Consider the following 72089-nt stretch of genomic DNA (forward strand, 5'->3'; position numbering starts at 1 on the left):
GACTGGCGAGATTGTGTCGTGCATCCTTAGGAGAAGGACTGCAAAGCGATATAGTTTCCTTATCTATAAACGGAAAATATAAAGTAAGAGTAAATAGAATAATCAAACGTTAAAATGACCATTTAAAAAGACTAAATGAGAAGAAAATGTATTTGAAACCTAGAAAAGAAATAAGAGAAACAGCAAATGTACATCTTATCAGCCCTGAGCCAGAAAAGCCCTTTTCATATTCAAATGTTTTGACATGAGAACAAGTAGAGATTTGACCATGCGTTAAGTGGTTCCAGAGACTCTTCAGAGACTGAAAACAATATAATTTGACTTGTATTGTTAAAGAATATAATTATATTATAACTTGAATTATAATAAACATTATATTACACTCACAGAGTAGGATAATAATTGGAGAAGTGTGACTTTCGTCATTAAAACTGAATTTCTGAAACAGAATTTCATTTGTGTGCTACCCAGTGCCAAAAGGGGCGGAGTATGCCTTTATTTTTCACCGTTAGAAAACACGGCTAGAAGTGTGGCACAGGTAATAGCAAACCAAAATTGTGCAACAACTAAAATCTAATTAATCAGAGAAGTAAATTTACAAGGAGGGTGTGAAATGCTAAAAAGTACCACAGTTTTTTGCAGGTCAAAAAATATCTGCACTAACTAAAATGTGTGAACGACACCATAAACCGCAAATGCTAACCAGACAACTCAGAGATCTGGCTGTAATGAGAGAAAGCAATGAGCATTGCACATGCAGCAGACTGAAGGCTGAACTGGAAAAGCAGCTTCAGGTGTACACACTGAGACAACAGCAACAATTCAGACTTGGTCAATGAAACTCGGTTTCATGTGACATCTGGAATTAAAATTGCAATTGACATGATAATGGAACAAGTAAAAGAATTCCACACGTCTGAATTTAATGCTTTTGAAATATTGGAATTATCTGTCTGTGGTTCGCTCTCCTCTGTTTTATGTCTCAGGTTTACTTCTGCAAATTCCTCGAAGGACGTTAGCCAGGATGGGCCAGACCCCACCTGGATCAAGGCCAGGACAGCGGAATTGTTAGAACATAACCTCGGGAGATGGGTGAAAAGACACTTCAAGAGGCCATTCACACTCACAATAGTACAACACTACGTAAATATGGCCTCCCAGTTTAGAACTGGAACTAAATTTGCAACACAATTGTTATAGATTATTTTCCACCCATCTCCTAGACATGAACACTGAACACACACCTCCCACATTACACATCATAAGAAGATAAAGATGACATAGAGTCCAAAAGTGTCACTTCACTAAAAATCTATTGTCCATCTTCACACTAACAGATCCAGATAGCTTCACACACAGAGGATGGTAAAGCTGATCCCATGATCATGGTCTAACAGAGACACAGAGAATAGCATACGCTATTCACAACAAACTGCCAACTAATGCAACACACATGGACAACTGAATGGCTACAGTCACAAATCAAGACAAATTCTAAGGCAGACCTGCCATTAAATTTCAAACTCTATGATTGTTGGTGGGAGCTGGAAAATCAGAGGGCCCCTGATTTCTCAACATACCTACTAATAACAGAAACATAATTAAAATGGATCATTACAAAATTCACAATTCAACTCATCGACTGTGACTTAGCCAGATCAACACACACTCTCAAACACACTCTCTGTCACAGACACACACACACACACACAGACAAAAACACACTCTGACATTCTAAAAAATACTCTCACACAAACACACAAAACCATTGATTGGTTTACACCGACCTCTTTCTGCATTTCTGAAACCTATTTTGATTTCTGCATTTTTTTTCCTTTGAGTAATTCAGAAAAACATTTCTGAAACTTATTTTGATTTTAATTTCTGAAACTTATGTTTATTTTAATTTCTGAAACTTATTTTGATTTCCTTTGAGTAGTTCAGAAAAACATTTCTGAAACTTATTTTGATTTCTGCATTTCCATTGACTAATTCAATGAATGAATAATCTCCATTCTTATATGCTTAAACATGTTCCAAGTCACTTCTTAGATCTGCATAGGTGGCTTGCATTGGAGGATTCATGAACAAAGTGATTATTATATTGAATATTATTATTGCTGTTATTTATTTAGGTTACACCGACCTCTTGCTGCATTTCCTTTGAATAATTCAGATCAAGAATAATTCAAATCCACTACCATTTAACATCACAGTGGTAGTGAAGAATTGGATATTTAAAAATGAGACCCTTCTAGATGACCCTGAGAAACATTTGAGACCAGATGTACCATTCGCACTTGCTGACATGAACATGATATTTTATATTAGACATGACATGATTTTGTTTTGTTGCATTATGTGTTCCCATGCATTTCCATATGACTTCAAGTTCATAAGTGCTCAATCGTGAAGTGGACATTTAAGATGCTTTTCAGGTGTCTCAAGCTTTTCACACAAAGCAGTGTGAACCAAGGAGAAGCCCTTCATCCACTGAGGTCTGCCCAGACAACCGCACCGCTGGAGGTGACAGGATTGGTCAAGAAGGGTCAGATCATCATCGTGGAGAAGGTGCCAGAGAAGCAGAAGTTTCTCCATGGAGGAATGACACATCAACTGAACAAGTCACAAAGGTCCAGATTGACTCTACGAACTTTGCTCGCATCACAGGAAGAGAACCTGAATGCATTCATCCACCTGCTGGACTCAAGCAACATACATCTGGTGAGACCAGGTGTTCTGCTGGTGAACACAGCCCTCTGCAAGCTTCTACAGATGCTAACATTGAAAAGACAATTTTTGGGTGACATCTCAAGAATGACAACAGACGTTTATCAGTGACTCCATAGGAGCTCATTTGAATTTGACCCACGGAGTCAAGGAGGGAAAACTGTAAGAATTGATAAATTAGGAAATTCCAAACAGTCTGTTTTGGGGGTGACCAGGCCCTGAGAGGACAAAAGGACCTCTCTGGAGATTAGCATTTGAACTGGCTCTCATGCACCATCGAGAAGAAAGTCTCACCTCCGAGTCATCTAATCTACATCTCTTTCCCTCTCCCCTCACCCCTCTCTCTTATGCTCAGATGATCACCTGAAATCACCCATGAAAATGTATAGTTTAATGTGTATGATTATCACAGAGTATTTTCAAATTTGGTATCATTTAAAATGTCACAGTGCGACTGGTACAGATATCTCATATCCAGATAGATAAAACAAAAGGTAATAAGGTTTTTAAGAGCTTATGGATAACTGATTTACAAAGGAAGGTGGTCTCTAAGCAAATGGTCCCACACCCCCATGAAGATGTGACCACTGCATGCAAATTTCTATTGTTACGTGTTTCCAGGTAAAAGGTTTGTCTATTTAAGGAATTGCAGCAGGGAGATCGGGGCCTTTTTCTGTACTTCAGATGGCCCGTGAGGCTGAGAGACCGAGATCTCTCAGCCTCATGTATTTCTTAAAGTTGGGTTTGCATCTTTTCTTTATTCCGGAGAATTTGATGTTTTGTATCAATTATCTTTGAATTGATTATGAAATTGGCATGATACATTTACCTGACATAATAAATTGTTACGTGATTATTCCAACTGATTTTGACATTGTTCATTTAATGGTTAAAAGGAATAGTCATTCACTCATGATTAATGATCCACAGATATCATTAAAACCTTTTCATTTATGGAGTCAGATGAAATAAACGAGTAAATATGTGATTAATATATATTGCATTTAACCAACCAATACTTCGCATGAGTGAGGACAGAGCACGTGAGACCTTCCCTGTGTTATTGGAAAACCTCCATTGGACCAATTTCACGGGCCTTACAAAGTGTAATACGCGTGTGCATGCTGTCAACGTTTTCACAGATTCACATTTTTAAGTTTACTGTCGTGGAGATGATAACGTTATCGTTTTCAAAAATTTGCTCTTTGAAACCTGTTTTTAAAAGTTTGTTTTCAGTCCCCCAAAATGCATACAATTTTGAAATCAGTTTTTTGTTTAAAACAGTGTTGTGTAAACGGTCACAATTAGACCAATAGTGATTTATTTGTGAATGGCTAGTTCTGACAGAAAACACATATTACATGATAGTTGAAATATCAGTGAATGATGAGCAGGACGGTATAATTTAATCTCCACCATCAACCAAGGATTTATATCAGTAATATTTTACTGTATTTCACTGGAACTCGTTCCCCGTAAAAAGAGTCTAGCGACGGCCCTGCAATAAACACACACACAAACCTTCATTCTCTTTTCACAAACAAAAGTAAGATAGAGTAGCTTAATGGGGCCATCGTGTGTCTCTAAATCATTACAGACTCTCCTCATTTATGACTGTTGCAACATGCACTGTAAACTCACAAATACAGTGGGATTTCCATGTGTGTTTGACTAAAATCTCGCAAAGTCATGCAACAAACTAAAGTCATGCATGAATATCTCGGGAATTTTTTTTTTCTCTCTCTCTCTAAACTGTAAAGGAAACTCATCATCTGAACTGTTTTTATATAAAGAGAAATACACCGGTGTGACCAAACTGAAAATGGCTTCCTCTCTTCATAAAGGTGAGTATATTATAAAAGTGTGTTTCACTGCTGCAAAAACATTTATGACAGATGATGAATGTCCTTTTCTCAAACGCAAAATTGCAATTCAATCATATACATTTTCATTAGTTTTTATTGATTTTTTTTCTTCGTATTTCATACGACAGGTTTTATAAGAGCACAGACTATCATCTCCGTTATGCTGTGTAAGTCAATAAGCAGTGTTTTTTGCTCATTTATTTATTTTTGTGATAATAACACATGTAGGTCCACGTGTTTGTTTAAGAAGTATTTGGGCTAATTTTATTATGAGTTTCCAATCTGATTAAAACATTTCATCATGTTTAAATCCTCCCCAAGCTCAACACAGAAGATACTAAATAAGACTTTATAAGATTGGGCCTTCATTGATCTAATGATGTGTGTTTGATGATCTTCGGAGAGCAGACACTCAAAATGAATCCCTCTTAAAATGTGACACACACTTCTTTCATTGAGATGACTGAGCTGTGACATTATTAATGTGCTGGACAGCCAAGAGTTTAATAGAGTTCACCTAGAATGTTCTGGTTAAAATATTGCATCTTTTGTAACTTGTTGATTAATTTGTGTAGAAATTAATTTGGACCGGTATTACCATATAAATCTCGGGAAATCAATGTGTTTCTGGTGATTAGTCATTTTTTTTTCTACATTTTTGAAGGATACTGTGTGTGATCGGCTGCTATAATGTTCACTTGTGCTGTGTAACTTGAGCAGTTCTGCTTCCCCTTTATGAGGTAATATTGTGTTAATTGGAAATTAAAATAGATAGTTATGACTAAAGCTACACTTCTGAATAGATTTTATAACAATGACATTTTATTAACAATAACGTAATGATTTCTTAATATATTTTCATAACAGATAATCTATCAGACCCCTGCTACAACTACACTGTGCTGAACGATACATGGAGATCCATCAATAATACACATTATTATGTCTATGAGCTGGTTAGAACAACTGTGCGCTATTCAGCATACTGTGCAGATAATTATGTGTTCATGAGCTCTTGGTATTATTTGTGTTTGTTGATTCATTGGTATTAACCATTAGTCATTATTTTTCAGCTGTTACTAACATCATCAGCTCCGATACAACAGTCACACCAGAGATGACCTCAGCTGGTAATGTACTCTGATGTTTCCTCTGTTGGATTGTGTTTTGTCTGAATGTTTGTGGATCTGTAGAATTGAACAGATGTATGTGTGTGTTTGTGTTTCAAGGTATAAAATAGGGGGACAATTATGTTGTCACGTCGACGTTATGTCAAATGTGAGCAACTGAAAGGGAACCTGAATTCTGTAAAATCTTATTGAATCCTGGTAAAAAATTGGTCACAGACAGATCCAGTCTTGCCTTAAAAATCAAGGGTTCATTCAGCAACCAAAAAAATGGAATGAAAATTTTCAGTCCTTTGAATTTGAAAAAAAAAACAAATCTTTCCAAATCTTGAATAGATGCTGATATAAAGACGACAATGTTAAAATATCCAAGCACTTAGGGTCCATTAAAGGACAATTCCGGTATTTAACACCTTGAGTCTATTTTGTAGTTTGTTTTGGATGAACAAGAGTGGTGGACAAAGAAATTTTGACAATGGTTCCTGTCGCGACTTTTTGACTATTTTAGAATTGCCCATGGCCACTTTAGAATGGGAGTCAATGGCCATGCACAAACATGCCTTTAAAACAACCCTTAACGTTCGTTTTCAAAACTGTGCTACTCACCGAGTGGTTAGTGGTGTTCGTTGATGATTAAAAACAAATATATCGGCGCAATGTATGATTTCGATCCGTTTATTTTTCTATAGCGGAACTATTTTTTCAGATACCTCACAACCGCGTATAAACTTCTGCTCGATATTTTGAGTCTGAAGCGTTGGCACACTCCCGACCACTTGATGGCGATAACGTGTCTAGCGCATAGAGTAAAAAAAGGTTTCGCGGAAAAGTCACTCACAGTCGAGTTCAACTTCATACCGAGCCATCCAATATGGTAAAACTTTGTGCGGTCAGAAACTGCGGTAAAATCCCTAAAAATAGGAGTTGTCATCGGATTCCTTTCTACAACCCTGAACGAGTAAAGTTTTGGCTTTTATTCCTCGGGTTTGACATAAACACCCCTTTAGATGTTCTTCGAAAAGCTGGCCATCGTGTTTGTGCATTTCACTTTCGGGACGAGGACTATGTTAAATCTACAGGTTCTCGAAAAAAGTCTCAGAAGAAACTCTATCTGAAAAGGACAGCTGTACCGACGCTCAGTGGACCAACGCTAGACGAAGAAGACCTTGGGGTAAGCTAAACAACATAAAATGATATGTTATTTGTATGACTAGTTTAGCTTGAACATCTGATAGGGTTCCCTTGGGGTTTTAAAAAGTCTAAAATTCCCGAACTTTAAATGTTATGTCTTAAAACTTCTTAAAAACGGGTCTTCTGCGCGCTCTAAGCGCTCTCGCGCCGGATTCACACTGCACGTGATTAGCCAGTGCATATGGTGAGCGGGAGCAGGACACGAGCGTTTTGCTTTCACACTAGCAGCGTTTGTCACGCGCGGCTGAACTGCTTTATTTCGTTTTCAAATACATTTAAGAGAAAATAATTGTCAATAAGCTTATTTTATTAATCATTTCATTTATAGAACTTTTGGTTCGTCTTTGTTTTTATTGTTCGGGCAACAATGCGCTTTTTGGGTAAAACTGCGGTGTATTTTGGCCATGATCAATGCATTGTCACTTTAATTCAGCGTAAGCGGCGCAGCAAAAATAGACCAGGCGCCGAAACGAATCGACGCGCTCGTTTTTTACCAGGCGCAGCGAGATGAAAAAAGTCTGTGCACCCAAACACTACGGGTGTTTTACTCTTCTCCGTAAGTAAATATTGGAGCAGAGTCACATCAATCGTTTTTCGGTTGTTTTAATCCAGCTACTACTTTGTCATTGTGGAGAGCGCAATGCATAGCAACGACAGACGCCACGGCAAATTTAGATGTAGCAAATTAATAAACAATATTTCTCAAGAAAACAATCAAACCACCGTTAAAATGGCACAGTCTGAGCCATCATTACAACAGTGCTTGTGTCAGTAATATTTATGAGATGTTGTGTTCTGCAACTTGTTACAGGCTGTTGGTGGTATAGAACCCCTTGTTTTCAAATATCCCCTTTCTTCAACTCCTGCGAAGGACCGGCCTTCTACCTCTGGCATGTCCTTTGTTCTCACCAGCCCACCGCAACGGCCTCAACAATCCACGAAATCCCCAAGGAAGTCCTTATCTGGCAGTTACCTTGCTTTCCCTGTGATCAGGGATAGCCTGTCACTATCTGTAAGTTTGTATATTGTATTTGTTTTACTTTTTGTGATGCAATGTTTATTATCACTAGAATATTAATTATATTCCTTTGTTTCACTTTTCGACAGCCAGATGATTGTGAAACTGAGATGCTTCAGATGGACACCAGCATGTCATCAGTCATTGAGGATGCCCCAATAGACATGAGCTTCAGCCTCAGTCAGCAGTCAAGTTCAAGCGCAACCTCCAGTTCAAGTTCCTCAGAAACGCAAGAGGAGTGGGATGAAAGAAAATGGATTGTGAACGAGTCTAGCCTCATGACACTGTTTAGAACGTGCCATACATGTGGTGTACCCATCACTGATAAAAAAATTACAACTGCAGGCAGCCATATAAAAATTGAATGGACATGTTTGAAAAATCACCATGGCAGGTGGGCATCATGTCCTGATGCAAGAGGAATGGCGCAGAATAACCTGCTTGTTTCTGCTGCTACGCTTTTCTCTGGAACAACTTTCACTGAAGTACACGAGTGGGCCAGAATACTAAACTTGCAACTCCTGCAGAAATCTCAGTACTACTCCATCCAATCACAATACCTTATTCCAGTAGTACACTTTGCATACAAGACTCATCATGAGAATATTATCAAGCACCTTTTGAGACAAAAGGCTGAAGGCGCGTCCATAGAGCTGTGTGGAGATGCCAGGTCTGACTCACCAGGTGAGTGTTTTTTTTTTATTATTATTATTTTTTTATTATTATTAATACATGGAAGTATGGATTGTAAGACTGTGTTAGAAGTGTTCTTCTCTGGATACTAAGGAGGACTCACAGGTTGTCACACTATTACATTATACAGGGTACAGCTGCAAGTATTCCACCTATTCGTTTCAGCTTCTATCCAGTAATGAGATCATCCACTTTGAACTACTACAGGTAAAACCAAAATTATTCTTCTCTGATTTGTAAAACTATACTCTGGGTGACAGAAAGTTTAGATAAAGCATAATTCAGTGAGTATTGTATTTGTTTTCCCTTATCGTTTTAGGATCAAAGAGGAATGGGTGGTATATGAGCTCTAAATTAAAATCTATTGCTCATTCATTAATTTGTATTCTATTTCTTCAGGTAACGGAAGCTAGCAGTTCAGTTGCCATGGAGTCCCAAGGCTGTAGGAGAGGCCTCAACCATTTAATTTTTAACGAAGGACTAGACATAGATCTCATCACTACAGACCGGGCCCCATCAGTTCGGAAAATTATGAGGGAGGAATTCCAGATGATTCACCACGAGTTTGATCCTTGGCATGTAGCAAAAGGTAAATAGTTGTATCAAAACAGTTTAAATTGCGAGTGACTCAATTACCATCATCAAATTATAACCTGATATCAAGACCCCACATGTTGTACTGTGAAGGAGAACCTTCACAATTGGCACACCCACATTTGCATTTGTTAATTTTCTGTGTTTCATTACTATTATACACAGGCATAAAGAAAAAACTAGTAGCACTCGCCAACAAAAAGGAAAATCGGGACCTGCAGGGCTGGCTTCGGTCGATCCTCAATCACTTTTGGTTCTCATGCTCATCTTGGGGCCAGAGTGCTGAGGTAATAACCTGGGCGTATAAAGATAACCAAGTGGCAATGAAATCCAGTCAGCAGATGACCAAATAGTCTTGTTACAATTAGTTTTGAAATGTAATTTATTCTGTAGGAACTGAAGCGACGGTGGACCTCAGTCCTTCACCACATCTGTGGGGAGCACACATGGGAACAAGATGGTAGAAAGTGGGCATGTCCTCACCCTGCTTTACACCCAGATGAGCAAAGGACGAAGCGATGGCTACACCCAGAGTCTCAAGTGTTCAAGGCTTTACGGACTATTGTAGAAGATAAAAGACTTCTGAACGACCTAGAGCAGTTGACTCACTTCAAACATACAGGTATGTAGCTTTATGTAGGGATTTACGCTTTACTACATAGTTAATTCTTAACCACATGCATCCAATATGAGATAAATCAGATATAGATAGGCATACACAAAATAATCACAGTATTGCAACTTACATTTGCACAAAACAAAAGGCTGCGAAAGCACACGCAAACTTATAGTCATGATGAAGGTGTAAAATGGTCCCAAAAATAACTCCGGCACACTGGCTTTACATGTTTCGTGGTTGAGCAGCACGCACACGCATGAACCTGCTTAATCGATGATCGATAAGTTGTATCAATTAAGTTGTAGCAATTAATTGTATTATAGAAAATTAATCAATCGTCGACATCCCTAGAAAGAAGTATGCACCTTTTCAATCTATGTAGTCACTCTCAATGTCTAATGAAACACTTTAATTTCCAGGTGCTTTGGAGGTTTACCACAACGTTATGCTAAAGTATCTGCCTAAACGACTGCATTTTGGATACGACACCATGGTAGCTCGAACACAGCTGGCCATCATGGACAACAATTACAATGTTGGCCGAGAGCAGGCAGAAACTTCTGAAGGTATTGAGATTTCATAAGTAATTCCCTAATTGTGTTTGTGTAACAACTTGACTAAGTAATGTTCTCTGTCTAGGACTTACAAGATACAGTATGAAGTTCCCTAAACAAAGCAAGGAATGGTTAGTCAAGAAGATCTATGAGCCTACAAGTCAGAACTTTATGCAACACCTTGTGGAACGCGTGTTGGAGAGAAGGGAGGAAAGCGCACCTGAAAATATGCCACATGTCCCGTGTCCTCCAAACATTGCCACTAAGGAGAGACCCCCCAAAGAAGATCTCATCAAGAAACACAAATCCAGATTCACTCGCCACACGGATGCTTGAGAAACTAAGCGCCTCCTTACATTATAGGACTTTTGCAGTTTGACTAATTTACATAATGTTACTGAAATATTGGGAGACTTACTAGAGTCTGTACGTTCCAGTTTTTTTTTTCAGTCCTTACATGTAAGGTAGCAGTCCATGCAATCTTTCCTGTAGGTAAATCTGTAGGTAAGGAGGCCATTAGAATCCATATTGTACATTTGGTTGTTGTAAATATGTTTGCAAATATAGAAGGCCTATGTCTACTTTTACACATTCTATACACAATCTATGTGAAAATGTTTATGCGTAACAGACTGTGGTATGTTGTATTTTATAAATAAATGAGAAAAGAAGTTTGAAAAATAGATTTTTATTTAAACATTTTTAACAGAAATTGAATGCAAATGTAAGTGGGAATAAGTCAAAATAAGTCCTCTATCTCGCTTGGTTTTAACCCCGCATACTGTCCAGTGGGGGATGGGAATGCATCCCTAACAGCCCACACCACGCAACTGGGCAATGCAATTCTATTTCCTCGTCCAAGTGTTTGGCCTTTGAGGGCCCACTCCAGAATTACACGATAAGCCACAAGTCGGTATTGCCTGAGGATTACATAACAGAGCATAGACTGCGTCAGCGGTAAAAAACTATGGTGGCATAGTTTTCGAAAAAATTATAGTCAAGGTATATGCGAATTATACAAATTGGCTATGACTAGGAAATGCAATACATAAATGTAGCTTACCTTTCTGACAATTTTCCATTCGGTCCTTCGGGTGTGGGGCGTTTCTTCCAGTTTATCTTTGGTACCCAGAAGAAAGTTTCCAGCACGGGTTTATACATTAGCTGGCGCACTTCGTTGTCTGTGATGCAGACCGATGACACATCATCCTTGTCGACCGAGACATTCAGGCTGGCAATACCATCTGTGAGGAGAAGGTCCCACTCCGTGCAGCACCGACTTTCTACCTCCGTCGGCATCTGCCTGCATTTGTCACAGGCACACCACCAAGTTCCCGTGATCCTCGGGACATCTTCTGCCGGAGCTTCAGGCGCCTCCATAGCCCTAGCCTGAGCCTTCATCTCCCTTACACGTAGCTCCTCTTCTGTATATTCAGGTTCGAAACGGTATCCTCGACCGTCAAATTCAAAATCGAGCGGGTCCAGAATCCACCTTTCATAATCCATTGTAGATGTAAGGATTTTTTTGTTTGTTTATTTCGCTAACTTACTCCGAGCGAACCGAGCGAAAAGACCATAAAAGACTACAACCACATGTAAACAGCCCCCTTTCCGTTTCCGGTAGCGCAGTAATATCAACGAGCAATGAGTCCTCCAACGGAAATTAACGGAATTTTACAAAATGCCAAATAAAACACGACAGAAAATGTATTTCGCTACGCTACTTGTTTTTAATCATCAACGAACACCACTAACCACTCGGTGAGTTGCACAGTTTTGAAAACGAACGTTAAGGGTTGTTTTAAAGGCATGTTTGTGCATGGCCATTGACTCCCATTCTAAAGCGGCCATGGGCAATTCTAAAATAGTCAAAAAGTCGCGACAGGAACCATTGTCAAAATTTCTTTGTCCACCACTCTTGTTCATCCAAAACAAACTACAAAATAGACTCAAGGTGTTAAATACCGGAATTGTCCTTTAAAAAAAGAGATTTATCTATTCCAAAGTTTCCAACAGTCCTGAGTAAAAACACAACTGGAAAGCTGCACTCCTTCTCTGGAGATGAACCACTCCTTGGCCCCCTTCTTCTTTGGGCAAAAATAAAACACTCCCAAAAAAAGTCAACAAAATCCGCTTGAATCTCGGCCATCAATTTCACTGGAGGATCAATACAAACCAGTTTGCGCCATAAGACAGGTTGGGTAGAATCCACTTCCAATTGTCTAGACGACCTTTCACTATTTGTAATAAATCATCCCAATTTTTTTTGTAAGATATTATCATCTCCTAAAAAAATCTTTGCAACCCTACCTATTTCAACACAGACCTTCAGGAAGAATTGGTTTCCCTTCATTCCAATCCCCTAATAAAAATGACCCACTTTTTTTACAATTTACTTTAGCTGAAGACCATTTTCCAAAGTCTTCTATCAATTTAGATAAAACATATATGTCACTTTGTTTATTAAAGGAGTCATAACCTAGTATTACCTTGGATACCTACTGCTGTATTATAGTCTTTCAGGCCCTTCTAAAAAAGAAAAGTGGAAAAAAAAATAAACACAAAATAAAATATTTTGGCTGTCGTGGACGGTCATTTTAATAATGCAAATGAGGGGCGCGTTGATTGGTGGCAGGAAGGAGGGGGGATGACACCGCAGGTAACGCTTTAGCATATCATTCCCAAATGACATCATGGCGCAAGTTATGAATGAACCCGACCTGGCCGCGACCGGCTTCCCGGCCAGTGTATAAGTATGAGGCGCCGTTTAGGGCTTAAATCAAACTTCATTCACGCACACATATATGAAACACGCTTGCATACATACTAAGTAGTCACACATACATGTATATGAACTCTCCACGCACATACTCATATGAGACGCGAGCACACACACACAAACTCGCGCACATACTCATATAAGACGCGAGCACACACACACACAAACTAGACGGCGCCTAAGCGTTAGGCAATCAATATACAATAGCCGAATTCATGATGATCTCAGTCATTTGTTGTTTGCAAAGTAACGTTAGCAGCCATTCCCCATGTTTACCTCGAAGCTAATACTCCCACTAGCATACAATAGCCGCATTAGCAGTTAGCTGCTGTTTGTTACACACAGTAGAGCAATAAAAACTCAGTCTTACCGTTTCAATTTCAGGCAAGTCTCTGATGGTTGGAATTGCACCTTTTTCCAAACAGAGCTTCGAGGCCAACTTCGCCTGATATTGCCCCAAATTTGTGTATGATTCCTGTGTGAACTGTTTAGCGCAGACTCCTAACGATAAGCCAGTTGAAAGGGTTGCTGGGACAGCGTCATTAAAAATGAATTTCATCCACTGGTCCCTGATAGTTTGGTTCCGTTTTTGGTAGAGAAAACACATTTACATGTTGTTTGTGGCAGTCAACCACAGAGCAACTCAGGTGTGTACTCGTTTCTCCATCTTTCTCGACTGAACTGAATATGAGGGGGAGAGGGGCGGGCTTCCCGCGGCATAGGTTTGCGGTGTCCATATATGGTATATCCTGCCCCGTCATGACGTCAAGACGGGGCTGAAATCAAAATCTCGTATCTGAGTGCGCGTGCACGCGCGCTGGTTTATTTACCCTGAGGTAAACAAACGCTTCACTTTTAAATATCGGCTTCCCGGCCAGTGTATAATCGTTAGGCAATCATAACATACATTGATTCTCGTGGAAAAGTGAAAATTGCAGGTTATGACTCCTTTAATTATTATAAGGTTGTCGGCATAAGCTGATATACAAAACTTAACATCACAAAGTGGTATCCTAAAACCATCTAAATTCTTCCTAATTGTTTGTAGAAGTGGTTGAATAACAAGAGAATATAACATTCCTGATAATGAACAACCTTGTCTAATAACTCTACTGACCTCGAATGGAGCACATAACAGCACTATTAAACTTAATAACACTCTCAATCTCACATGTTTGAAAACTTCTCATTAAAACCAAAAGCTTCTAAAACATTCCATAGATAAGCATGCTCAACCTGATCAAACGCTTTCTCTTGGTCTAAAGACAACACACCACAACTGATATTAAATAATTTGGAAGCCTGTATAATATCTCTAATTAAGGATATATTGTCAAAGTTTGACCTGTCTGGTACACAATAAGATTGATCTAGATGGATCACCTGTCCTATTACTTTAGTCAATCTATTAGCTAAAGTTTAAAGAGCATCTTGCAGTTAAAAAAAAATCTAAATGAATATATAACCGTGAATGAAAATACCATATGAAAAGATAATGCAGGATTTAAAATGTTTTAAAATGACATAAGGACACAAATTTAGTAGATAAAGTGATCGTTTCTTTGACTGCTTGTACAAACTGCTTTTTTTCAACATCGAGTCATTTTACGTCACAAGAGGGAGATGTGTGCTGTGCTCTGCCTCAGCTCAGTGCAGAGTAGGTTGGTATTCAGTAGGCTAAGAGCGGTCGTGAGTCAGTGTGTTTTCAGTAGTTTTTGTATTTCAATTTATTATTGTCATGGTAAATTTTTGTGTTTGTGGAGCTTGCAAAAACTCCAGCCTGTCAGGACATCGAGTCCACCGGTTTCCTAACAAGAAAAAGGACGGTGCTATCTTTCGTGCCTGGGTGCGGGTTGTGCAGGTGAAGAGACGGGATTTCTCTTCCGTGTCGGCTTCGGAAAACGCGGTCATGTGTAGCGTTCACTTCAGATCGGAGGATTATCGTCCCGGCGATATGATGGAGTTCAACATGGGATACCGAAGTAAGAACCGGGTGAGACTCAGAGCTGGTGCGGTTCCTTCAGTGCACACATCTTCGGGTTCTCCCGCCGGATGTAGGCGCGAGCACAACATCAACTGGCAAACGCAATGTAAGCGGAACGAAACTGAGCTACTCATTATTGTGTTTGTGTGGACCGTTTATCAGTTTGGACCAGTGCAGCGCGAGCCTGATCAAGCAACACTGTAACTGCGAGATCCAGTAAAGTAGTAGTTATTACCACTGAAGTAATAACATCGCCGCAAGATCTAGTGAGAAATATTCACATTTCTCTGTTATTAACGGATCAAACAGCGCTGACGTGGAAACCAGGAATAAACATTGTGCAATGAATGAACGAACTATCCAGTGTCCACAGATCAGCAACATTCACCATGGCTTTACTGTAGTAACACTAACTGCAACCATGGAAGTTTGGCATTTTCCACTAAGGCCCAGTAACGTTATGCATCCACCTTCCTGCAACACTGACTTTCCTCAGCTGTAAACATTGCCTCGCATTTCCCACACAAGCACCTATGGAACAAAAAAATGTATCAGGAATAAATATCTCTCTGTCTCTCGATGAGAAACCGCTAAGTTATATCACGTAACGTTAGTCTGGGCGGATATTAATGAGCATGACAAACGCCTGATCAAAGCTTAGTTTCTGTTATTGTAAGTTCCAATATGTTCTGTCTAACATTAATCCTGGCCTGTCCCTGCTCTCTGGGCAGCCTAGCAGGCTCATAATTGTATGGCTGTGGTCCGTCAACAATTTCCTCAGCGTCCGAAATGTCATTGCGATCCATTTTTCCCTGTTGTTTGAATCGACCGCTCTCCCTCGTGCTACGTCACGCCCGTCACGCCCATTTTCAGATGCGGAAGTAAAATTTTCTCACAAAAACGACTCCAGAAGCCACTGTAGCGTATTTATAAGTTTTTTTTTTAAAGAAAATCTAGTTCCTACATTATTTTTCTATACATTGACTTGTTGGGTCTTCTAACCTGCAAGATGCTCTTTAAGAAAGTTATTTATAATCACTGCACAGAAGTGATGCTGGCCTCCAGTTCTTTATCTCATGAGTGTAACTAACTCTAAGGAAAGAGTAAATAAGTAATAATCACTTCTGAACTTTATTTTATTAGTTTCCTCTGTTAATATTATGAGTCCTTTATTTCCGCCTCCATAGTGGAACGTTAATTTCACATCAAAAAGTGGTGGGACTAGTTAGTGAGACGCACCCACTGAAGTAAGGGGAAAATCTCATGTCACTCTGAAATCGTACAAAGTTTTAAAGAAAAGGATGAAATATTTAAGCACCTAGCTGGAACGGGAACAAGGTATTGTGTTTAATTTGTTTAATGTTTATGTGCAGTAATATGTAGGTTCATTTATTCAACTTGAAGAAGTGTTTAAATGTGTTATCACCTTTGTCATGTGAAGTTATGTTAACATAAGCTTTTTAGCATTGTTAACAGGATCGATTGATGTATAACACAAGTATGTAAGATCAAAATTAACAGAGTATTTTGAGTCTCTTTTGCACTGATAAGGAAAAAAAGCAAGCAGATCACGCCGGCGTGATTGCCGACCTCAGGGGGTTAATATCACCCTAACTGTATGTCCCTGCTCCGTCAACAATTTCCTCAGCGTCCGACATTTTAGAAATCCCGACCAGCTGATGTTTTACGGCCATACATAGGCCTACTACTTTTTATTCTGGACATGGCCGTAAAACATCAGCTGGTCGGGATTTCTAAAATGTCTTGACACACATGAACAGAAGCCGCTGATAATAGACACTTTGACACGGAAGCACGTGAAATGAATCACTTTTAATCACATTTCATGTAAATGTGCTGGATGAGGCTGATAAGAGCTTGTGTTTATTGTCGATGAGACTCACACACCAGCTCAGAATGAGGAGAGAAACCAGCGAACATTTTTACTGAAGTCTATGCAAGCATATTGATCAATGCATTAGAAACGCGACTGCAAATTACTCAATGACAAAGTTCATGACTGGTAAATAGTCTGTAGGTGCATTTTGAAATGTTTTAACTAGTAATCTTCTAATGAATGTCATTTCAGTTCTACTTTGAGTATGAATTATCAAATGCATTGAAAGACAACAATATACAAGCACTGTATGAGGTTTTGCCACGAACTCAACTGACTAGCTTTTCTCCTGTATGATTTCACATGAGTCTCTTCAGACCTTACTGTACATGAATTATGAGCTTCCAGAACTTCTAGTTGAGGCTGTGTGTGACGACCTGATTGACCTCCTTTCCACTAATTGAACATAGAAATAAAAACAGTATAAATAATACAAATAAATAAAAGTTTTCTCTTAGTCTTATTAAGTGCAAACAATAAGTGCAAGTGCAACCATAATCAAAGTACTGTAGCGCACAGACTCTTAATAATTGTTGTGAAATTGCTGTTTGAAGGCGGTGAGTTCGGAAAAGGCCGGGTAGAGAGAAACGAGCGAGTGAGTTAAGCTGGTGTGATTGTGTACAGTTGTTGTGTTCCAGTTAAAAGTTCAGAAACGGAGCCTCCCTTGTCTTACGTTCTTCAGACGTTACAGTACTCTCTCAATATTCAAAGTGAAAACAGAGGCCAGAGCCACAACTACACAGTCCAGAGACAGGTTTGATATTTTGAGACAGGCTGATGTATGTATGCAGCCTAATTTGCGCACATCAGGGAGCTTGTGTTTTACTTTCACTGTGGGATTGGCGATCGCACGTACTCCGTAGCGGCAGTGCTGAGTGCGCATTCTACAAGATAAGACATTTATCAGACATTTTAGGCTCTGTTGTGCAACAAATCCTCCGCCATCATCCCGCGATCAGTGAACTGTGGTTCGTGCTGCACTGTGTGCGACTGCAACTCGTGCTGGATGAGCAGAGCAGACGTTTACAATGGTTTTTATTTAGATAAAAAACAGTGGAGGCACGTATCTATGTGTGAATGTACTATTCTGTGCTCATTTCACCCTCACGCTCCGTCATGGCGAGACCACGAGACAGCTTTTCACTCGACGAGAAATCTCGTCACATTTTAGTCTCGCGAGTTCTCGTAGCACGAGATGCAGAGGAGCCATGGATGCATTTACACTGCAATTACAATTGAATAAATAATGTTATGAGATTAATGTTTTAAAGCAACACTAAGTAGGATTTTTTACCTTTAAATAATGTTTCCAAAATCGTTTCAGTGGTTCATCAAGTCGTAACAGGGTGAAAGGCACTTATGCCACCGTTTTGCGGTCCTTTATCTGGTATATCCACGCTATGTAAGATTGCCAGATCGGGTCGCGTTTCTGTAGTTCTAATGAGCCATAAGAAAACTACAAATTTGACTTGCTTTACGGCAAGCGTTACAATTGTTGATTCCAAAGCCGGTGCTGGATAAACAGCGAAAGTGCATTTCGAACGTGCGACAGTAGGATGTGGTAGGCTAAATTATTTACGACAGCGGTAATGGACAATTCCGCTTCCAACCTGCAGGGCGACCGCAAAGGAAAAGTTCCTTGGTGTTGCTTTAAATGTAACATTTTTAATATTGAAATATGTAAAAAACAATTAACATGTACTGCGTTAGATTAAACTGAGAAGGGTCACAGCACTTGCATATTGTTGTCCTACTGTTAGTTTCACTGCTTCTATTCTCATTTGTAAGTCGTTTTGGATAAAAGCATCTGCTAAATGAATAGATGTAAATGAAATGATGGAAACAATGAAATGATGCGTTTAAATATTAAACTGAAACAGCAATTCACTGTTTTAAGAAAATGTGGAATTAAGAAATGATTATATTAACATAATGCTATTCTTCATTTAGAAATGATAAATTGATCATTAATAAAATATGAAAGTACAATTATTAAACACATTATAGATATGCTTATAAATCAAGAATAAATCATTTATAGCTGTATTTATAAAATGCTTATTAATGTCTATTAATGCTTTATAAATGATGAATTAACTGTTTAGTAATGCTTAACTAATGATTAATAGCATGCAGTTATTATAAAGTGTTACCTGTAATTTTAAAGCCCGGTACAGTAAAATCGGTTTAGAATAATTAATATTGTTAAACCACTACCTCTAGTACGAAGCCCAAATTTGAGCTTTAAAGCATCATTTACGTGGCCACGAGAAAGAGTGTTGTGAAATGAATTCAACAGTAATAATGTGTGCATGTTCTAATAATAAAATAAAAAAGCCTTGTCAAGTTCAAGGGTCCAAAAAAACATTGGTATGGTAAAAACTATTAAAAATATGGATTTCGTTAGTCCATTGCCACTAATATAAGGGTTCTGAATCCAAAAGTTGTATTTCATTAGACCATCATTACCTCTGGTATAAATTCCTTAACTTTAACGCACCCTCTATAGTGGCCGAGAAAAGGAGCATTTCCATTGTGTTGTTTACATTTTAGTTGTGTCGTGCACTACTGGGTCACCATAGTTTATACTAGGGCTGCAGCAAATAATTATTTTGATAACCAATTATTATATACAAATTTATTAAGTTGTCTTGCCAATCAATCCATTAGCATCTGCTCTGGTGAGTCTTGTTTTGTGTGAAACATGACGGGGATTAGGGATGAATGTAAACATTCCACACAAATTAAATTTTTTTCATAATTGATGTAATCGATTACGTCGACACATCATTCTTCTGAGCAGGTCTATGCAACTTAATTTACTAATTTGATTCCTCTTTGTAGGGAGGTGGTAAAACTTTTGTGGTAAAACTTGCGTACTGTTGTAAAATGGATATTACAATTAATGTGCTATGGCAAGTTCATAGGAGGAGCTAAAATATATCTACATTACTATATATCTACTATATTAATAAATACTGATTTTTCTGTAAAGCATAGCAGATTTACACAACTCCAGTGACTATATCTGTCTTTGCATTAATATACTCACACAATAATTTTACTTCATTATCTAGCTCAAATAATTAATTTAGATCATGTAAATGTGTTATTTATCTGTTGCCTTGGCTTTTGGCTTGCTTAGTTGGGGACATTTAATATTCAACAATATTATTGATCTGCCTTACTTAAGTTGGATGATGACGCAATTTTCTTCTAGAAAAAAACTTTGTTGTATTATTTTCATGTTATCACTGTGAAGCTGCTTTGATACAATCTGTATTGTAAAAAGCGCTATATAAATAAAGTTGACTTGACTAATTCAGTCCTTCCATGGCAACATATGTTTTTGCACCTCTGACTACTAATTGTACTACTTTTAAAATCCTTTTTAATTAAATCTTGTTTCCTGCTTTGTGTGTGACTCGCTGAAAAACCACTGACTGTTCAACAAGAGTTTGGATGAGATTCCTCTAAGAGACGAGACCTGATCTAACCCTAACATTTGAATACTTCGAATCATGTGTTTAGAGTGAAAAATACTGAAGATCTTTTTCTTTTTGTCCTGCAGAAGTGAATCAGCGAAGGAATATGGCGTCTGTTAAAGAGCTGCTCGTGAAGTCACTGAGGGATCTAGGAAAAGATGACCTGAAGTGCTTTCAGTGGTACTTGAAGAATCATGAGTGTATTTCAAAGTTTGAAATGCAGAACGCAGATGTCTTCAGTGGACACGATGGTGGCACGTTTAGGACCAGAAGAAGCTGTGAAGATCACAGTGAAGATCCTGAGGAAGATGAACCAGAATAATCTGGCTAAAGAGTTGGAGAACAAACACAAGGAAGGTAATGTTTAAACTTTACATTTAACTGTTTTCTTTCATTGTAAGGAGTGATTGTTTAGTACTGTGATGGATTCAGAGTGTAAAAGGAAGTCATTGTTAAACTCAAATGTTTCTCTTTGCTCAGCTGATGTGTTTGTGTAATCTGATGTTTCATCTTTCTCTCACAGCTCGGACTGAGGGCAACATGAAGGCTTCTTCCACTTGCTGATTCAAAACAGATCATATTTTGAACTCAAATTCCCCAGTGTCAACATACTATACCCCTAATGGTGGGTAAGTTGAGCCACTTCTGTGTCACTAGCTCTATTTCTGTGTCCTTATGAACATTTCCTTTATTTGTCCTGATAGAAGACAGCTGAAATATGATGTGTTGTATAATAATGCTGAAGCACAGATATTTGGCAGTGAAGAATATGTTCTCTGAGCTTCATGTCCTCTACAACAGTCTCAGCCTTCCTCCAACATCAGGACACCTGAACGAAGCTCCACAAAATCTGTCCGATTAAACATTATTCAGCTGGAGTGTCTAAATCACTTCAACAAAGAGCAGAAAAGAAGTGTCCAGTGATGCTCTTCCCATGAAAGCAGCTGAGCGTTCTGATGCTGTAGAAGCCGAATGTGAGATTCGTCACGTAGAGCTGGAATATTTCTTCTCATGTTGCTCCATCAAGTCATGGTTTAGTCTGTAGTTGCAGCACAGTTTGTGTCTCCAGGAGCTTTTGTTCTGCTTTTGTACACGTTTCTCCTCCAGCGGCTCCTGGAAAACATCCACAGCACTGCAAGTGTTTGTCAGCGCAGGTTTTTATCTATTTATTAAAATGATCATCTGTAAAGATGCCTAACTTTAAAGTCTGGACTACAGCAAAGCTTGTGCTCTTATTGCTTTGGAGAAAAGATGCTGTTCATTTCACACATTTGACCGCTGTGTTGTGATGAACACAATGATCTGTCATGAACTTCAGCATCAACTCTAGAGAAATGTGTCCAGTAGAGGAACATCTGTGACTGTTGTAGTTGAGAGAGTGTTTGGCATCATTGAGCTGATAGGAAAGAAACACACAGGACACATGAACTCTAGAGAGAGCGTAAGTCAGACGGGCCGCAGATGAAAGATCGATCAGACCGTTGAATCTCCAGACGGGCTCTTTTAAAATCAGTATTTGACATTGACAGCACATTCACAACGCCACACTGAGAGCTCAAGCCCGTCGCAGTGAGAATAGTGTGTGTGTTTATTCTGATCATTACACTGATCTGAAGACAGAGCAGAAAGACGGCTTTCTGAATGTTAATAAATGCATTGATCTCCTTCATTTGTGTAACTATGGCGACTGACAGTCTCGTTTATATAATTACACACTGTGTAGAGCTCTTATTATAGCATTGATCTTCACATTAGTTTCTGTTTTTACATTATTTTCAGCTGAATTTCAGTGTTTGGAGATTAACTCTAGACAACTAGAGTTACTGAGGAAATGTTTAGCACTTTATAGCAGGTTTTGAATGATTGATGTGAACTGATGACAGTATGAATGATCATGAATGTGACGAGAGATCAGCAGAATGAAACACACAGACGATCTCCTGATAGTGTGCTTTATTTCTCCACACACTGTCTGACACTAAATGAATTGTGCAGATCAGCGACGGTACACACACTCACAGTATCGCTGTTAAACACAGATGATCACGGTGTAATTCCAGTCTTTCAGGAGCTTCAGAGCTCAATCTGCTGCCTTCATCACCACAACATCTTCTTCTGAAATGATGGTGTTTTATCCTTTATTAGATCTCCACGAGCACAACAGCTTTATATGACACACACACACACACACACACACACCAGCCTCTGTGCCTCAGCTCACACTGAAATATCTCTATCATGAACATGACAAAGATCATATTTGTGTGTGTTTATAATCAAAGACACACAGAAGGTGTTCAGGGTCAATATGACAGACTGAAATGTGTGAAATATTTCTGATGGTAACGAATCCTCCTCAGATTAGACAGAATCATCTGGAAGGAAGACATCAGATATCAGCGAGTGTTTGTTTCAATCTCAACAAGCTTTGATTCTCAGTAGAGACTGTAGTTTCAGACTCGGCCTTATTTAGTCTTTCTTGGATTATGAGGCATTAGTGTTTTTCATTCTCTCAGTTATTAATGGTGTCTGTGCTGCTCTTTATTTCAGTGAATGGAGACAAAACCGTTAAACGTCGATCACTCAGCGCTCGCAAAGAGAGTCTGACAGGAGCTTTTCTGAGGGAAACTTTATCACTAACTCTGTGCTTTTACTTCACGACAACTGACTTTCATGACATTATAAACATATGTGAGAGTAATGCCATCATTTTTAGGTGTACGTGGATAAAAATAAGAGTAAAGCTCTGGTAATGTGTCGATTACTGAGATTTATATATTCTATATGAGCGCACACTGGACTGTCCTGTTTAACACACGAGGTCCGTATAATTGACTATGAACAAAACGATTTAATGTAAAACACTTTTCAAAAGATAATTTTTTTCCCATTCCTGGAGAGACTTGATGTGACTGATGTCTGGAGGACCAGATTCACTGATACTAAAGCTTTTACCTGGAGAAACAAGACCGCTTCTCATTCCTCTCATATAGACTTTTAGCTGATCTCTGAATCTACTGATATTCACTATATTTTAGTGGATATTCTTCACTTCTCCTGACTGACTGTAAGGCTATCTATATAAAGACTAAGCTCTATGTAAGCACTTATTAAACCATCATATTGGAAGTTAAATATCTGTCTTATATCTCATAATACCATTAAGATTAAAATTAAATATTTTCTTAACCATTATTGTAAAAAAGCTGTAATGAACACTGTTTTATTAATAATTGGGAGTTAGTTAAATGTGATATTGGTAAATTAATGAGAAACTAAGTGAGTAAAACTGAGGAAAAGGCAGTAATTAATGAAACTTAATGAAACTTCTGCTCTTATAATCACAGACCCCTGGAAATCTCTCAGATGATCAAACTGTTTGCTTCATAAATGACAAAACCAGCTTGATGATATTTACAGATGTAAAGCTGAAGACGCTTCTGTGCGATCAGATCAAGATGAACAAAACTCTGCATGATTCTTCAGGTTAGAGAAGTCTAACGCCCGTTATTATAGCATTTCTGAACTCAATGCTGATGTTTCATCACGGACGACCCCAAGACAACTAATAATTATTGCTATAATTTCTGTAAGTTGTTATATACCTCTGGGCTCCTCGTTTTGAGTCTGGATAGTGTAAATGGTTGTTTCCACGAATCATCTTAAATCAGCGAGTCTCCAGGTAATGCTGGTATTACAGCAGAGTTTTATAAGGCGTTCTCTGAACCCTTCAGTTTATTATTGTGAGAACATCTCTTCTCCTAGATTAACACAGGCGGGATTACTCTGATCATAAAACACAACAAGGATCCGCTTCTTATTGAAAACTGGTGTCCAATCTGTTACTGAACACTGATGACCAGATTCTAGCGAGTTTTGCCCAGAGATTACAGAGAGTTATGAGCTATAACCTTCCAACCTTTCAAAGATGCACCTTATTCAGTTGGAGCGTCTACTTGGTCGTTGTGAATCTACCTCGTGAAGAGCGTTTTAAGGAAGAAAATATGATTCTCGTTGGACTAATGCCTGGACCAAAAGAGCCATCACTAAACATGAATGCTTTCTTAGAGCCCTTGGTTGATGAGCTTCAGGAACTTTGGCATGGCCTGATTCTGGAAGACAGCTCTTTCTTAGACCCCCTGGTTGATGAGCTTCAGGAACTTTGGCATGGCCTGATTCTGGAAGACAGCTCTTTCTTAGGACATCAGGTTTACAGAGCAGCTCTGCTTTGTCTTTCATCAGATATCCCTGCAACTCCTAAATGTGGAGGCTTTGTTGGACATGGCATACAGAGGTAATTTAAATATTCAGACATTCTTTGCTATAATTAATACACATTGATATTGATCATTGAATCAGTAAAATCAATATGTAAATGTTTACATTGTTTATTTTTTAATGGATAGCAGTTGGTCTGTTTCATTGAATGCTCAGATATAAATATGTGTGTGTAACATATTGCATTTAACTTACATTTGCAGGATAGCACAAGTGTTTTAAGACGTTCAGCAAGAAAGAATTTGTTGAACAAATGGACTACTCAGGATTTGAGCGGTCTTCGTGGGAGCCCCGCACGTCAAAGGATCACACACACTATGCTGGATTATCCAAACGGGCAAGGACGAAGGCAGAACAGAAATGAATTGAACGCAAGTATGGAGCTAGATGGTCAGAACTTTTCCGCTTGAGTTACTATGATGCCATCAGATTTGTCTTCATAGATCCAATGCACAACCTTCTCCTTGGTACGGCAAGACATGTATTCAGATTGTGGACAGATCTAGGAATTTTAACAACAAAAAGCCTTGATGAACTTAAGCTAGAGTGGAAAACATCAAAGTACCTCACAAGGTTGGAAGAATTCCCTTACGGATTTCATCTGGCTTTACAGGATTTACAGCAGATCAGTGGAAAAACTGGACAAGCATTTACTCACTGTTTTGTCTGAAGGGGCTTATCAACAACAGACACTATGACATGTGGATTGACTTTTTTTGTGTATCTTTTTTAAACAACATTGGCCATTGCTAATGACAATTAATCTAGCATACTTTCATTAAATATATCAATTCAAACTAAAATTTAAGAGTCTATAATTAGGCTAAACTGAGCCTGATCTATTTATACCAGAGATTTTCTCAGAATGAAGTTAAAGGTTGTATCAGTGATTTCAGGCCCCAATTTTTTTTTTATCACATTCATCTAATCTTTCCTAGCGATCCACTAGCTACCCGCCCCATAAGCATACCGTCAAAAAAACGCGTCTCTGTAGGCAGCCTAGGCTCTGAGGTCTGCACACAAAAACAATTGGTTTCACCAACCACTCAAAACCAAAACAAATAGTGTTCCAACCAATCACCGACAGGGGGAGGGTGTTGTGAGGTTTTAGGCCAGCTTCTTCTTCAGCTCCGACTTCGCGTGCAGCCGTGCACGAGCACAAAACCTCACAACGCCCTCCCCCTGTCGGTGATTGGTTGGAACACTATTTGTTTTGGTTTTGAGTGGTTGGTGAAACCAACTGTTTTTGTGTGCAGATCTCAGAGCCTAGGCTGCCTACAGAGACGCGTTGTTACCTATTGAACACAGTCGCGTCCAAATGATCTGAGGGCGTGGGCGGGTATAGATATATACACTAGACGTCGCCTTGGCTACTGCAGTTCATTGGAACGAAACCGTAGCCAAGGCGACATCTAGTGTATATATCTATACCCGCCCACGCCCTCAGATCATTTGGACGCGGCTGTGTTCAATAGGTAACAACGCGTCTCTGTAGGCAGCCTAGGCTCTGATCTCACAGCAACACTTGTTGCATTACTGAATGATTCAGCATTTTGAACGAACCGGTTGAGTCAAAGATTCAATTACCCATTCATAAACTGCCTCATTCTGAATAAATCAGCCGTTTGAATGAATCGTTTGAATGAATGACTCAATGACTCGCTCATTAAGACGGTCGCCTGCCGCCTCCTACTGGCGGTTTAGTTTCATAAAGTATCATTCTTTTCAACATTCCTTATTTGTATATTCAAAAATATTTAAAATAATCCAAATTAATACAGTTATAATTTTTCAATGTTAATTATTTAATTTGATTGGTAACAGCCTAGTGTCTTATTATTTTAATTGAATATATTGATCAAATTTGAGAATTTGAAATGAAAGATGGAGCATACATTTAATAAAATTAGTGGAAAAATGCCCTTTTTAAAAGGTACAAAAAATTAGTGTTTTCAAAGTGATGTAATGAAACATTGACAATTTAAGTTTGAAGGGAGAAAAGCCTCTGTTTAGGCTATTAAGGAAATGTAATTTTGCCAAAAGAAGAACTTTTATTTTAAATAAATGTTCGTTTTAAATCAGTCTACTTCAGTGTGATATGTTACCATATTATCATGCTTAACACTGAGAATTTGAATAATTGTAATGTGATGATCAGATGCAGATATCTAAATCAAAGAATATGGGCGGTTTTGCGGGTGGATTATTTATTTTTAACAGTGGATTCGGGAGACTCAAAGTGCACCAGATTAATGAATTTATCTTTAAAATGTACAAAATTTTCTTCCGGGGTGGCATACCCCCGGACCCCCCTAGAGATACCAAGCTCCACCAACAAAAATAATGTGGGAAACACATTAGGCTATATGATGATCTACAAAAAAATACAAATTTCATTATCTTATTATTAAAATACATTATTAGGATTTTTACCACCTCCGCCTCATTTTGAGGCTGTAAAAACCCTGTTACTGTATTTTGATCACAGCCCTATTTAAAGCCTTGTTCCATGTGCCCCCTTTTATACTTTGAGCACCTGCCCCTCCAGAGGTCTCTGCACTGCCCTGGTTGCCAGGGTAACTGAGTTTGAACTATTTTAAGTTTGCTTTATGAAACCGAATCTACCAAAAAATAAGCCTGACTAACCGAAATAAGCCTGGCTTATACTCTAATCTTGGTTTATGAAACAGCCCCCAGGACACTTTATGCGAACAGGAACTGCTCACTAAAGTTTAGTTTTGGTTTGTTGTCCAGATTGTCAATATTTTGAGCTTGAAAGGAATTCTCATTGGAGAAAAGGAAATAAAGATCAGCCAATCAGCAGACGCCACTGCTCTTTTTTAAATATTCAGAATAGAATATTAGAGCAGTTTCCTTTCAGATTATACATCATGTTTATCCTGTTAATACATTCTTATAGAAATTCAATAAAGATATTAATACAAATGGTTCTTTTTTGTAAACAGCACCCAGAGACTACATTTATTTAGGCTTTGCCATCATATGGTTATTATCGAAAGATTTCTCCCAATACATTTAATCAGATTTTTGTGTGCAGTTTATAACCAAGAATATTACAATATTCATAAATCAATAAAACTGAAACCCTTCAGAAACAGAAGACATCACATTTACTAGATTATAATAATCTATTTCTCATGAATAAAACAAACACAGATAAATGTGATGTATATTGAAAAAGATGTGGAGTGTAAATTAATTACAAAAAAATAGTTCAGAAAAAAATCTATTGAAAAAAATCATAACTCAAAATTTAAGTAAGTGGAAATGGAATGAATAGAAATAAAGAATAACAGATGAAAGCAAGGCTAAGAGATTGAGGAAGTCATGATGTCACACACTCTAGTATACAGTAGGAGGCGCTAAGTTCCTTCACGACAGAACTAAACCCGCCAGAACACTAAATGAAGAAGGAGAGAGATGGGCGGAGTTTATTTGTTGTTGACCTGAGGCCTCTGCGCATGCGCAATCTGAGGAAACACCTTTGAGCAGAAACCGAAAGCAAAGAAGATCCTGAGGAAATGTAAAATTACCTTCAGAAGTTTTAAAACACACATAAATATGCCATTACGGTAAGTTCATTATTCTCTATGTGTCTGTCTGTCCGTTTGCATTTTGATTATTTCGAGAACCGTTCATCCAATCGACTTCACAAGGGAGTGCAGTGTCGCATTTGGTGCAATATAGATGGACACGCGAGACGCGACACGTTCAGAATTAATAAACTTTTAATAAACTACAGAACAGCGCGAGCGGGAAGCGGCGCACCTCACGCGGGCAGGGCTTATATGCTCCGAGAACGGACACTGCACTAGTGATATTAAGCGCATCTTCCCCATGAACAACACAAAGCAAATACACTCGCACGTAACACACACACATACAGGTCTGTTAACTTAAGCAATACTTTTAATAAGGTAGTCTGACTACTGACTAATTTTCTGATTAACAAATTACTGACACAGTTAAGGGTAGATTTAAATAAAGAAAAACGAAATATAAATAAAGAAAAACGAAATTTAAATAAAAACGAAATTAAGTTAAATTAAAAACAAGATTAATTTAGATTGTATAATAACGGGTAAAAAGTTTAATACATTTTGTTTCTATTATTCTATTTTCCACAATGTCAAAGCAGCTTAACCCAAAACACAAGCTCAGGCTCTTCTGTCCACACACACTTCTGTCCACACACACTCTGCTGTTCTGCGCTGTAGCCAGAGAATACTCCCATTGCAGGAACACTTTAGTAGGCCAAGAAGAAGCAAATATATTTATTAAGTATAACGAGGTTGGGTTCCTTCAACTGTCCATCCTATTAAAAATGGCTAGGCTATATAAGATAATTGTAAAAAAAAGAGTATTGTATTTCGTCAGATTTTATAGTGTTGAACATATTCAAGCGCGAATGAGAACCATTTCGAGAGGGATGCCAGGTGTGCAAAAAAAACAAATTTGTCAAATTTTCAAATCGAATACCAACCCACTGAACGTATATTCGTAATATTCAGGTCCAGCATATCTGATAATGTTCGACCTTTAATGTGATGCAAAATAAAACAATTGTAATAAATTTCATTGGACCCTAATAGCCCTTTTTGAGTCATATCACAAGTTGTGAGTGTTGGAAAAATGACTGTTGGTATACCTCATCCTCATTATTCAAAGACATTCACCATTATCGTCACCTACTGGTACTCACCACTACTTGTTTCAATAAACCAGTTTCTCACTCCCCAGTTAGCAATTTTGCATTTAAAAGACGTCCAATAGCCGTCCAAACACAGCCCTGACATCTAGGCTAAAACAAGGCTAATTTTGGGCTGTCAGTGAAAATTTAATAGATGTCTAAACGTAGCCCAAGAATAGACTAGACATCAATTAGACAGCAAATGAATTACTACATATAATAGACAACAAAATACAACTTAATGATTCTGTTTACTCAAATATAACACACATACATGACAATCCATCCAAAAAAAAAAAAAACTCTTTTATTAAGAACAATATAAAAATTAACAACTTAAGATAATAACAAATGAAAAAATATACAATTATGACACTTATTAATTATACAATTATGAAAATAAAATATTATAAATACAATAAAAATATATAAAGATTATAATAAAAAATATTGGAAATTAACTTAAGAAAATGAAAATATAAAGAATGACAAAATATTTTCAACAACAAGTATAGCTAGGTATAAGTTACGTAACTGTAAAGTTTGGGTTATTTATTCTATTAACTCTCAACAGTGAATAAATTATTATTGGTTTTATTCTATATAGAATACCTCAATACCTTTTATTAATTGGAAAAATGATTAATTTCTTACACTGCACTGTAACATTTACTATTTAGTTTTATTTGTTTTTGTTTAAGTATTTTAAAGTGTTTTTAATTGTTTTCTTATATTGTATTTTTATATTGCCTTGCTGTTGAAATGTGCTATACAAATAAACTTGCCAAGTTAAAAAGACCTATTTTCATATCATAATGATCTAAAGAAAAGAGTAAAAGATATTTGTGGCTTTCATAACACATTATAATAGGTTGCACATGTTTCATGTTTACCCCTTTGAATTCAGATAATTCGAGTTTAAGGGCACATGGAAATGGGTTACAGTTCACTTTACACTGTTACCCACTAAAATGTCACGATTCCAACAACAACAAATAATTTAGATTAAAAAAAAAATGAGCACTTCAAAACGAAAACACAGATACTTACAAGACAAAAGTAGGAATGTCTTTTACCTGTTCTCTTCGGCTGATAGATAAGTGAATGCAATGCTCCGTCTCGTTTATGTTTCAAAATGGTGGAAATATTTATCGCGCGATCGCGAGAACAGTGATCTCTAACCAAGTCTCACGTTGCCAGTAGTCATGTCTCAGTAGGGCGGTTGCCATCTTGCGGTTGAGAAATGTAATTGCATTTTTATTTTATTTAAAATGAAAGACATTCAAATAATATCGTAGATTGTGTATGAATGTTATGTGTGACAGCAAACATGAAGCTGTGTGGGCGAAAAACATGTAAACAATTTAAACTATTTTGGCTATACTAATCGCTGGTCTAAATCAGGGCTATTGCCAAGCCGTTAAACGTTGACCATAGCCAGCCGGTCTGACTACGAGCTAAATCGTGGCTACTAGGGGTGTAACGATATTCAAACCGAACCGAAAAAACACTATACACCCCCCACTATACGTTAGGGCTGGGCGATATGCCGGCCAAGCCCCGGCTCAATGGACCTCATGCCTTATGTGTACACAACGAATACAACGTTATAGCCTAACCACCATTAACACCCTATAATAGCAAGCTCCGTATTTTGTTACTTTCGATAATAAGCAAGGTGTAATCTTTCAAATTCTGTCTATTTGATCACGAAATTCAAACAATAAATGCCGTTTTGGCGCTCTTTGATGTGGCGTGACAGATCACTGTACTAGCTCCTCATTTAAAGCGGCAGAGTGGAGCGCGAGTAAACGCGATTCTCTTCCTCAGTTACAGAATAAACATGAATGGACACCTGAAGGTATGTTAAAAGATACATTATACTTACTGAAAGGCATCATAACTTGTGTAATCAATCGATCAGTGTTTCAGCAGCGGAAAGACGCCAATATAATGTCTTAGTTTGTCACATAGCCTTATATTTACCTCAGGCAAGTCATTCAGTGCCCACAGATTGTTGGTTCCTAAATGAACTCTTGCACTAAATAAATGCACTATATTAGCCTATATAATATATTTTACTTAACATGTTAATGATTGATATCTTGATTATTTAATGTAGCCTATGTTTTAAATATCTGTCATGAAAATGACAGCAACTGTGTAAATATTTATATTTCAATAACAAATTAGAGTGGAAAACATAAGTTAATGAGAAAACTGCCTTATCCCTCTGGGGTCTAAGCTGTTTTTGGGGTCCTTGAGATGTTCTGACATGCCCTGACATTTGTGCTTTTTTCAGTTATTTATAAACATGATAATGGCAAAGGTGTAAATTCACTCTATATAGCACAAACAGGGCTACCATAATATGCGAGCAACATGTATGTAGATGTTTGTATTTTTAAGAGAATAATGTTTATGCGTGGTTATTGAAAAAAATAAAAATGAAAGTTGCTGAAATAAGACCACAAAACTCATACTAAATATGTGTCCACAAGACTTTTGACTAATGGATGTTGTCGCTTCGAGTTCTGGCTTCAAAATTATGTGAAAATAGTCTTGCTTTATCGTTCACATAAAACAATACATTGATTTAAATTGTGTAAGACAGGTTTTGCTTGGAAAGCCAATATACGAGGGGGGCATGAACGAGGAGTGGTTTACACCTGAGAATACAATGTCCCACCCACTCTGCATAATGAGCCATTCATTCAGGTGTGACACTGACTGAGCCAAGAATGAATGCAAGGACAAAATATATATTTAGAAGAAGACTTATATTGACCATTTAAGATTTTGCTTACATCTATCTTGTAAATATGTTTTGCTATTTTATTAAAAAAGGTTACAATTACAACAATAATTACAATTTCAGCAATATTTCAAGTGTACTCCTACTTTGTAAAAAAATGATTATAGGCTTATTATCATATGTATTCATTAGTTTGAATATAGCCAACATTGGAACAGCTAACATCTTAGTTGATGACTTTATTTTTGACAAAAATAGTATTTTACATATATATATATATATATATATATATATATATATATATATAACATATGAGCAGAAATTGCTAAACAAAAGCTTATTTGATGTGGCAGTATATTCTACAGTAAAAACTGTACCCAAATCTAGTCAACAAAATGTTGTCTTTCATATTTCGCCTGACTGTAACGTTGTTTTTATGAAATATTAGGGCATATAAATGTTAATTTGCAGTTTAATACGTTGCTTAAACAAATAGCCTACATTTTATTTCAACATATTTCAGTCGATTTTTACTCATCTAAGTATAGCAATATAGTTTGCTAAAACATCATCATTCATTCACACACAGAAACGCGATTTAAATTTAAACTGTCTTTTTGCGAGCGCGCATCTCTGCCGTTCATTCATTCACACACAGAAACGCGATTCACTTGAGAAGGAAAAAAAACTTACTACAGTATTCCTCAGCTCAGTCGGATCCTTGCTCCTCGAAATACCCGCACTTCTGAGGTACATTTTCCATTATTATTATTCCTCACAGCGCTGCGAGACGGTGTAAACAAGTAGGCTACAATGGTCTGATTAAACTTGTGTTTTCTCGAGCTGATATGGGGGGCGTTCACAGGTTTGCAGGATTGCCTCAGAGTCATTTGCGTTTGAATAGCGTGCGCTCTCCATGGGCGGAGTCACATTAAAAATAATTCGATGAGATGAGAACGACTGACATCTCGCTCTATTCTTACAGATTACATGAACTGAGAATATTTGTTTTTTATATAAATTACTTAATTTAAAAGAAGAGAATTCAAGCTTCATGCCTGTGTGTCTGTGTGACTGTTTGACTGAGTATTCGCTGAGTTATTGTTCATTTTCGGACGCGTTTCAGAATGGACTACACTGACAGAGAGAAGGCAGAACTCGCTTCGTGTTTATTTGTCTTTATTTGGCAAAAAGCACAACACTTTGTTTTTATTGTGAGTATACACAAAAACAATACACATTTAACAGAATCGATTGATGTATGAAACTTGTTTGTAATATCAAAGTCAACAGAGCAAAATGAATCTCTTTTGAACTGATAAAAAAAAAAGTGAGCCTATCGCGCCGGCGCGATTGTCGACCTCTGGGGGTTAAGTGCAGTTTACATGTTTTCATACAATGTGTTGAGTGTTGATTATTATATCTAAAAATAGGGCTGCACGATTCTTGCTAAAATGTGAATCACGATTTTTCTCCATGGGAATTGAGATCACAATTCTCTTGCACGATTCTCTTTTTTTCAACCAAAATGTATTGCACTTAAGTACAAAAAAACAACAACAACAACAAAAAAAACAGGACATTCAGTATAATAAAGTGCAGGAGTAACAAAAAATTGTCTCTTTTCTTTATTTTAGACCCCTTAAAGTGAATAATTTTAAAGCTTTATGTTGTTGAACATAAGAGAACATTAACATATACAATAATAAATAAAAATAACTAAATAGAACCTGTGATTTTTGCTCCATTTGGCACAGAATGTACATAGTACTTACATCTACTGTGTTTACGGGAATACTCGACTTGGCATTTTGAAATATTTCTGTGTTTATTTGGCCGTTTAGGCGCGCAACCGGAGACAAAGGCTACTATGCTTGTCCGTGTTGCGCTCGGAGCGCGCGCACAGCATCCTGTCAGTATAATTCAGTTCTCTTTCGCGACTTATCGCGCTTTTAATATTTCATTTCAATATAATGCATATCCTGCTCTTTTCTTTCTCATTCATTCACGTTTTGTTTTTAATAACTTTAAACAGAATCATCAACTGAAATCTGCGCGGATTATCAAAAATACGACACATTTATAGGACATAAAAGAGTCTCTGCGGCAAAAGTGAAAGTAAAAGCACAGCAAAGCACCCGTTTCAATAAGGATATATTAAAGTTTATATAACCTACTTTTACATTTTCGCTGCTGTTCTAAAATGGTTTTCGCCATTACCTTAAACAAGCTGCAGCTGCTTGAATCCAGTGCAGGAGCTGTAGGTTACAATTGAATTTACCACAGAAACGTAAGCGGTTAGTTGATTTCTGTGGTGACTCGTGACACTCGCGAACAGCACTGAACACGCACTTTTGCCGGTAGGCCTACAACTTGAATATTATTATTATTATCATACACTTTTCATTAACTTCGGTAGGCTGTACAACAAGGGAATTGTAATTGGCTGCTTTTTCTGCAGAGAGCCGATCTTTGTTGATGTGTCTTAATTTATTTTTTAGTTTGTTGGTAAAGGGTGAGAGAGCTTGCGAGCCACATGATTTTTGTCAAAGAGCCAGGTATGGCTCGCGAGCCATAGGTTCCGTTCCCAACCACTAGTGTACACGAATCAATAGATTAGTGCTGCACGATTAATCATATCGCAATCGCAATCGCGATGTCAAGCCTATGCGATTATATGACGCAAAATGCTGCAATTTTATATTAAATAAACAAAGTAGCGCTGTTAACGGAATTAACGCAGCGTCTGTTAATTTTTGGCATCCTTTGGCTAGTGTTACATGATCCCGCTCTTATTCATGCAAATGCTTTTAAACCATTCATGCACGATAAGACAAAAAAGAACGCACTGCCTGTGAATGTCCTGACAGTGACACACAGAAAGACTCGCGCTAATATTGTGAGTGCGCACAAAACAGCATGCCAGAATACAGAATACTCTCTTTCGAGCTTGAATGAACAATAACACGCACAATTATGCCAAAATGTCTTTTTGTCGAGTATCTTCATAAGAGTAGTCTTATGATGAACGTGAAGAGTTGTGACTCGTGAGAGAATGAGGCGCGAGTGAGATCCGCGTCTCTGACAGCAGCGGCTGATCTTAAAGGGACAGTACACAGTAGCCACTAATTATATCTGTCGCTAAAGTTAATCAAAGAACAAAGGGAACAGAGAAAAACACTCACTGCTCTTGACTAAAGAACTTTTTTTTAGGCAGATTATCACTAATCTGTGTGTGCATTTATTTTCCTTGAGAACCAAGTAAGTTGACTCATGAAACCATTTGTTTATTATATCGCATATTGCATTCGCAATATTGACCTCAATTATCGCAATATGACATTTTCCCCAAATCGTGCAGCCCTACAATAGATTAAATTACGTGACCTTAACTGCCGTGTCATGATGTCGGTCAGCCATCACAACCCTATTTTGTTATTGTGTGAGTGTGACCAATAACGCATGAATGCAGTGTGATCTGAATGCAGGGAAATACCCGGAAGTGAATCGCCATTATTAAGAAATGAGATCGCATTTATGTCTGAATCGAGATCGTGATTTTTTTTCGATTAATCGTGCAGCCCTATCTAAAAATAAATAGTATCTGAAATTAGGCTAAAAGTCTAGGCTCTGTTGTTAACCTTTAAGGTTATAGTAATGTGTGGGCTCACTATATAGTTTACAGCATTAGCAGATCTTTTTTTTTTTTTTTTTATCCTTGCGAAAAGTTTAATTGTAATTGAATTAATTTAAAGACAAAAACAGAATTTGTTCATTAAACCACTGTAAAAAAACAAAGAAGCTGCAATTTTAGCTTTCTAAACCCCCCACCCCACCGAGCCGAACCGAACCGAGATTTCAAAACCATGGGGCATACCGAACCGTCAGTTTTGTGTATCGTTACACCCCTAGTGGCTACGCACAGCCTACACAAAGAACATGTCAAAGAAATTAAACCAAACACTTTGTAATCACAGTTGACTTTGCTTGCTGGGTCATATCCTTTTGTCTTGAGTCTCTGTTCCATAATGTTGAAGCGTTCAGAGAGTTCTTCATCTATGTGAAGATCAGTTAGTGTGATATAAACTGCTGTCAGTGATGTCACTCACTTTACAAGGATGCTCCACAATCTGCTGCAGCTACTGATTTCTGAACGCACAGAAATCTCTAGAATGTCAATGTGTGTGTAGTATTGAGATTTGATTTTACTGTACTGCAATAATCTAAATGTTCTGTATGATTTGTTCTATTTTTTCATGCACAGTTTCTGAAGTCAGTTTCTCATTATGGAGAAAATAGTGAAGAGGAAGAGATCTTCATCTCCAGATCCCAGCTGTGTGTCTGTGAAGAGAGGCAGATCCATGACTCCTCCTCCTGACCCCAGTGATGAACCAGTGACCTCTGACCCCAGTGATAAAGCAGTGACCTCTGACCCCAGTGATGACAGTGATGAAGCAGTGACCTCTGACCTCAGTGATAAAGCAGTGACCTCTGACCTCAGTGATAAAGCAGTGACCTCTGACCTCAGTGATGAAGCAGTGACCTCTGACCCCAGGTGAGTGTAAACCTGTAGTGGTGAATTAACTGTTTTATAGGAGTCACAAACACACTGAATTCACACAGAGAGATGAGATTTGCAATAGGGCTGCAACTAACAATTATTTTGATAATGGAATAATTTGTCTTTTTTTATGATTTAGATGAATAGTCAAAAATATAGAATGAATATGAATTCTTAAAGATGTATTTTTTTTGTAAAATTTAATTTAAATTCATAATTTAAAAAAATGTTGTTCCACATCCTGCCCAATGTTGTCTTCAAAATAATGCGTAATTTAAAGGATATGAAATAAGTGAATGAATCTCTGTAGGCTGTGCTGTACATTATATGTGCAAAAAAGGTTAAAATATAAACATTACATTCCCAAACAAAAAACAACTGATTGCTTACCACTAAAAGCAGAAGTTGAAATGTCTAAATTAAAAATGATAATAAACAAAAACAAAAGCATGAGGTGGGCTATGAGAAACACACATTCACTCTGAACACAGTAATTATATTGCATTAATAGGCTATTCCAACAGTATCCCTGCTTTCATAAAAATATGATTACTTGTGTTACATGTAGAACTTTAAAACTACACCTAATTTATAATATGAAATATTTTAGCAAAATGTATATTTTATTCAGACTATAGTTTATTCCAAATGCATGTTTATTTACATCTGCACTTGTTCATGTTGTCGGTTTATGCCAAATGGAAATACGCTAATGTTGGAAATCCTTTCTAACATTTAAAAATAAAGATGTAGCTGTAAAATGTAAGTTATGCGCTGAGAAAAACACGTCTCTAAGGTAATAAACAGCACACACATCTGTCAGAGCACAACAGTGCTAGCCGCGCGGTAAATGCTTATGTTTTTGTTTGAAGAGCTTAAAAACATAAAGCATTCTCATGTTTCAGACAACTTGAGTCCTGCACCTGTTCCTGCAGAAGATCTCTGTGTCCGCTAATTTACATATGCGTTTTATCCATAGCTATTCACTACTATAAAACGACGAGACTGGCTAATGGTTTCTGTGCACAGTGTGCAGATGCGACTAATCCATAATCAAATTCATCATCAATTATTTTCATTATCTATTATTATTCATTGTATCAATTAGTTATTGCAGCCCTAATTAAAATAAATGAAACTGCAGACAGGAAGAATTATTTCTTTGTGCTTTCTCAGGATCTGTCAGAGAGCTATGCAATGCAAAAAGTGTTGACCTGAAATGAAACACATTAATTGTACAGAAAATACAAGATTGTGTAGATTTAGATTTTAATTTTCTTGATCTTAAATCTGTGCACTTTTGTTTTTCTCAGCAGAGTTTATAGAGATGATCAGACTGGAGACCAGGATTCTCCTCAACCAGTGAATGATGAACTACAGAGAGTCAAACACAGACACAAAACCAGCATGAAGAACAAGTATGAGAGATTATTTGAGGGACTGAAACTGCAAGAGAGTGAAACCCTCCTGAACAGGATCTACACACAGCTCTACATCATAGAGGGAGAGAGAGAAGGAGTGAATGAAGAACATGAGGTTTTACAGATGGAGAAAACAGCCAGAACACAACACTCACAAGACACTCCAATCTACTGCAATGACATCTTTAAAGCCTCTCCTGAACCAGGACGCGAGGAGAAAGAGCAGATCAAGACTGTTCTCACTAAAGGCATCGCTGGAATCGGGAAAACCGTCTCTGTGCAGAAGTTCATTCTGGACTGGGCCGAGGGAAAAGACAATCAGGATGTAGATTTCATGTTTGTGCTTCCATTTCGAGAGCTGAACTTGATCCGAGATCATCAGTACAGTCTTCACAGACTTCTGCTGGACTTTCATCCTGAACTTCACAATCTGGACTCAAAGATTTATGAAGAGTGTAAAGTTGTGTTCATCTTTGATGGTCTGGATGAAAGCAGAATCACACTGAGGTTTTCAGACGCTCAGGAAGTTTCTGATGTGACTGAGACTTCATCAGTGGGTGTGTTGATGTCAAAGCTCATGATAGGAGATCTGCTCCCCTCGGCTCTCATCTGGATCACCTCCAGACCAGCAGCAGCCAATCAGATCCCCTCCAAATACATCCACCGTCTGACAGAGATTCAGGGATTCAATGAGCCTCAGAAGGAGGAATATTTCAGGAAGAGAATCAGTGACGAGCATCAAGCCAGCAGAATCATCTCACACATCAGAAGAGCAAGAAGCCTCCACATCATGTGCCACATACCCGTCTTCTGCTGGATCTCCTCCACTGTGCTTCAGAAGATCCTGGAAGAAGATCTGAGTGCAGAAATCCCCCAAACTCTGACTGAAATGTACATCCACTTCCTGCTGGTTCAGATCAACATGAGGAACCAGAAGTATGAAGAGAGAGATCCAGAGAAACTCCTGCAGTCCAACAGAGAAGTGATTGTGAAACTTGCTGAAGTGGCTTTCCATCAGCTGATGAAGGGCAATGTGATGTTCTATGAGGAGGACCTGATTGAGAGCAGCATAGACGTCACTGACGCCTCAGTGCATTCTGGGATTTGCACTAAGATCTTTAAGGAGGAATCTGTGATTCATCAGAGGAAAGTCTACAGCTTCATTCATCTGAGCGTTCAGGAGTTTCTCGCTGCTTTCTATGTGTTTTACTCGCATGTGATCAAGAACAAGGAACAACTGCTTGAATTCAGATTTTACCGATTTAAAAAAGTCTATCTTCTCAAGGAACGCTTGCAGCTTCTGGATGAATTCAGATTTGATGAAGAAAGTGATTCCGACTCTGTAAATGGATCTGATGAAGTCTCTCTGTATAATCTACTAATATCAGCAATAAATAAAGCCCTTGAGAGTGAGTATGGACGGCTGGATCTGTTCCTGCGGTTCCTGCTGGGCGTCTCACTGGAGTCCAATCAGAGACTCTTACAGGATCTACTGACACACACAGAGAACAGCTCAGAGAGCATCAGAGAAACCACTCAGTACATTAAAGACAAGATCAAAGATCCACTTGGTTTTCATACTCTCTCAGCTGATCAATCCATCAATCTGTTCCTCTGTCTGCTGGAAGTGAAAGATCAGACTCTGTCCAGAGAGATTCAGGAGTTTGTGAAATCAGACAAACACTCAGAGGAGAAACTCTCTCCGTCTCAATGCTCAACAATCTCCTACATGCTTCAGATCTCAGAGGAGGCGCTGGATGAGCTGAACCTCAAGAAATACAACACATCAGCTGAGGGTAGAAGAAGACTGGTACCAGCTGTGGTCAACTGCAGGAAAGCTCTGTGAGTGTTTAATCATTAATAGCTAAAGAATCCTTTTTAATAATGCAACTTACATCTTTACAGGGGTCATGACATGGAGTTTTTACATTGTTTATTATATTCCCTGAGGTTCACTTATACTAGGGGAGCCAAACTCAATTCCCTAGAGCTCAGGTTTTCAAACCCGGGGTCAACAGGATGATTTAAGGAAAATGGAGTTGCTTTTAAAATAAAATAAAATAAAAATAATAATTTGTTTTCATAAAGTCATAGTCTAAAGGCCTGTATAAAAAGAATATGCTAAATATATTTGACTTAAATAATTAACAGATTAACAAAAGAAAAGAGAAAACTGTGTGACAGTATTCTGCTGAGTTTGGTTCATTTTTGTGAGGCGCTCCACAAACAAGTTGACGGGAAGGAAACCGAGACGGCAGAAAACACATCCTGTTTGTTTTATTTATTTTACAAAACCACAGTGTTCAGTTTTATTGTGAGTGTACACAAATGAATTCAAATACTTAGCAATTTCGGACAATCCTACTCCTATCTGTATGACTGACAAAATTCTTACTGTCAGTTAACCGGTTAATTAGCATCCCTATATACCTAGATCATATTAGTGCAGAATCAACTTTGCGTTGCGATTGCTTCAAGGATCAAAAGTGGTTGTTAAGAAAAGTGCTGAGCTCTATTTTTGTGCTATCTAGTGGTTTAAAGTAGAATAAAGTCAAATGCGCATTTAGTCCCGTTTTATAACATATAAGTATTCTTATGAAAACAAAAAATTCCTCTCTCTCTCTAAATACCCCCAACACGATTGATACTGATAGAATGGTGTAGCAAAGTTAGATGTTGTGGGAAGAAGGAGGCGGGAACCGGAGAACATTCAAAAGATGATACAAGCAACAAAACTGATACAACAAGCTTGTTGTATAATCACAGAACTATTGCTAAAACTAGTGTAGTTTGGCAGGGGAAGCATACACCCTACAGCAATAGCTCCGACTAGCAGCAACAAAACTGATGCAACAAGCATGTTGTTTAACTATAGGACTTGGATATTAAAACGAGTGTAGTCCTTTTGGAGAAGAATACACACTGTAGCTCTGAGTCAGATGCAATGCGCAGCCAAGCAATGAAATGTAGTGTGCTTCCTCATTCACGAACATGTATTCGGCCCCCCGTCGTACTGATTCCATTGGCTGTGGGGGTGAAGATGACAACTCCCATGATTCCACACTCCTTCACTGGACCATCAAGCTACGATGTTGTTAGTGTTGAATAACAGACCTCTGCGGTGAACTGTGCATTTTACACAAGTATGTTAGCGATATCTAGATAGCTTTAGCCACAAGCATGTGGTAACTTTAACACAGCATGTTGTAATAATCGGATATAATAATAGAGTGATACCTGGATAAGCTTAGCAAAGCATGTTGGCAATGACACCAGATAAGCCTAAAACACAGGCATGTTCCAAATAACGACTAGCTAAATAGCTTTAAAACAAGTATGTTTTCAATAGCACTAACAGCTTTTAGAGCAAGCAGTTTTCAATAGCAACCAGACAGCCTTGAGAACAAGCATGTTTCAATACCAAGATAGCCTTAGAGCTATGGAGAGAGAATTGTGTCTTTATTACATGTGAGAAAATAAATGATCTGAGAGAAAAAAATATTTGAGAGAAAAGTTTTCATACCAATAGCAAAAAATAATAATATTTGAGACTAAAAAAAGTTTTGAGAGAAAGTATTTTCTCATAGAACATAAAAAAATATAAATTTGAATTTTTAAAAATTATTTCTGAGAAAAAAAATCTCTCTCAAAATACTTTGAAAAAAACTCTCAAATATATATATTTTGCTATCAGTGTGAAAACATTTTCTCTAAAAAATGTTTCGGTTTTAGGCTGCAACCATATTAATCTGTATACATTTCAAAACAAATGTCTCTACTCTACACTGAGACAGTGTTTTTGTTCAGCAAAAACAGCTTTTTGAAGATGCTCTTCCAAGTGTTGCTCTTCCATGCTCTTCCCTGTTGAAAAATATCTTGTAGGGCAAGAAATATGGTCATAATTTGCATTTTGATCTGGCACCATATTATTGAGCTTTTATGTCGTTTTGTGCTGGTGCTGTAAAAGGTTTAAGCCTTTTTAAGCACTGTTCGGACGCTCTTGCACTGTTCGGACGCTCTTGCTTACTGCTCCACGCTTTGCTCTATCGCTTTTACATTTTATCTCCTATATTTTATATTTTATTTCCTTTTATCATCTAATTTTAACTTCAGCAAACAGCACAGTGCTCAGACAACAAAGTTTGGATTACTACAAAAACGCAGAATTCTTTTACCCGACCAGCTTAAATTCCGGGAATGGAAAACACAACTGCCTACATTCATACGGATAAGAGAGAAAATGCCTCTTCAGGTTCAAGAATCTACTTGCTGCACTAACTGCCACAGACTTTTACAAAGGATTGCAGTTCTCGAAACAAAGTTACTTACGGGACCACCAAACCAGACGGAGCACACAACAGAGCTTCGTCATGGACACCCTCAGCATACCGGTGAGTCCCATGGAACTAGTGCTCCTCGACAGGTAGAGAAACAAGCCGATCGACTTACTAATCGATGGCACAAACAGCGAGCTAGACCCAAAGGCACTCGAGACATCAGATTGTCACGAGCATCACATATTGCCGCAGTAGCATCCTCTACCCCAGATACAGCTCTGACAAGGATTGCAAACATTGGTCTTCTACCACCGCCTATACATCTTGAGAACAGATTTGAAGTACTAAGGAATGTAAATGAGGAATCCCCAAATGTGATGAATATGATCGAACACAGACTGAATGGGCCAGTAGCTAACACTGATGCTAACTGGCGCTCAAGGTCGAGCAGACAGCGGCACTCAGCTCAGAGCGCAGCCGAGCCCAGGACTCTGATAGTGGGGGACTCGATAATCAGAAACATTAGCAGCAGGGATACAACTACGTGCTGCCTTCCACAAGCAACAACTTCTGATGTAAACAGGGAACTTCAGAACATTCTGATGAAACATAAGACTGCAAATCGACTCATCATACATGTGGGGAAGAATGATATTCATAAAGAGCAGTCAGAACTCCTTAAGAAGAATTTCCATGAACTTTTTGAAACACTTAAAAGACTGAAAGTTCAAACATTCATCAGTGGACCACTCCCAGCAAGAGGAACAAACAGGTTCTCACGGTTGCTTGGGCTAAATACATGGCTGCAAAAAACCTGCAATATAAAAGGAGTAAACTTCATTGACAATTTCAATCTTTTCTGGAGTCAGAGACAACTTTTTCATCGGGATGGCCATCACCCAAACAAACTTGGTTCAAGAGTGTTAAAGGACAATTTCTACTTCTCCCTCAATCATCCTTCTGCAGTGTGTGCCAATCCACTCAATCTGAACGGCACACACACACATGGACACAGTATGAATGACCACGGGACTTCACTTCAGCAGCAAAATGGACATGCGGTTGACATATCACACAAGGACAATGATAACACCACTCCGCCACAACAACCTCTGCTCACGGACACAATCTCAGCTGAGCCCTGCCCACAGAGAGACATATCAGAACTACTTGAAGATTCAGCACCCAAGGACGACTTCCTGGAAAACAGCCAGGGAAGCCAGGACAGCATATCACAGCCTCCTATAACACCAGAGCAACAGCCCCTTTCACCAGACACTTTCTCCCTCTCTCCAGCATCGCCACTACTGTGTTTCTCACAGAAAATGGAAGAACTGGTGTATGCTGGAACCAGACTATCCCACTCTTTTGCTGCAAGCCCCCAGATACCAACCAAAAAACGACAGGCACCATTACCACCCGCACCAAAGCCTGCGGGCCCCGCTCGCCCTCCCCCTCCTGTGAGAGCTCTTCGGCCTCTGCCACAACGCCAGGGCCCACACCATCCTCCTTCTGCTCGAGGTGAACCAAAAACAACTGATACCAGCTCTCAGTGATGTGTTTTGGGTCCCCGCTCTGATAACAGTAACTTTCTCAAATGTTTACAGAACAAGCGGGAACCCAGTGTGCCTGTATCTTTCTCTATTGCTGCTCTATTACAAGATAGAAAGTCTAAGGCCTTCAATAGCCGTGCAGCAAACCTAACTAATCTGGTGCCTATTACACGTCAAAGTAAGATTGATGTGGGGACAAAAAGTAAGACTGTTAAGTTAGCACTTTTAAACATTCGTTCACTTAAAAATAAATCACTTCTAGTCAACGATTTAATAACCACAAACAACCTGGATTTTATGCTTCTAAATGAAACCTGGCTAGAAGACAGCTGCAGTGCAACAGTCCTCAATGAAACAGCCCCTCCTAACTTTACTTTTATGAGTGTCTGCAGAGCTGTTAAGAGAGGTGGGGGTCTAGCTGCTCTTTTTAAAGAAATCTATCAATGTAAGCAAATATCATTTGGGAATTACCCTTCTTTCGAATATCTGGGTATTGTGTTGAAAGGTGCTCCACGTATTTTACTTATCATTATTTACAGGCCTCCAAAATACTCTCCAGCCTTTGCTGAGGACTTTACAGAACTGTTATCAGCAATTACCTCAGAGTTTGACTGTTTTGCCATTGCTGGAGATTTTAACATTCACATAGATAATGCAGAAAACAATATGGCAAAAGAAATCAAAACTGTTTTAAAAACTTTTGATCTGACTCAGCATGTACATGGACCCACACACAATCGTGGACACACTCTAGATTTACTTATCAGTAAGGGTCTAAACATTTCATTAATTGTTATTAAGGATGTAGCACTGTCTGATCATTTCTGTATTTTCTTTGATATATTGATCTCTCCTGCCTTTGAAGCTAAATCTGTGTCTGTCAAGAAGAGATGCTTAAATGAGAACACCAGTGTACTATTTATGAAGGCTATATCCTTAACACCAAGTATATCTGCTGACTCTGTTGATTTTCTCCTTGATTATTTTAACTCAAAAGTTAAAGGTATAATTGATGATATTGCTCCTGTTAAAGTCAGGAAGAAGAGTGGCAGACAAAAAGCACCTTGGAGAAACTCAACAGCAGTGCAAAATATGAAAAGACAATGCAGAAAAGCAGAGCGCATGTGGCGGAAGACTAAACTTGTAGTCCATTATAACATCTACAAAGACAGCCTTCATGCTTTCAATATGGAACTAGGCAAAGCAAGACAGACTTTCTTCCCAAATATTATAAACAGTAATTTAAACAACACACGCACTCTTTTTGCTACTGTAGAGAGACTGACAAACCCTCCAAGCCAGATTCCCAGTGAAATGCTCTCAGAGAACAAGTGTAGTGAGTTTGCTTCTTTCTTCTCTGAGAAAATCAATAATATCAGAAAGGTGATCAGCACATCCTTGAGTTGCACTGAGGTCAGACAGATCAAACCACCTGAGAAAGTAGTTACTATGTCTGATTTCAAAGAAATTAATGGCAAAATTTTGGAAGAAACTGTACAGCACCTTAAAACATCAACCTGCGCTCTTGACACACTTCCCACATCATTTTTCAAAAGTGTGTTAAACAGTTTAGAGGCAGATCTCCTAGAAGTGGTAAATGTCTCACTTCTCTCTGGGAGTTTTCCAAACTCCCTGAAAACTGCAGTTGTCAAGCCCCTCCTGAAAAAGAGCAATCTGGATAAGACCATATTAAGCAACTATAGACCGATCTCAAATCTTCCTTTCATAGGCAAGATCATTGAAAAAGTTGTCTTCAATCAGCTGAACAAATTCTTGAGCTTGAATGGATACTTTGACAATTTTCAATCTGGTTTCCAACCGCACCACAGCACAGAGACAGCGCTCATAAAGATAATAAACGATATTCGCTTAAATACTGATTCAGGCAAATTATCAGTGCTGGTACTACTCGACCTCAGTGCTGCATTTGACACTGTTGATCATAACATACTTCTTGACAGGCTGGAAAACTGGGTGGGGCTTTCTGGGATAGTCCTAAAATGGTTCAGGTCATACTTAGATGGGAGAGGTTATTATGTGAGTATAGGTGACCATAAGTCTGAGTGGACATCCATGACATGCGGAGTACCTCAAAGGCTCAATTCTTGCACCACTCCTGTTCAACCTGTATATGCTCCCAATGAGCCAAATAATGAGAAAGAACCAAATTGCTTACCACAGCTATGCAGACGAAACACAGCTCTACTTAGCCCTATCGCCTAATGATTACAGCCCCATTGACTCCCTGTGCCAATGCATTGACGAAGTCAACAGTTGGATGTGTCAAAACTTTCTTCAGTTAAACAAAGACAAAACTGAAGTCATTGCGTTTGGAAACAAAGATGAAGTTCTCAAGGTGAATGCATACCTTCACTCTAGGGGTCAAACAACTAAAAATCAAGTAAGGAATCTCGGTGTGTCCCTAGAGTCAGACCTTAGTTTCAGTAGTCATGTCAAAGCAATAACTAAATCAGCATACTATCATCTGAAAAATATTGCAAGAATTAGATGCTTTGTTTCCAGACAAGACTTAGAGAAACTTGTGCATGCTTTCATCACCAGCAGGGTGGATTATTGTAATGGACTCCTCACTGGCCTTCCCAAAAAGACCATAAGACAGTTGCAGCTCATACAGAACGCTGCCACCAGGATTCTGAGCAGAACCAGAAAACATGAACACATCACACCAGTCCTCAGGTCTTTACACTGGCTCCCAGTTACATTTAGGATTGATTTTAAAGTATTATTACTGGTATATAAATCATTCAATGGCCTAGGACCTCAATACATTGCAGATATGCTCACTGAATATAAGCCCAACAGATCACTCAGATCACTAGGATCAGCTAGAAATACCAAGGGTTCACTCTAAGCATGGCGAGTCCGCTTTTAGCTATTATGCCTGCCGCAGCTGGAACCAGCTTCCAGAGGAAATCAGACGTGCTCCTACAATAGTCACATTCAAATCCAGACTCAAAACACTTCTGTTTAGCTGTGCATTTACTGAATGAGCACTGTGCCGCTGTTCGTCCGACTGTTTGCACTGTATTTTATTTTATTTTTCTAAACTGTTTTAATTATTCTTATTTCTTTTATTATTTTAATTTCTTCTATGTAAAGCACTTTGAATTGCCATTGTGTATGAAATGTGTTATATAAATAAACTTGCCTTGCCTTGCCTTGCCTTTTTAGATGATTTAGTGTAGACAGACAATTTTTGGAAACCGCTAGTGTGGACTGAGATCATTTTGAAATGTAAATGCTATTTTTAAATTGTGGCTTTTTCTATTTGACCACTGTAGAACGTACAGTGTATTTTGACTAATTCAGTATCTCATATAATGTTACTGTGAGTTGACCCCATCTAGGGATTGAAGTTGGAGACTCAAGGCCTCTGGGGATGATGGACCTGTGACTTCACCTGGGGGTGTGGCCCGAGCCGAAAGTGACAGTCTTTGACTTCACGGCCCAACTCCATGTGAAACAGATTCATTGTACATTATATCTTGCCATTATATCCTTTATCTACTTGAAATTTAGTTTTTTTATTTATTTATTTTGTATATATTTACTTTTTTTGTTATAAATGCTACTTTGGTTTGGAATAACTAGGCTATGCTATGGACAAGGGAACCCTATGGTCAGTGAGTGTCAAGCTGTTCATCCACCAATGTGGACTACTTCTCCACAACAACCACATATTTTACAATATTTGACTTTATTTTATCTGTGTATTGCCAAATATTTATCTATTTTGTTTTTGTTTTTAAGGTGCTACTGCTGCCCCTTTAAAGAAAAGCACCCTGAACCCCAACTTATTGTGCTGTATTTACTCTCTTCTAGACTTGTTGGCTGTAATCTCACTGGTCAGGATTGTGAAATTGTGTCATCAGCTCTACAATCCTCAAACTGTGTCCTGAGAGATCTGGATCTGAGTAACAATGCCCTGCAGGATTCAGGAGTGAAGATACTTTCGGATGGACTGAAAAGCCCAAACTGTCAGCTGCAGATACTGAGGTATTTAAGAACATATGAGAGATAATTTACAGTCTGCCGGTCATAATGTTGATGTGTGTTTGTAGATGATCTGACTGTGTGTGTCTGTAGGTTGTCTCACTGTATGGTGACAGAGGAAGGCTGTGGTTATGTGTCTCCAGCTCTGAGTTCAAACCCCTCACACTTGAGAGAGCTGGATCTGAGTAACAATGACCTGCAGGATTCAGGAGTGAAGATTATTTCTGAAGGACTGAAGAGGCCAAACTGTAAGCTTCAGATTCTGAGGTATTTAAGAACATATAAGAGATCATTTACAGTCTGCCGGTCATAATGTTGTTGTGTGTGTTTGTAGATGGTCTGATTGTGTGTGTCTGTAGGTTGTCTCTCTGTATGGTGACAGAGGAAGGCTGTGGTTATGTGTCTTCAGCTCTGAGTTCAAACCCCTCACACCTGAGAGAGCTGGACCTGACGAACAATGACCTGCAGGATTCAGGAGTTAAGATTATTTCTGAAGGACTGAAGAGGCCAAACTGTAAGCTGCAGATTCTGAGGTATTTAAGAATATATAAGAGATTTACCACATCAACACAGAAAAGATACAAAGGGACAGGTGCTAGCTGTTGGAGATTATGAGGGAAAAGGGAATCTAACCATTATCATATTTTGGGGAGTGTCAGAAATTAACCCAGTTTTGGCAAGAGATTGAAGGAAATTTGGAAGCTGTTTTCGAGGTGATGATTCCTTTCAAGTGTGAATGTTTATATCTGGCTAATAGTTCTTTTGATGGGTGGAATAACATCGATAAGAAACTGATGTTAATTCTTCTGGCAGCCAGTAAAAAAGTAATTACAAAGAAAGGGATAAAACCAGAGCCACTTACAGTTGATGATTGGATTGCCATATTACACTATATATATATATATATATATATATATATATATATATATATGTGTGTGTGTGTGTGTGTGATTGAAAAGCACCCAGATAGAATACATTTGTTCAATATGGAAAAAAAAAATACTGTAAGGTAATGTTTTTTTAAAGAGAATTATAAGTAATAGCTCCCCTTGTTCTTGTACATAGTTGCTGTCAAAATGAGGAAAACACAAAACATCTGCATAAGCTTGAGTATTTAATTTCCATGACCATTGGCAGACATATGATGGGTTATAATGCTCTGGATTGACGTATATGTTTTTGTTTTATTGTAAAGAAGAATTTCTGCCTTGATAAATGTATATATTTGTCGGCTGAAATTGAAATAAGTACATATGAGAGACTATGTACAGTCTGCCAGTCATGTGTGTTTTTGTAGATGATCTGACTGTGTGTCTGTAGGTTGTCTGGCTGTATGGTGACAGAGGAAGGCTGTGGTTATGTGTCTTCAGCTCTGAGTTTAAACCCATCACACCTGAGAGAGCTGGATGTGAGCTTCAATAACCCAGGAGAATCAGGAGTCAAGCTTCTCTCTGACAAACGGATGGATCCAAACTGCTCACTGCAGATACTCAAGTATGTGGGACAATAAGAGGCCCGGTTTACAGCTGGTATTAAGATTTGCCTCAGGTGATCTGACCACAAGTAATTTACTCTCATTCGAATGTAGAGCAATTCCAGCGTTATGGACGTGACATTTACAGTCAAAACTTGAAATATAAACTCTCATAGAATGTATGTATTACCAATATATTGAATAGGGCTGTCAAGCAGTTAAAAATCTAATTAATTACATGATGTGGCGATTACTTAATTTATTAATTACACGCACATCAAATTTGGCTGAGGAATTACCCCCAAAAGATAATTTAAAGTCATTGTGTAAAGCATCAAAATAGACATTACAAAAAGTAGCTTCAGAAAGAAATATTTGATTCAGCATAGAAGCATAGAGGTTGAGTAAATGATGACTGAATTTTAATTTTTGGATGAACTATACCTTTAATATTGTACTACAGTAGACCCAAAGCGCTTTAAAATCAAATAAGGGAATCTCTCCGGAAACCATCCCCAGTGTGCAGCATCCATGCAATGGCAGCCACAGAACAACGGTGCCAGTGCGCTCAACACATACCAGATATAGGTGGAGAGGAGAGAGAGTGAGCCAATTCAGTGGATGAGGATTTTTAGGAGGCCATGATTGGTAAGGGCCAAGGGTGGAATGTGGCCAGGACACCGGGGTTACACCCCCACTCTTTACGAGAAGTGCCATGGGATTTTTAATGACCACAGAGAGTCAGGACCTCGGTTTAACGTCTCATCCAAAGGACGGTGCTCTTTTGACAGTATAGTATCCCCGTCACTATACTGGGGCATTAGGACCCACACAGACCACAGGGTGAGCGCCCCCTACTGGCCACACTAACACCTCCAGCAGCAACCTGATTTTCTCAGGAGGTCTTCTATCCAGGTACTGACCAGGCTCAGCCCTGCTTAGCTTCAGTGGGCAACCAGTCTTGGGCTACAGGGTGATATGGCTGCTGGTGCATATGGAAATATGATTTTTTTTTTTTATAAGATTATACTCTAAGCACTTTTTACAATACAGATTGTTTCAAAGCAGCTTTACAGAGATAACAGAAAAATAATGCAACAAAGTTTGTTTCCAGAAGAAAATAGCATCACAGTCCAGCTTAAGTAAGTTCAATGATGTTTCATTTTTGTTGTAAAAAAGGTATTAATTTAGTTAATTTATATATATATAAAGCCGCTCTGGAGAAAACCCTGATGTCATCATCCAGCTCAGTTCAGTTCTAATATACTGGTGTCAATGCAGGCAGATCAATATTATTGTTGAATACTAAATTAAATGTTAAATGAGATGTCCCCAACTAAGCAAGCCAAAAGCCAATGGCACCAAAGGTGAAAAAAGGTGACAGTGGCAAGGAACCAAAACTCCATCAGGGCCGAATGGAGAAAAAACCTTGGGAGAAACCAGGCTCAGTCGGGGGGCCAGTTCTCCTCTGGCCAGCGAACTAACAGTGTATGATTATGATTCAGGCAGCATTATAGGTCAGAAGTTAGATTGGATTGGAACAATCAGAATATTATCCAGTTCCATCTGGTTGATGATTGGAGTCATCATGCCGGTATGGAGACTGGTTTGTTGAGGATCAGAGCCAATGGCTGTTGTGTCAATGAGGCCTTCACAGGGGAGAGTCTAATTGGCACAATCTCTGCTGACACTTCAGGGATGTGTTGTGGTCGTGTCTAGGCGCAGGTCCTCCGTCTGATCTGGATACGGCCCGGATCCAGCTGACTATATCATGCGTTGTGGTCGTGTCTAGGCGCAGGTCCACCATCTGATCTGGATACGGCCCGGATCTAGCTGATTACAGTAAACCTCAGAATAAACAGTAAGACTAACATTAGCATATATGCCATTCTTCTTATGATGTAATGAGTACATTGTGTGTTATAGGAAGTGTTCCCGGTTCCAGCTAACCTAATTTATACAGCCTAATAATCATTTAACTGATTTGAATAATAGGAATGTATAATCTTCTATGTGTATGCCAGGTTAAAGAGATGTGTTTTTAGTCTAGATTTAAACTGACAGTGTGTTTCTGCTTCCCGGACAATGTTAGGAAGACTGTTCCAGAGTTTAGGTGCAAAATAGGAAAAGGATCTACCGCCAGCAGTTGATTTTGATATTCTAGGTATTATCAACTGGCCAGATTTTTGAGATCGCAATAGACTTGAAGGACTATAATGCGTTAAGAGCTCGCTCAAGTACTGGGGAGCTAAACAATTTAGTGCTTTGTAAGTGATCAGCAATATTTTAAAATTTACACAATGTTTAATAGGGAGCCAATGCAGTGTTGACAGAACAGGGCTAATATGGTCATACTTCCTGGTTCTGGTAAGAACTCGAGCTGCTGCGTTTCATCCAACAGGAAAGTGACTTGTTTTGGCAAGGCCTCACATGCTACACCAAAAACGCCACATTTACGCGGTGTTTTAGAATACATTGGACCTGGTTGTAGGGGATTGCTTTGGTAGTGAATCTGTTGTGCAAAGTCCATGCTATAATGTGTCATCCCCTCAAAGAGGAACCAGGAATGTGTGGACCTAACTCTAACTCAGCAGGCAAGTTTGCTTTTGAATCCTTACAAAGTTGCTGATAGTATGAACGTTCTATTCTTGCTTTCTCTAGGTGATCTGTGGCCAGACGATGCAGCTCTGCTTTCTCTGCATCAGACCTATTGGCAGCCTCACTGATATTTTTTTGATACTTTTGGCATGTCCAACATAAGTCAGTTGCTGGCCGCATTGTGACAATAAATGGTGCAACCTCCCGCCAGATGCGACGAAATGTAACAACTGAGACCACACGCAGGTTTGTCGCAGCAACTGCCACACAGTAATCGGAGTACACCATTGCCTTTGTGCAGTTAGTTGGGAGCAGTTTCAAATCACTTCTCCAAAAGCCTGGTACCCTCCCAGGAAGATGAATGCCATGAGTTTCTGCATAGTTAAAAATGAAATGTGCAACATACACATTGTCATCTTTCTTAAGTGCATTAAGAGGCTGACGCTTTTTGTTGCCATGGATGTGCGGAGTAACACCGTGCTCCTTGTAATGCTTAATAAGAACATTTAGCTTGTCCTGCCCAATGGTGTGAAGATATTTGAATGTATCCCTGCATATTTTCTCGCCATGGTGAAAGAAATCAGTTCTTTGGGACTTTCGAGATGTCTGTTCTTTTTTTCGCGAACAGGATGTCAGCTGGGAGAGATGCATTCCACACGAGAGTTTGGCTAAAATGGCAATATCTAGCTCTTCCCTTGTCATTTCCAGGTAACAGCAACGAATCATCTGCAGTTCCTCTTGTTTAAAACGCGTTGAACATGGATAACCGTCATTGTGTTTGCAAGTACATACAGACTCTTGAATTTCATCTTCATCATCATCTTGAACTGCAGCTGGTGGTAATACCTGTGCTACATCTTCAATAATAGGATGGTCATCATCTGAAATAAGAAAGGACACATAAATAACTGTTAGACTATATTAAATGTTTTAAAAATGGCTAAACCAGACATGCACTCCTAATACATCAACCCTGACAATGCATCACCTATTTCACCTGGACAGTGCACCTAAGACCTTTTAAAACTTGTAGGCCTATAACAACAAACTTGTGATAATAATAAAAATAACTAGACTAGGTTACGTATGTCGCAGAGTTAAGAAACTCTGTATGTTTTGTATTTGTTCAGAATCAACTCTTAGCAGGCACATTAATAATCACTGAGTGTATTACAGTATATTCAGCAACTTATAATACATAACAGCTTCAATATCTCCTCGAGAAAAGATGACTTTACCCATAGCGTAAGCTAGCTTATGCAACACGAGAGTACTCTCGTAAGAGAACCAGACGCAGTTCGTAGCTGTAACTTTTAAGTTTAAGTTCAGGCTGTCAGCGTTTGAATATGAAAATCACATTTATATGAAAATTGTGCGTGGCAAAATTCAAGAAGAAAAAGAAAGCTCTGTAAGGAGCACTAAGAGCACTGTATCACTACACAAGGAGACTAGCTACCAGTAAGTTAGTCCTGAAGAGGACAGCAACCACTTAGTAAGTTAGTGAAGTAAGTTTTCTGTTGTTTATACTGGGCATAGTCTCTGAACTTTTGATCACTGCATGTTTAGATAGCACTAACGTTACTTGTTTATTGGAAGCCTACATTTAGAATAGCAAACACAGCGCACGAAAATAATAACGTTACCATACCTTCATCGGACTCCTCCTCTTCGGTAACTTCATCATCAGATCCTTCATCTACATCTCTGGATGTGAAATAGTCCATTATGACATCATTTAGGGCACTGACATCCCCAGGAATTAGCAGATTGAGGCGAGCGAGATCATTTAAGTGAGCAGCTATTTCAGACTCCGTTGTTCTCTTGTTCTCCTCCATCTCGCGATTGTTATAAAACTGCGTGACGTTATAGTTTAAACAGGATTGGGCGCGAAATGCGCACTAATACACTTTCACTGTACATGTTATGTGGTTTATTTTATAGGTAAACTATCTTTGTAGTGTTAAGAGACGGACCGGTGTATGGGATGTACGGCGATTGTTTTTTTTTTCACCTCTGCCGGGCGTTAGAGAAAATGGTCGCATAGAATGCATTAGAGACAGAGAGTATTTTCAGCTTGACACTATAAATCGCTGTTTTTCTGCACTAAACAAGGGAATTTTGCCAAGATATTTTCAGAGATAAGAGAAAAGATGTTATAGAATAATAATTTAATAAAAAAAATAATTTTGACAAAAAAACTGACATTCAAACTATTTTGGAATTTACTGAAAACGGCCCAACGCGACATCCGACGGGTTTTCCCAGATCGCATCACATATATTCACATAGAAAACAGCTGATTTACACTGGAATAATATTTCACAATATTACTGTTTTTTGTTGTTGTTGTCGGTATGTTTAATTAAATAAATGCACAGTTGGTGAACAGAAGAGACTCATTTTAAAAACATTAAGAAATCATACGGATCTGTTGTAGTTTAATTATTTTCAGGGAAATGACTTCAGAGATTTTTGATGCCAGAAATATTAGACTTTATTAACAAACAAAGCCGAGTGCCCTTCTGCAGAAAGACCCCTGTAAAGCAGTGTCCAGCTTCTACATATATACCTGCATCCTTGTCCCAAAGATGGTAATACATTCTATAGATTATTTTGAGAAATAGTTTTGTACCATGTGACATTACTGAAATAGAATTCTCTGCTGTAACAACACATTCTGCTCTCAGGTTCCAAAGTCAAGCCAAAGTCACACACACACAGACAGAAAGGAAATAATAGTGTACAATGTATAGTTAAATTACTTATTATCTAAATAATAAAATCTTCAACAGATCCAAATCTTTTGACTGGTAGTTTAGATCTTAACTCGCACTTTGACCGTTAACTGGAATTGGTGCTCAGCAGCTTCTGTGAACATAAAGCCTACTTTGATTTGATTGGTCATCTCAAATATTCTGACATTGACAGGCGGTGACAGACCAATCACAGCTCAGATGAGACACACACACGCACACACACACACACACACACTCACTCTTGCGTTCAGAGGGAGGATGATGCACACGTGCACACACACACACTCTTGCGTTCAAAGGGAGGATGATACACACGCACACACACACACACTTTATTATGTTTCCTTTAGAAATGAATGTGAATCATGTTTGTGTTTTATAGTGTGGATCATTGTGGAGAGTTCAGAATGACAGCAGGATTACACAAATGTAGGTCTACACACACAATCATTTAGTGATTTATTGTTGATTTGTGTCATTTAGTGAAATGTTTCTCTTCTTGTGTTCAGATGCCTGTGATCTCACACTGGATCCAAACACACCAAACACTCAACTCATTCTGTCTGATGAGAACAGGACAGTAATGTGTGTGTCTGAGCATCAGCCGTATCCTGATCACCCAGAGAGATTTTATGATGCTCTTCAGGTTCTGTGTGGAGAGAGTCTGACTGGACGCTGTTACTGGGAGGCTGAATGGAGCGGAGATGCTGATATATCAGTGACATATAAAGGAATCAGCAGGAAAGGAGAGAGTGAAGACTGTGTGTTTGGATTAAATGACAAATCCTGGAGTCTGTTCTGCTCTGATGACAGATTCTCTGTATGTCACAATAATAACAGAACTGATATTCCTGTCGTCTCTTCATCCTCTAGAGCAGGAGTGTATGTGGACGTGTCGGCCGGCACTCTGTCCTTCTACAGTGTCTCTGACACACACACACTCACACACTTGCACACATTCAACACCACATTCACTGAACCCCTCTATGCTGGATTTGGGGTTTATAACTCCTCAGTGTCTCTGTGTGACATTAAACAGCGTCCTGAGAGAAACAACAGTGATACACACACAACCGGGTGAGTGAAATATACTGTGTCCTTAGTGAAGGATTTTTCCAGACTGAATAATAGTTCAATCCTCTGTTCTTCATACATCACTAAACACTAGAGATGCACCATATTGGGTTTTTGCTGATCCTCCATATGCTGATATTTCACAACATACTGTATTTTGGCCTGTACCAATATATATATATATATATATATATATATATATACATTTTTTTTTCTTTGTTTTGAAACAACACAGAGTCTCTCCTGTGCAGAAACTATAAACAAATTATTCTTCATTTTAGTTCGTTTAGAGCTAAATCTATTTTTTCCTTCAGTTTCAGAGTTGTGAGGTCTCTGTGAATAGGGCTTTAGACTGATTTACTGGTATTTCTCAAAAGCTCCTGATCACACACGATCTCTAAACTGTAATTTGCTATTATTTTTCTGTAATTTTCTAGCTGTAGTGTGATCTTCTTTTCTATTAATATTCCTGCAGACGAGGAATAAGACAGAAATAGTCAAATTCACTCAGTATTACTTGATCTATTCCAGCACTCCCTCAATTACAATCAAGCACAATTAACTAGACAGTTGTGTTGTAAGCAGTAAAACAGTCCAGTTCTTTATAGTCAAACTCATTTATTATGTTTGATAATGAACATTTCTGTCCTCCCCAGACTGCTGATGGTCTTTATCTGTCCACCTCTGTGAAAATATCCACAGTTAAAAACACTGATTTATAGAAGACTTGACACATTATTCAGCTTGAGCTTATTGATGGAGAATATAGAGTTCATGTTGGCTAGTTAAACATAAACATAACTTGACAATTATGTACTGTAATGGATTTCTTCTAAATCTGACTATCTAGAAAAAAACTGTTGCGTCTACTCATCGACACAGAGCGTCTACAAATCGACACTTAATAACCTTTATACTCCAGCTCTTGCGTCTTCAGTCGACAACTGGCCGAGTCTACTAACCTAACTTCTTTGCTGCGCAGCATAAAAAACAAATGAGACAGACTTCAGTAAATGTCCCTCAGATGGTTTATTCAAACGGCCGGGAGTTCTCGAGCAATACTCAGAGATTCTCGGCCCAACAGAGTAATATAACAGGCTTTATAGGGTAAAGCCAGACACATCAAAATAGAATCATCCTGACTAACATGTCATGCGCTATCAATATGATTGGTTAAATTGTTTAAAGCAAGCCCCCCCCTTTCATTACCCTTTGTTAGTGGCATCAGCAAAATATAAAAAACATTGTAAGGGGTTAATATTTCAGTCAATCATTTCACAATACAGTCAAAATAAACAGGACATTGAGTCCATTTTCAAAGTTCCATTCGACCAAGGTTACACTGAGTCAAAAGTTTGTTAAAAGGTTAGATCATATCGAAAGTTCGTCTGGTGGCTACATCCTAAATAAAAGGAAGTAAAAGTTATCCTGTTTTATTGTTAGATCTGGAATGGAAAGTTAGTCACCATCAGACATAAGAAATGGGAAGTGTAATAAAAAGTTTATCATAATATGAAAATCTAAGTTCAGATTTTCATGGTTAGTAACATAATTAATCTTATCTAATTAAAATCTACTGCAGTGCGAATTAAACTCTCATAGTTATATTTGATTGTTTGTTATTGGTGAGTGACATCACAGGTGTCAGTCGCAGCATTATATACTAGCTTTATATTTTCTCTCTGTCAAACTGCCTGACAAATAGTTTTTATAGTAAACTGTTTGTATGTTGTTGGTTTTGAATTGTTGGTAATACTTTACAATAAGGTCCCATTAACATTCTTTAATGCATTAACTGTATTTGTTAACGTTAGTTAGTCAACTGTTCATTGTTAGTTCATGTTAACATTAACTGAGATTAATAAAAGCAGCTGACTCTTTGCTTCTGCCTTCTTCTGGTTCTTCACAGGTTCTCTCAGCCCAAACCTTCTGGGCTCGATATTCACCCGCTGCTGAACTGTCAGTCTTGTGTCCATATAGCTGATTCTGATCAGTGGCTTCAGATTGAGCCGTCGGCCTGTACAGATGATGGAGGGTCAAAGTTCAGGGTCAGCACTGATCCAGGCCGTTACGAGTGTGTCAGGACCAGAATGCGATGGGTCTGTGACTGTGTCGTCACCCTTCAGTACCGTACCGTAGACGGACTCTTCCTCAACGCAGAGCTGGAGAGGCTGCAGTGCAACCGGATCGGTCCAGTGATTGACGTGACGGTGATCTCAGGGAAACTGGAGGAAGTTCATCTGCCCCATTACGCCTGTTTAGGAGAGTCTGACCCCTCTCTCAAAGATGCTGTGAAAGTCCTCACCGTAAAAGACGAGGGGATAACCACAGAACCTGTGCAGTTGACCCGATTCCATGCTAAGATTGTCCAACCATCCTTCTCTATTACAACATTAATTATAAGTTGGATAATGGGATGGGACGAACACTGCGATCTTCTTCTCTACATGTGTTCTAGAGATCCTCTCATTCTACATCTCTACTTGTTTCCAGTTGATGACTGTGCAAGAAAAAAAGTTGCGGAAACTGAAAAATCCTTTTCATCATGCATCATCAGGCATCCCAGACCTGGCAGGCCATTTCGGATGAAAACGCCACACATTCTTGACGTTCCTGGTGCCTCCACTATCAATCCTGAAGAAGGGATCACACTCAGAAGAGAAACTCCCCCAAACTTCTTCAAGGTCAACACCCATCTGGAGAATGATCTTCAAATGACTCTTATAAGAGAAGAGGATCAGAAGCCTGTCTGGACTACAACGATTAAGAAAAATGAACTCGATCTGATTCATCCTAAGAGAGACGAGCCGCGTCTGAATAGTGATCAGATTCATCCTAAGAGAGACGAGCCGCGTCTGAATAGTGTAGCAGATAAAGCAAGATATTTCGATGACCATTGGCCAGATCTCATTCAGGGGGTTACAAATGTTGGGATCATTGCAGATAAACTGTGTCAGCAAGAACTAATTCATGAAGAGCAATATTCAGAAATCACACAGAATTTAACCAGTCAGGAGAGCATGAGAAAGATCTGTAACATTATACGCAAACACAGTGATGCTGTGAAAGCTGAATTCATCTCAGTTCTTCAGGAAGAGAAGCTTTACCACTTTTGAACATTGGTCTGATTCTTGATCTGATATGGGTTTATCAGAACTTATCAAAATATACTCCTTTCTAAATATTCATTCATAGTAACATTACAAATAAATTAAATTTTGCTTAGCTCTTTTTGCTCTTTACATTGTAAATGTTGTACAGGGAAATAAATGTAAGTTTTTGCACATCTAAGTAAATGTTCTACAGGGAAGGTAAAACGAGTTCAATGTTAAAGTAAATGTATACCAGCATTTATATTTATGTTTGTCAAACTGTATTTCATACTTTTTGGTGAATTGCTGATTTTACATTTTATAGATTAGCCATAAACTATGAAATGTTATAGTTTATTAAAAAGGATAGAATTCAGCTCTTTTTTTCATACGATTATATTCTTCTGCAAACACACAAAGTTTGGTGAACTGCAATGAGGAACATTTAGTATTCTCTTCATCTAATAAAAACTCTTTTTTCTAACTTTATTTTGTTGTGTCAATTTAACATTTGGATATTTCAGTGCATGGAAATATTCTTAATGAATAGACATTCTGAATAATGTGCTGTAAAGTAAGACTGTCATGGGATAATGCACAATATATATATATATATATATATATATATATATTTCATATATTTATTTTAAACCCAAATTCCCCAGTGACAACATACTATACCCCTAATGGTGGGTAAGTTGAGCCACTTCTGTGTCACTTGCTCTATTTCTGTGTCCTTATGATCCTTTCCTTTATTTGTCCTGATAGAAGACAGCTGAAATATGATTTGTTGTATAATAATGCTGAAGCACAGATATTTGGCAGTGAAGAATATGTTCTCTGAGCTTCATGTCCTCTACAACAGTCTCAGCCTTCCTCCAACATCAGGACACCTGAACGAAGCTCGACAAAATCTGTCCATTAAACATTATTCAGCTGGAGTATCTAAATTATTTCAACAAAGAGCAGAAAAGTGACCAGTGATGCTCTTCCCATGAAAGCAGCTGAGCGTTCTGATGCTTTAGAAGCAGAATGTGAGATTCGTCACGTAGATCTGGAATATTTCTTCTCATGTTGCTCCATCAAGTCATGGTTTAGTCTGTAGTTGCAGCACAGTTTGTGTCTCCAGGAGCTTTTGTTCTGCTTTTGCACACATTTCTCCTCCAGCAGCTCCTGGAAAACATCCACAGCACTGCAAGTGTTTGTCAGCACAGGTTTTTATCTATTTATTAAAATGATCATCTGTAAAGATGCCTAACTTTAAAGTCTGGACTACAACAAAGCTTGTGCTTGTATTGCTTTGGAGAAAAGATGCTGTTCATTTCACACATTTGACCGCTGTGTTGTGATGAACACAATGATCTGTCATGAACTTCAGCATCAACTCTAGAGAAATGTGTCCAGTAGAGGAACATCTGTGACTGTTGTAGTTAAGGGAGTTTTTGGTATCAGTGAGCTGATAGGAAAGAAACACACAGGACACCTGAACTCTAGAGAGAGCGTAAGTCAGACGAATGGGATCAGACCAGATTTTTAAGCTTTTGAAATCTTTTGTCTTGTTCACATCCCCAGGTCCATTCAGTGTCATTCTCAAGAAGCACTTCTGACAAATTGGATATGAACTTGTCAAAATACGGCAGCATAAAAAGTCACGTTCTTGTGCTGTTTCTCCCCACACTAACAGATCATCTACTGTTTTTCACTCCATAATACAATCATTAAATGAAATTATATATGTTTTCAGTGTGTCAGTGAGGCCATGTTTAAACTGTAAGCTACTGTAGATGTCCTTCAGCAACACAAGTAGGGATATGAGGCTGGAGCTGAACAGGAGCTGATACAGCTCCACATGCCCTTTTCTCTTCTTCACAACAATACACTGCTCTATTCTGTAGGTTGTCCGGCTGTATGGTGACAGAGGAAGGCTGTGGTTATGTGTCTTCAGCTCTGAGTTCAAACCCCTCACATCTGAGAGAGCTGGTAACAATCAGCCATGAGAGTAACAATCAGCCATGAGATTCAGAGGTCAAGCTGCTCTCTGGAAAACTGAAGGACTGCTTACTGCAGACACTCAGTTATGTCAAATACTAATACTGACATACTGAACATGTGTGCATAATGCATATCTACATTAATGTGTGTTTGTAGTGTGGACATCATGGAGAGATCAGGATGATTGCAGGTCCACGAAAGTGTGTGTGTATTGTTGAGTGAATATGCAATTTATTCTGTTATAATGCCTCATATGATATTAACCACAATTGTAACCTTGTAAGTGGAATGTATGCAATTTATTCTGTAATAACTAATGCCTCATATACAGTGCTATGCATAAGTTTAGACACCCATACTAAAGTTGACTAAAAAGAGGAATAAAAAATCATCTTTTGGAAACTGAACTTAATGCCTTAATATAAAAAATTAGGAAAAATCCAACCTTTAAGGACACCAATTTTCTTTGTGAATGAATAATGTATCGTAAATAAATAAATGTTCTTCCTTAAAATACAGGGTGCATAAGTTTGGACACCCCTATGTTAAATTCCCATAGAGGCAGGCAGATTTTAATTTTTAAGTTTTTTATTTATTTTATTTTTAGGATACTATGCATCCTGATAAAGTTCCCTTGGCCTTTGGAATTAAAATAGCCCCACATCATCACATAGCCTTCACCATACCTAGAGATTGGCATGGTTTTATTTCAGTTAGCCTAATAGCTAGTTTGATTTGCATTGAGAGATTATCTTATGGAAAGTACTCCATGCCAATCTCTAGGTAAGGTGAAGGCTATGTGATGATGTGGGGCTATTTTAATTCCAAAGGCCAAGGAAACTTTTTCAGGATGCATAGTATCCTAAAAAATAAATAAAAAAAAATACTTAAAAATAAAAATCTGCCTGCCTCTATGGGAATTTAACATAGGGGTGTCCAAACTTATGCACCCTGTATTTTAAGGAAGAACATTTATTTATTTACGATACATTATTCATTCACAAAGAAAATTGGTGTCCTTAAAGGTTGGATTTTTCCTAATTTTTTAAATTAAGGCATTAAGTTCAATTTCCAAAAGATGATTTTTTTATTCCTCTTTTTAGTCAACTTTAGCATGGGTGTCTAAACTTATGCATAGCACTGTATATAGGCTTATATATGATATTAACTACTGTTGTAACTGTGTAAGAGAGAGTGTTGTATTAAGAAAAACACTGCAACTTGTTTTGTAAAGGTTTTTATGAATCTGATTTATTAAGAAAAACACTGAAACTTGTTTTGTAAAAGTTTTTATGAATCTGGTTTATTAAGAAAAACACTACAACTTGTTTTGTAAAAGTTTTTATGAATCTGGTTTATTAAGAAAAACACTGCAATTGGTTTTGTAAAGGTTCATCATCTTTATTTATTTGAGCATCCGAGTTCCACAAAGTTCTACATAGTAACAAGGTTCAGCACAGTAGGCAAAACTAAAGAAGGATACATGCGCTAATGAATAAGTAAGTAAATAATAACGTGGTAAATAAGTAAGTAAATAAAAACGTGGATATGATGCTCAAAAGGAGTAGGCAGAAGCTTAAGCTTATTGACACCTACCCCCTTTTATACATTTAAGCAGTAGATACATTTACTATAATCAAGAAGACAATTGACACATATTTATGTTGTCCTATTCCAGTAACTATACAATCAACAATATTATTTCACAACCATTCTGCTGATTCCAAGACAACGAAAGAAGACTCCTCAATAAGTACAAAAACCCATCATTGCCAGAAACAACTAGTCACCAATCTTTTAATTTGATCTTTTGTTCCTTATTGTTATGAATTCAATGCATGTAATGGCCACAATTGTTTATAATTATAAATAGATTAATTATATTATCTATTATCTTATATTATCTTTTTAGTTTGCCAGTCACAAAAATACAACATAAATAGATTGCTCCGCAGCTAATTCCATTTCCACACTTAAGGACATTCTTCCATCCTGTACTTAGACAGTATGACTTGTTTATACTTTGATTTGAATTGATAAATGAATGGGCACTGCTTGAGTTGGGCTCTCAGGTTATTCCAGAGCCTGACACCACACAGAGACACACACATACTTTTCCTTGTAGTTCTGAAAGCCGGTACTTTAATTTGGCCATAACCTCTCAAAATGTAACAGCTATCTCTTTTTATGAATCATTTTTGAATATTTGCTGGTAGTAGGGCCTGATTTGCTTTATACACTAATTGTGCAGTATAAAAATCAATTAAGTCCATAAATTTAAGCATGTTACTTTGTAAAAACAGTATATTTGTATGTTCGAGGTATCCTACCTTATGAATAGCTCTGATTGCTCGTTTTTGGGGTATTACAAGGGGATGTAGGGAACTTTTATAATTATTACCCCAGACCTCAATTCCATAAGTTAAGTATGACAAAATAAGACAGAAATACAATATATACAGTGCCTTGTAATTTAATACATACTTATCTTTGTTTATAATTGCAATATTTTTTGATATCTTCCTTTGTATATGTCCAATGTGTGATTTCCAGCTCAGTTTGTTGTCTATCGTGATTCCCAAAAAAATTGATTTCTGTTACTTTTTCTATTTTAATACCATTTATACTTATCAGTAGTTCAGGTTTTTCCTTATAATTACCAAACATGATCATTTTTGTTTTGTTTAGATTGAGTAATAATTTGTTTAAATCCAGCCATGTTTTAAATTTAGCTAATTTGTGATTTACATCCTTTATAAGTATATTATAGTTATCATTAGAACAAAATATGTTGGTATCGTCAGCAAATAACACAATTTTTAATAAATTTGATACTTTAAATATATCATTGATTTATAAATTGAATAGCAAGGGTGCCAGTATAGACCCTTGAGGCAGCCCACAAACAATGCTCATACATTTTGATTCAGTGTCCCCCATTTTAACAAATTGTTGTCTCTCCTCTAAATAGCTTTTAATCCAGTTCCCAGCAACTCCCCGAATACCCTATTTTTCTAATTTTTGTACAAGGATAGAGTGATTGATGGAATCGAATGCTTTCCTTAGGTCTATAAAGATTCCAACAGCATGTTTTTTGCTGTCTACAGCACTGGTGATTTCTGCCACAGCATCAGTAATAGCCATAGTGGTCGATCTTTTGGGTCTAAATCCATATTGCCATTCGTTAATTAACTCATGCTTCACAATAAATTTATCCAGTCTGCTGTAGAACGTTTTCTCCAATATTTTTGAGAACTGTGGCAGCAGAGAGACAGGCCTATAATTTGTAAATATATGTTTACTTCCGTTTTTAAATAGTGGTAACACTTTGGTTATTTTCATTTTTTCTGGAAAAGTTACAGTTTGGAATGAAGCATTACATATGTGTGTTAAGAGTTTCACAATATTGTCAATTATTCTTTTTATTAATCTCATATTTATGTTCAAATAATCCATAGATTATTTATTTTTACATTTATTCACAATAGTTTTGATTTCAGTCTCACTCACGTCAGAGAGGAAGATGGTTTGAGAGTTCCTTTCTATAGCTGAATCCACCATTGTGTTATTACTGCTTGCTGGGATTTTGGACGCTAATTCAGGACCAACATTTATAAATAAATCATTGAACTTATTGACAATGTTTTTCATATTATAGTTTTCAGTGTCATTATCTATAAAATAATCAGGATATGAGTTGATTGTATGATTGTCTCTTAGAAATTTATTCAGTAACTCCAAATTCCATAATATTACTTTTGTTCTCATTTAATTTATTTTCATAGTATAATTTCTTGCTATCTCGTACAATGGTTGTCAGTTTGTTCTTGTATACTTTATACCGTTCTTCAGATTCCTTTGTTTTTTGAATCATAAATTGTTTGTATAAATTATTTTTCTTTTTACATGCATTAAGTAGTCCTTGTGTTAACCATGGACACTTTAGTATTTGTTTCTCCCTCCTATGGTCCAAGGTTTTTATTATGATAAATGCATGAAAGAAATGACTATATTGTATTCGATGTTTAAGCATTTAATCAAATAAAGTAATAGCACTAAGTAGTAAAAAGCATGTATCTTAGCAAAGTAGAAATGGAAAGTATTACCTGTTCTGTTACAGACTAAGCGTAGAAGACGACAAAGGATCGAGCCAGGAAAATGAGAACAAAGGAGAACAAGGCGTTTTATAAGAAGGTCTTGGAAGGACTGAAGGAGTTAACAATATATCAAGATTTTGGATTGGATAAATTGTCTATAAGTGATTGAATATGTGATAAGGGGGTGTGATATGAAGTATAAAAAGTACAGTGTAATATGTCAACGTCAGACGCTGTATACCCCAAACAGCCTCTCTTTGGTTCAATTGTCCTAGCCTGACACCTGCAGGTGAAACTTGTGAACTACTCATTTAAACTTTGTTTTGTTTTATTTCATTTTGTTATTTAGTATAAACTCATTGATTTTTGAAATAATAAAAATACATATAACCAGTACAAAAAGAAACCAGCCTGCCGTGAGTCTTTGCTGTGTAAAAAATTGAGCTGAACTAAACCATGGAGCAGTCTTTCAACTGAATTGTAAGTATGGAGATTTATATACTTATTGTTTAGGACGAATTTGACTTACTTTACCTAACCTGAGAATAAACAAAATAAGGTAGAAGGTGTTTAAGAGTATACACCATAAAACAGTATATACACACACACAAATATTTTGTTATTGTTATAGATGTTTCTCTTTTCTTGTTCAGATGCCTGTGATGTCACATTGAATTCAAACACCGCAAACACTCAACTCATTCTGTGTGATGAGAACAGGAAGGTGCACTTTCACGTTGTACTTTGCAGCCGTTGGCAAACAAGAAAGGGGCAGAGTGTAAACAAGTGATTTTTTAAATTTTATTTTTTGTTCAAAACCTCAAAACACTATGTAGTTACAGATATTATTACTATTGCAAACAAGACCTTTTGTTGGCCATAATCTGAAGTGATTAACAGTTTGGATTTTCAGGATGTCAATAATCAGTTTGCATTACAATATTAAAATCTAAGAAACATGTGATTTTAGTGGGCTGTTGGTTGTGACTGGGTTAGACCTAGGCATGTTTTGAGTCATTTTTCAATTGTCCAGATTTAGTTAAGATTGTTTTCATTATATTTGCAGCATGCTTTGTTTGAATGTATATCTTTTCTTGAAGTGAAACTGATGGTTATTATATTACACCTGTAACAGATAGGTTCACTAATTCTAACATGTATAATTTTACTGCATACTTGCAGCAGATTATACCTATAACAGTTGGGTTCACAAGTTATAATTTAACAGAGAACACTGTAAAAAGCAGTAACCTAATTTTGTAAGAATTTTTTCTACTTCAGCTAAATTAAACTTAAAATTACTTATGTTGATGTATCCTTCTGTTATCAGATAAGTTTATAAATATGAATTAATTTTGAGTTTAGTAAAATTATAATACTAATAATAATAATAATAACAATTGATGTAAATTATCACATGAAGCACATTTAATTTTTATGTCATTTTTTTTAGGTTATTTGGGGGCACTCTAGGTGTCAATGCCCAGGGGCACCAAAGTATCTTAATCCGCCAATGGTTAAAATGAATCAACACTTCTGTAACAGTATTTGTATGTTTACAATTTAATCTGTACAAAGACAAAAAAAAAAAAACATTTCAGAGTTAAAAACAGACATCATCTGTTTTAGTGTGTGCGAGTTTGAGACAGAGTGTTTGAGTGTTTGTGAGAGAGTTTGAGTGTTTAACCATTAATTATTTGGAGTGCAACATTGGACCCTTAAGGTGTAAATTCAGTTTAGCTAAAAATATCCAGATACTGTAGAAACCAGCTGTAAAGAGAAGCACAGTGTTCACACACAGGTACATTACTGCATGTTAGACTGTTAGACTCGACGATTGATCTTTGTAAGTATCCACAGGAGATGAGTGTGTTAGATTGGTGAGATGGTTCGTCTCCGTAACCATTCACAGCTCAGGAACTTCATGATTCTCATGCTAACATGCATGATTCCTCCCAGGTTATACAGCATGTGATAGAAGGTGTGAACCGACAGGCTGCGCGTCTCGTCTGCATACTTCAGCGCCACGATCGGAGTGTAAAGAGGATTCGTCAGGTTACGGAACGGAGGACGAGGCGACTCGATCACCTTCTTAGTGACCTTCAAAAACAGAGAGAGTGCTCATGTGACTTTATTCACATTACTTTTTCATTATTTAGTCATTTTATTACATTTCACATATACAAACTAATGCAAAATAACTTTAATTACACCTGTAATGATAACTATATGCACGTTCATACCAGAGGACAACTATAACGATAACTAAATTAACGTCCACACAAACGGACGTTATTTGTAAAGATAACTACTTTTGGTCTCCACGCCAATGGACAATAACTATAACGATAACTATATTCATGTCCACACCAATGGATGATTACTATAACGATAACTATTTTTGGCCTCCACAGAAACAGGTGATAAATGCTTGAGCTTTTTAAAGTCAGTGGATTTGGATCGGCTGTCAATGTTTTAATCGTTCATCACCTGGAAGGAAATCTTTCTGAAAGTGATTCCAGCGATATCGTTGCTGTGTGTCATTATTTTAGTAATAGTGTGGACTTTGCTATTCTCTTAAGTGTTGTAATGATGATTAAAGCTTTGTTTCTAGTTATGGTTCTTGATGTGAACAGGTATGAGTTCACATGCGTTCTGACCTTGGCGATTTCTTCAGGTGTTTGTCCCAGGCCTTGAAAGAGGTTCACTTGGGTGGGCAGGTAGCAGTTCCTGAAGTGATAGAGCGTCTCAGGATCAGCACCGGCGAACTCTTTCTTAGAAACGTCTGTCATCAACTTCATCTCAAACTCTGTGTTTACAGGCCCGGGCTCGATCATCGACACACTGACCGACAGACAGAGATGGGAAAGTATGTCAGACTGCAGTGAGAGGCATCAGCACAGATCTAGAACCAAAGGAGGAACCCTCTAGAACCCTCTCAAGCCCATATAGGCAACAGATTTATGATGCTTTTGCTTTAATGACAAAGCTGCTCTTTTAGTTATGGAATATTAAAATATTATTTTAAGGCAATGTTTAATGGCAAAAACTAAGACTCACGCGACGTTAAACTTGAGCAGCTGGATGGCGAGACCCTCACACAATCCCTCCGTGGCGAACTTCGACGCGGAGTAGACGTCATTAAACGCCACGCCTGTGAAGAGCAACACAAATCTGCTTTGTGTTTCTGTACACTGATGTTTCCACTTGTGTGTCATTCAGCAGATCCTTATAAAAGGTACGAACTCTTCTACTGTTCTTCAAGAAGAAGTATCTGTGTGTCTGACTGTCTTACCATGCAGGCCCAGCACACTGCTGATGACGAGGATGTGTCCAGAGCGTCTCCTCTTCATGTCGGGCATGACCTCTTTAATCATGCGCACAACACCGTAGAAATTAGTCTCGAACACCTGCTTCATGTCGTCCAGACTGAGAGCCTCAATGGGCCCCACCAGACCGACGCCAGCGTTATTGACTACAAACACACAGATGAACTCTGGCTGAAGCTGAAGACTTAAAAGAGAAACTGACGCTCAGATTCATCATCTTAACCTGAGCACTAATGAACAGAAGCCAGCAGTGACAGATCTGTGTGTGTGTGTGTGTGTGTGTGTGTGTGAACTCACTCAGTATGTCTATATGTCGATCTTTGACGCTGTCGACACACTGTTTGACCGATTCATCACTGCAGACGTCCAGCGAGAGCAGAGACAGAGTTCGTCCGTACGCGTCTCCAGCCGCTTCAACCAACTTATCCTTCCGCTTCAGATCCCGCATCGTAGCTATGACTGAACACACACACACAAATGAATGAGTCAGACTTTACAGAGAGCTTCAACTCTCCCATTGTCAATACAAGATCTTGGACAAACAAATGAATGCAACTCTTGATGGAAATATGTTTGTTTTTTTGTTGGCCAGGTAGTGAATAATATGAGAGATTGATCAAGTCCATAATCAATCAGATCTGATTCATATTGGCTGCAGAGAGTTTCTGTCATCATTACCTCACACAAACATCAGAGAAACAAACTCAACAGCCTCTAAACAGCCATTAAGCTGCTGACTCACAGAAACAATCCTTTTAGTCTAAAGCTCTGCCTCCATGAGTCAATGAGTTCATTACTCTTACCATGCTAATCATAGCAGAACCATAGTAATCTGAGATCTCATTCAAACTCTGCTAGTAGCGCTTTTTCATTGTTGTTTATGCAACATCGAACTGAACTGAACCAACATTGAACATCAACAATGTTATTGAACTGAACTGAACCAACATTGAGCTGACTCTACGCTACTGTCTTCAGTTGAGCTGCTTATTGCTAAACTGAGCTGGTTTCATTATGAATTAACTTTTCCAGAGCATGTGAGCGCAGTCAGTAGTAATATTTCCTCTGGAGCGGAGAGCATCTTTCTGAAGATTTCTCGCTCAGTCCACCCAGGGCCGCTTGCTCAACCCAGAATGCCCTTTGTGATATGCTGGTTTGAAAATATGTGAAAGAAATAGGGCCACCCCTGACGAAGGTTTTTCTAGTCGACTGGTAGTTGTACATTTAAGCCATTCGTCAACTTATCACACATTTATATTAATTTAATTACTTAAATATATAATGGAGAGAATACTAAACCATAATGAGCGTTTACCAAGGCTACGTATAGTAATATTGCCTATTCTGAGCTGGCAAAAGTAATGATTATCAATGTGTCAAAAATAGTAAGGAGACATTTTATTTGTTTATCAATAACTACTTTTTTCTGTGTCAGTGTCTACAAAGATGAAGTTGACGATGCTGATGCCATCTCCACAGTATAGTGGACGCGCCTATCTGGAGAAATCCAACTTTCTTATGGATTATATAAGCATGGTGAACGCAAGAGGGAGGGATGTCCTCCTCGTCCTCTGAGACCTCGAGAAGGCCCTCGTCCTCTTCCTCGCCTGAACCGGCCGGTTCGTCAACGATGAGGAGGTTGCCCACAGGATTGGGCTGGTCAGCCAAGTTGAGGGATGTTGTGCCCAGGGAGGCCCCTGCTAGCGTGTTGCCATCACCGCGTCCCCCATCCCAGTTAAGCTGGACGCACTGGCTCGTGCCAACTTTAAGACGGTGCTGCAGGAGCTTCTTAGGCAGCATTAGGTAATTGCTGCAATTCTCCACATTCTCCCAAGCCTCTTATGTGTGCTTAAGGCCAAAGCATACCAAATACGGCACTGGTCAGGGTCTTTAGTGGCGATCAGCACACCACGCGCGGCCGGGAAGGCACATAATAAGCTGTTTAAAGAGAAGCTACGAGCTGAATAACAGACTGTCACGTCTGGCAGAGGCTGATCTGGAGATATGTCCTCCTGATACGGATGCTCTTTCGCCCATAGGTGGATCTTGAACACGAGATGATGAAAGAGAACTTCTCGGTTAACATCTTGTCTTCAATTACATGTCAAATCTCTCTGAAATCACACTTTTTACACTTGTATATATAATCATTTTAACTAATTATTCAATAAAGAGATACATAAACAAATGTTAGTCAGTCAGTAAAACTAAATGACTTTGCGCGAAATTGCGCGAGTGCACGTGCAGATCAGAGGCGCGCAGTAAAGGAAGATACAAACAGACCCACGTATTCTTTTCACACTACGCTTAACCTTGGCTTAGTATTTTTAGCCATATGCAAATTATAATGTGTTTTGACCCAGCTCATTTATTAAAAACTGCATTAAACTTCAGACATGTATTTCTGCAAAATATAGTTTATGTTTATGAATAAATTACAGATTTCAGCATTAGAACAAAACTCTGTAGCTCAGGGTTCACCAATCTCGGTCCTGGAGGGCCGCTGTCCTGCAGAGTTTAGCTCCAACCCCAATTAAACACACCTGAACCAGATAATCAAGGTCTCATTAGGCATACTAGAAACTTTCAAACAGGTGTGTTGGAGCTGGTTGGAGCTAAACTCTGCAGGACCGAGATTGGTGAACCCTGCTGTAGCTTATCGGCCTACCATCTCATGGTTATAAAAATAAAATCTAAAAATAAAAACAACATGCAGTGATATACTATGCAAAAATAAAAATAAAGTTTCAGTACCCCCCAAAAAAATATTATGGGAACGTTCATGTTTGCTGGGATAATGACGCTATTGTCTATGAAGGACTAAAAATGACAGAAGGAAAAATAAATAAAGAAAGAAAGAAATAAAGAAATAAAAGTAGAAAGAAATAAATGCAGAAATGTAAAAATACAGAAATAGCCATTTATATTACCAAAATGTATTTATTTTCACTTTTATTTCTGCATTTATTTATTTATTTCTACTTTTATTTATTTATTTATTCCTTCTGTCATTTTTAGTCCTTCATAGGTTAATACTGTGAAGCTGCTTTGAAACAATCTCTGTTGTATAAAGCGCTGTAAAATAAAGGAGATTTGACTTGTTTTATGCCTAATAAAAGCAGGTCTGACAAAAAAAAAATTCCTACAGGGATGTTCATGGAATGTCCATCATCCGAATGACATTCCTCAAGGAATCCCGTAACATCCTACTACTTAACAAAGTGATTCTTCTGAACAGTGACATTTATACCCAGTCGGTTCTTGTTTGATTCATTAGTTGCTCCTTTAAGAATGTTTGGCAGACTAAAGTAGCAATAACTGTATTGTGGTATTTCACCAGAAATCTTGATGTATTGATCTGTATTATGTGTGTCTTTGATTATCATTGATTTGGTTCTTACCGTAGTATCGCTTGTTCTCGTCTCTCGCGAGCCGCACGGCGATGGCCATCCCGATCCCGGACGAGCAGCCGGTGATCAGCACCACTCTCTGGCCCTCCGTTGCCATGGTTTCAGCGGAGTAACGGAGCGCGGGCTGCGTGCGAGTCTCTTCAGCGGATCAGCACACATGA

General features: G+C 38.1%; 2 protein-coding genes across 2 annotated transcripts; one reads left to right on the top strand and one right to left on the bottom strand.

Moving 5' to 3' along the window:
- The first annotated feature begins 28307 nt into the window (after positions 1 to 28307).
- On the top strand, positions 28308 to 59588 carry LOC307154412 (uncharacterized protein). The gene is made up of 10 exons (XM_079864327.1): positions 28308 to 28407; positions 36545 to 36835; positions 38155 to 40104; positions 47936 to 48109; positions 48200 to 48373; positions 48466 to 48639; positions 49427 to 49600; positions 55317 to 55363; positions 55444 to 56011; positions 57918 to 59588. Exons 2-10 carry the CDS (start codon positions 36567 to 36569, stop codon positions 59122 to 59124), a joined length of 4737 nt encoding a protein of 1578 aa, XP_079720453.1. The 5' UTR covers positions 28308 to 28407; positions 36545 to 36566; the 3' UTR covers positions 59125 to 59588.
- Positions 59589 to 65985: 6397 nt separating this feature from the next.
- LOC307154431 (retinol dehydrogenase 8-like) lies at positions 65986 to 72079 on the bottom strand. The gene is made up of 6 exons (XM_079864374.1): positions 71920 to 72079; positions 68816 to 68977; positions 68485 to 68664; positions 68250 to 68343; positions 67850 to 68033; positions 65986 to 67289 (listed from the first exon to the last, which is right to left on the bottom strand). Exons 1-6 carry the CDS (start codon positions 72023 to 72025, stop codon positions 67062 to 67064), a joined length of 954 nt encoding a protein of 317 aa, XP_079720500.1. The 5' UTR covers positions 72026 to 72079; the 3' UTR covers positions 65986 to 67061.
- Positions 72080 to 72089: the final 10 nt, after the last annotated feature.

The sequence above is a fragment of the Squalius cephalus genome, assembly GCF_949319135.1.
Source record: "Squalius cephalus genome assembly, chromosome: 2".
Classification (NCBI taxonomy): Eukaryota; Metazoa; Chordata; class Actinopteri; order Cypriniformes; family Leuciscidae; genus Squalius; species Squalius cephalus.

What these genes read in the sequence shown, in the direction of transcription:
- LOC307154431 (XM_079864374.1), bottom strand. Translation starts at nt 72,025, where the DNA reads ATGGCAACGGAGGGCCAGAGAGTGGTGCTGATCACCGGCTGCTCGTCC. An exon ending in TCGACATATAGACATACTGA is followed by an intron (nt 68,665 to 68,815) that starts GTGAGTTCACAC and finishes GTGTGTTTGTAG; the next exon opens with TCAATAACGCTGGCGTCGGT. An exon ending in CTGCTCAAGTTTAACGTCGC is followed by an intron (nt 68,034 to 68,249) that starts GTGAGTCTTAGT and finishes TCTGTCGGTCAG; the next exon opens with TGTGTCGATGATCGAGCCCG.
- LOC307154412 (XM_079864327.1), top strand. Translation starts at nt 36,567, where the DNA reads ATGGAGAAAATAGTGAAGAGGAAGAGATCTTCATCTCCAGATCCCAGC. An exon ending in GCAGTGACCTCTGACCCCAG is followed by an intron (nt 36,836 to 38,154) that starts GTGAGTGTAAAC and finishes TGTTTTTCTCAG; the next exon opens with CAGAGTTTATAGAGATGATC. An exon ending in GTCAACTGCAGGAAAGCTCT is followed by an intron (nt 40,105 to 47,935) that starts GTGAGTGTTTAA and finishes ACTCTCTTCTAG; the next exon opens with ACTTGTTGGCTGTAATCTCA.